Source organism: Dasypus novemcinctus, chromosome 11, assembly GCF_030445035.2.
Source record: "Dasypus novemcinctus isolate mDasNov1 chromosome 11, mDasNov1.1.hap2, whole genome shotgun sequence".
In the NCBI taxonomy this organism is placed as follows: domain Eukaryota; kingdom Metazoa; phylum Chordata; class Mammalia; order Cingulata; family Dasypodidae; genus Dasypus; species Dasypus novemcinctus.
In genome coordinates, this window is record NC_080683.1 from 19,993,904 (window position 1) to 20,065,992 (window position 72,089).

At 38.9% G+C, this 72,089-nt stretch overlaps 1 protein-coding gene across 1 annotated transcript; it reads left to right on the top strand.

Moving 5' to 3' along the window:
• The first annotated feature begins 10,663 nt into the window (after window positions 1–10,663).
• LOC101446461 (adhesion G protein-coupled receptor F4) lies at window positions 10,664–33,235 on the top strand. The gene is made up of 9 exons (XM_004452793.4): window positions 10,664–10,750; window positions 11,581–11,635; window positions 13,434–13,585; window positions 21,078–21,329; window positions 22,144–23,523; window positions 26,056–26,097; window positions 26,522–26,581; window positions 29,559–29,615; window positions 32,590–33,235. Exons 1-8 carry the CDS (start codon window positions 10,664–10,666, stop codon window positions 29,604–29,606), a joined length of 2,076 nt encoding a protein of 691 aa, XP_004452850.2. The 3' UTR covers window positions 29,607–29,615; window positions 32,590–33,235.
• The last annotated feature ends 38,854 nt before the right edge of the window (window positions 33,236–72,089 follow it).

Here is a 72,089-nt window from a genome sequence, read left to right on the forward strand (position 1 = left end):
GCCAATATTATACCCTTTGAAGGCCTATATTTCTTACACTGTGAGAATAAATGTGGAAGCTCATAAGGTGCTATTTTCCTTGTACCCAGTATTTTTTCATTCCCATGGGTTTTCTTTATGGAGCAGTTGCCAGCTCTTTCAATTTATTTAAAGTCATATAAGGATCAATACAGTTGGTTAGATGTCTGGATGCCTTTCCTCTCTGAATTGTGTGGTTCCTGAGGCTTAACAGAATTTAAATCCAGACTCCAATGCTCAGAAAAGATACTGAGCTACAAAGAGATTGGCTGGAAGCAATCTAAAGTAGCCCAGGATGAGACGTTTCTGATTCTAGTAGATCTTTTTTACTTTCTTTCCTCCAAGGCTCTTTGTGAAACTCCTCATCCATGGCAAGGGAGAACGGTAAGAATGACTAAATAGATTCCAGTGTTGAGGCCAATAAATACTGGGTCTTAAGACATATGAACAACTCGTTAGCCCCTTGACTTTATAATCATGGTTCTAATTACATAGTGCAGTAAATGGGTAGATGGGGTATGTGGTCATGAAATAGGCTGAGGGAAACAGAAACCCACAGACACAGACACAACGTACGTTTCCCAGTCTAGGTTTCTCAACCTCCGGTTTACCTTTCTAGTCACTCCCAGCAGACAGTGGGATTGGCCAAGGAGGATGAGAATAGGCCTTCTCTCTCACCTTGGTGGTGCAGTTCAAAGCAGGAAGAACAACTTGCAGAAAGTGTCCACGTGGTTTACAAATACGCCCAGTTCAGCTCACGGTGAGGTGTTTTGCCTGAAGAGATTGTACCTTTTGATACATTTCTTCCTGACTGACTGAAGTTACACTTTCCAGGCTGTTCTTGTTTTGTTTTCTTTGGGAGTCCCTATGCAAGCCCTAGCTCAGCGCGTTCAGGCAGGTAGGGAATACCTCAGTTTGTCTGAGTCATCTCCGACAACTTCATTTACTACCTCTCAGAATGAAACTCCAGGACCCAAGAAGTCTGTCATTTTGAAGTCCAACTCATTCAGAAACTCAGCTCTAGGTGCAAGGAAGATGGGGCAAACAGAGGAGGAGTCCAGAAAGCAGTTGGGGTCTTATGGATCTGTTCAGGGAAATAGCATTTTTTAAGTCCTGACTTTGAAGAGACAGCAGGGAAAGAGACCCTTGTACTGCCATGCCACCCGCTCATGCCCATGGCACTCATTGCTAATCCAGTGTGGCATTATTTGTTGAACCTAGATGGAGCCTCACAATCTTTTCCACATTAGGCAGCACAACAAAGAGGAGGTCTACAATAGGTCTAGCTAGCATTAGGGTACATTTCTGCTAGTTCAGTCTCCAGGCTCCAAAATTATCTAGAGTTGCAAATATGTTCATCTGACCCTATAAGGTCAAAAGTTGCCTTGTAATTTTTTTTTAAAGATTTATTTATTTCTCACCTCCACCCCCCACACTACTTGTTGTCTGCTCTTTGTGTCCATTTGCCAAGCATTCTTCTGTGTCTCCTTGTCTTTTCTTTAGGTGGCACCAGGAACTGATCCTGGGACCTTTTGGAGTTGGAGAAAAGTACTCAGTCTCTTGCACCACCTCAGCTCCCTGATCTGTCATATCTCTTATTGTCTCTCCTCTGTGTCTCTTCTTGTTGCATCATCTTGCTGTGCCAGCTCTCCTCTTGGACCAGCTTGCCACATGGACCAGTGCTTCTGTGTGGGACAGCACTATGCTCAGGCCAGCTCACCTTCACCAGGAGGCCCTGAGAACTGAACCCAGGCCCTCCTATATGGTAGATGGGAGCCCAAACACTTAAGCCACATCTGCTTCCCTTTTGTGATCTTTTTAAAAGCAAAATCTGTAGGACCTGGCATCATTTGTCCTAAGGGATCATTCATTCATTCACTCATTCATTCATTCATTCATTTATTTATCCAACAAATGTTTACTGCCTGTCTGTTACGCATCTTATGCTCTGCTGGGTGCTGAGAATAGAGAAATATCCATGTTTACCTCCTAAGTAATGACAACCTGATATTTTTGTCTATGCCATTAAGTATGGTCTAATTTCTCTCAGGCTAAGAGATAAAAGCACTAATCCTTGTGCTCTGTTGATATCTTCTGATTAGGGTGTGTCACCAGAGGCAGTGGGGAGAGAGATGCCTATTGCTGTGAATTCACTGAGGGAGCTAGATCCTTACACACATTCCCTCTGAGACTCCTATGTCTAGCTGCATTTTCCTTTAAGCCTCTGAGGCCAGCAAATGCCATTTTCTCTTTCTTTGAAGTAATTGCTGCATTAGAATAAAAAACCTGATTTGCATCCAGCAGTCTACAGTTGTTCTTTATTATTGAGTGAAAAACGAAGGTGAATGGAAATAAGTAATTCACCTTTTTATTATGATACTCAGAGAGAGGCAGAGGTCTGGAAACAGGAAGTAGGATTTAGGGACATGTTCTGATTATTTTTATAGGTCCTGAGAAGCTGCTATTCCCAATGGCTTGTTGCTTTTATCTCTGAAATAAGTCATCTTGCAGACACATTTGGAATGAGATGTGGAGGTATCCTTATTGGGTGGCTGGTATAGAAACTAAAAGAACTTTGTAAACTAATAGGTATTTATTTACCTCATTACCAGAGGCAGTAATTTTTGAGTCCATCTTCCCCTTCTTGTGTTTATCCCAAACACAGGCAATTTGTGCAAACACAAAAATACCTGTGTTTGGGAAAAGCAGGTATATTGCCAGGTATTTTGCCGTCTTGTCTGGGTCTGCCTTTCCCTCGTGTGTCCAACTAGGTCACCGATTTCTAGATAATTCTGAGATGTCTCTTGGATTAAAGTTTACCAGTCCACAGCCTCCTTCTTTCAGGATTTGTTTGGATGACCTATTAGTCTCTGATCAACTACTTTGGGGCCATGGTGTGAGTGACTTAGGAGTGCTCAAAGAAGCTATTAGCACAGGAACTGGCATGTGGTAGGAGCTCAACTAATGGAAGTTGAGCCCAAGTCTGAATAGATTAATGAGCTCCTCTCCAAGATAACATATTTTCAGGGAACAGACGTCTAAAATTCCCCAAAGCCTTTCTGGTGATTTGGTAAAGCCTGGGTGTAACCAGTCATTTTGCTACTAGAACTCTCAGAACGTTGTATATGCATATGTGTGTATGGTGGGGAGTGATATGGTACACTTTGTTTTTCAAAGCGATTTGACCTTTATCTTATTTAAGACCCGTGTTCCACAGAAATCCACCTTAGGACACAATGCCTTGGCCAAATACAGTAGACATCAAACTCTGCGTTGTTCTTTTACTAAGGGTAGAATAGGTAGATTTCTTGAATTCATAGAAATTTTAAGTCAATGTATGCAAATGTTCACAATGCTAGATTTTCCTTCTTTTATTGATTTACTTTTAGTTTTTTGATGCCTGCTACAATCTATTGGCAAACAAGTGGTTGACAATATGCATTAATCTCAGGATTATGGCTTACTTGTTCTTATTTCTTCCCACTAAGTACTAGGATCTTGTTTTAAATAGCCAAGGACAGTTCTTCAAACAAGGTCTTTTTCTGACACCAGATCAAGAGGTTTATTTAACTAGGGACTTCATGAGGCCACATTTTGTTGAGAATTACTGAAGTCAATGTAGAACCTGAAGTCAGTCAACAGTATACAGCTAATTTAAGCATAAAGTACATGGAAAAACTCTGGATTCTTTGTGTAGAATAGGATCTGGCACTAGGTGCTTTAACTTTTCATGAGGAACTAATAAATTCTTCAGCCAGGTGAGTAGGCTGAGGTTAGGGTTACATCTGAAAGCTTCATCTTCCCTTACTGCCCATGTTTTGCAGATATTGTTCTGGACAATCCACACTTCTTGTCACATTTAATTTAATGTTCAGATTTTGCATTCTCATTTTTTTTCTTTTCCTTATTCTTTCATGAGATAATTATTGAGTACCTACTATGTAGAAACCTTAGGCTAGGTATTATGGAGGTACTTTATTAATATTTGCAGAAAATTTTCTGTTTGAAATTTTGAGAAGTCAAAGTTCACTTTAATGATTAAGTATTTTTTTAAAAGATTTATTTTATTTATTTCTTCCTGCCCCCATTCCCCCCCATTGTCTGCTCTCTGTGTCTATTCACCGTGTGTTCTTCTGTGTCTGCTTGTATTCTCGTTAGGCAGCTCTGGGAACCGATCCTGGGACCTTCTGGAGTGGGAGAGAGGCAATTACTCTCTTGTGCCACCTCAACTCCCTGTTCTGCTATATCTTCTCATTTTCTCTCCTCTTATTTTCTCTCTTTTGTGTCATCTTGCTGCGCCAGCTTTCTGCATCAGCCAGCACTCCTGCGTGGGGTGGCTTTCCTGTCCTGGGCAGCATTCCCACACAAAGTGGCACTGTAGTGCGGGGTGACATTCCTGCGCGGGGCAACATTCCTGCATGAGCTGACACTCTGCGTGGTCCAGCTTGCTGCATGGGCCAGCTTGCCCTCACCAGGATGCCCTGGGCATTGAACCCTGGACCTCTTATTTGGTAAATGGGAACCCCATTGGTTGAGCCACATTTGTTTCCCTGATTAAGTCTTTATCAGTAGTAAAGTATGTTTCCTCCATTCTGTGCTATAAAATATCAACCACAAATTATAAATTATGCTGATATTGCTTTTAATTTTTTCCCCTCCATTCCCAGCGCCCCGAAACCCTGCCCTTTCTCTGCTCTGCAGAGCCCTCCACCTTCTGGCCTCAACCACATCTGAGTTCTGATGGGAGGATCCCATTCAACTCTTTCTGGTGAGGAGAGAAACAGTACATTTGGGGCCAACCTAAAATCATCTATCAACCTAAAAACATCTTCCCTGCCAAACAAGTTGGGGAAAAATAAAAATGCTATGACTCTTCTTGGGTAACATCATTAAACATTCTCTCCTCCCCACACTTAACACCAAATATTATGTGGGTTTTATACACCAGCCTGTAATAATATGAATGAACAAGTAGCAAATGAATTAGCCAAAACTTTCTAAATGGCTAATTGTGCTTAGTTCAAAGTTTATTTTTCTTATGATCACACTTAAGATTTCAAATTGCATATATATTTTCTGCTAGTAAAAATTTTCCCAGGATATATAAATACATGAAATATATTATTATTTTATAATGTCCCATAAAAGAGCATAATGATCTACAGAAAATGCCGTTAATCTTGCTGACTTGGAGGCCATGGCACTGGTAGGAGAGACTTCTGGATACCTCAAATCATATCACGTTATGTCACATCACAACATATCATATCACATCATATCACATCACTATGTCATACTTTGTCTGTCTTCCAGTCAAGTCAGCCCTAAGAAAAGTTCTTACATTGAAAATTCTACAATAAAATGGCCCTTTCCCTAGAGCTTTAGAGAGCAAATCCTATTATTTCTAAATGCCCTCCTTTGTCTCCTTTACTCCCATTTGAATGCACATTTCAAACCATGTTACTAGGGGGAGAATTGGATTTATCTTCAACATCAGTCCTATTTTTTTGTTCTTCAATTTAGGTATCTTTTCTCCATGCTCCATGTACCTTGGGAGGGAAATTTCAGTAGAGTCTTCAAGAATAGCAGAGAAAGGATAGATGTGACCACATTATGGGAGAAGTGAACAATTTTTAAAATGATAATGAAAACGAATCTTATACTCTGTCTTTCAGATGTGGATTGCAATCAATACTTGGGAGAATATCAAATAGAATAGAGTGGAATATAAGATAAAAATATTGCAAATGTCAGTGTCATGCTTTTAGGTAGGAAGGATAAGTATTGTTAAATAATTTTTAAATATAAAAATACTTATTTTTATATGTAGTTATCTATATAATACATGAGTCACCAGGAAAATTTTGTTTCTTATTGGGTCGTGGTAAAATTTTTTGAAATCTAGGTGTATATGTAAAACAGATGACTACTTTTGAGACAATGTATACTTTTTTCCTAGTATTTCCTTTCATGATCAGTTAATAAATTTATCCTAAGTAATATTAATATTGCAAATTGTTTACTGTACCCATATACTAATCTGCTGCATACTTAAGAAATTTCCTTTTTTCTACTCACACTGTAAGATCATACAATTATGTACATACAGTGCCAACACATGTGCAACTCCATTACCACTCTTTGCCTGTTGTTCTATCATGTTTGCTTTCCCTTGCTCAGACTTTCTCTACAATATGATGGTTGAAATAAAAATATGTTTCCCCTCTTCATTGGTTAGGAAATTTAAACTCAAGGACAATTTGAAAGCCTTCCTGTAAGTGCCTGTGGCTCAATGTCTTAGCTGAATGCTCACTGGACTAATGAAAGTGATACAACCTCTTTTAGTTTGCTAGGCTGCCAAAAGCAGATACCATAAAATGAGTTAGCTTTTAACAGTGTGAATTTATTAGCTTACAAGCTTAAAGTTTCGAGGCTGAGACAAATGCCCAAATCGAGATATCATCAGGCTATGCTTTTTTCCTGAAGACCAACTGCAGGTGATCCTGGACTTCTCTGCCACATGGCAAGGCACATGGTGGCATCTGCTGGTCTCCCCCTTCTCTTCTGGGATTCATTGTTTTCAGCTTCTTGATTTGATGCTTTCTCTTTTTGTTTGAATTTCATTCTCTCATAAGGACTTCAGTAAGAGGATTAAGATCCACCCTGGGTCATGCCTTAACTGAAGTAACTTATTCAAAGGTCCTACTTAAAATACTTTTATACGCACAGGAATGGATTAGCTTCAAGAACATGATTTTCTGGGGTACATTCAGTTTCAAATTGCCACATTCCACCCTCTGGACTCCTGAAATACATGTTCTTTCAAAATGCAAAATATATTCATTCCATCACAACATTCCACAAACCTTAAATCATTTCAATTACAATATTAAGTACAAAGTCTCATCAACATCAGTTACACATGTCATCTATCCTGGGGCACAATTCTCCTCTGCTGTGGACATGTGAAACCTAGAAAACAAATTATCTGCTTCATATATATAAAGGAAGAATAGTCATGGAATAAGCATTCTTATTCTCGTAGGGAGAAATTGGAAAGAAAACAGGGGTTACAGATCTCAAACAATTCCAAAATTCTGCCAGGCATGCTCTATTAGGTTTCAAAGTCTGACAGTCATATGGAACTATGGTTTCTTTTTTCTGGCTTGATGGTGTGGCAGTCCCTTCCTTTGCAAGTGCTTGCACAATGGCCATAGTCTCCCCAAACACTGTGATGAAGGCTCCATCTTTAAGTGCTGGAGTGATGGCAAGACTCTCAGCTCCACCCTCATCAAGCATTTGGGTGGTGGCTAGATTTCAGGCTCCAACTTCATCAAACATTGGGGTGGTGGTCAAGCTTTCCACAATCCCTCAGTCACCTGAGATAACTGGGATGGTAACATTCTTCCTGAACAATGGGATGGAAGTCCTGCCCTCTTCAAGTGCCAGGGGATACTCACACTTATCACACACATGGGTGGGCTTGCTATCTTGGTCTTTGGTCTAGATATCAGCTTCCATGGTTCTTCTTTTGAAGTCAGGTTTCCTTCAGTCTGTTCCTTTTCTGTCTCTTTTAGTCCAGACTGGCAGTGGTTTCATTCATACTGCTCTTGCAAAAAACTTGTCAATTCCACATGTAGTATACTAGGGTCCAAACCATCAAGCAGTAGGACTTTCCACAAACCTTTTCGGGAAAACTACATTTCCAATCCTGACTTGCACTGAAATGACTGACTGGTTCCATGTTCAGTTAAATCCTCACAATGAGTGTAATTCTCTGGGGACTCATATTCCAGAAGCTCAGAATTTTTTAAACCAGCAATTTCTGGTTTCTTTGTGCCCAGGAGTTCAGTTCTCAACTTATCCCCTTCCTTTCACATTTTACTATAAGCTGCAGTGAGAAACCAGGCAGCATTTTTCACATTTAGTTTGGAAATCCTCAGCTAAATATCCAAGCTTGTCACTTTCAAATTCTGCCTATCATCTGACATAAATTTTGCCAAGTTCTCTGTCATTTTAAAATAAGTTTGCCTTTCTTCCAGTTTGCAATTCATTATTTCTAAGTCCTCATCAAAAGTACCTTTAGCATCCATATTTCTACCAACAGTCTCTTCAAAGCAGTCTAGGTCTTTTGTATCAAGCACCTCACAATTCTTTCTGCCTCTGCTCATCACCCAATAACAAAGCCTTTTTAATATTTTTGGTATTTGCTATAGCAGCTCCTTATTCTACTGGTACCAAAATCTGTTTTAGTTTGCTAGGCTGCTGAAAGCAGATACCATAAAATGGGTTGACTTTTAATCATGGGAATTTAATAGCTTACAATCTTACAGTTTAGAGGCTGAGAAAAATGTCCAGGAAAGCATTATCAGGAGATGCTTTCTTCCTGAAGACTGGCTGCTGGCGATCCTGGATTACTCTACCACATGACAAAAAATATGGTGGCATCTGCTGGTTCCTCCCTTCTCTTCCAGGTTTCATTGCTTCCAGCTTCTTGCATACCTGGCTTTCTTTCTCTTTGTATTGTGGCTTTCTCTCTCTCTCTTTGTATTAACCCCATTTATGAAGGATTCCAATAAGTAGATTAAGGGACACCCTGGGCTATGCCTTAATTGAAATAACCTATTCAAATGGATTACACCACAGGAAGAGATTAGCTTTAAGAACATGATTTTCTGGGTGTACATAGAGGTTTAAGCCACTACACCACCCAAAGAGGGTTTGATCCCTGATTGGGCGTTTTGTTCTCCATTCTGGCCACAAAACGCCTTGTGCTTGGATGAATCAGAGTTAGTTCATCTCCAATAGAGCAGAAGGAAACTTATGTTTGCTGATGGTTTCGTTTCAGCCTGGCCTTGTTTACTAGGTAAAATACATAAATGATCTCTCTTCTCACTGTTGGTTTTACCAGTCTATGTTTACCTCTGGATGTCCTTTATGGAAAGGACAGTATCTTTTATTTCTGTATCTCCAGCAGCTGGTACAGTTCCTGGCAAATAGGAGGCACTGATAAAAGTTGGTTGGTAGGATGAATGATGATCTGTGTTTTATGAAATGTATGAGAAAATAGGCTCAGTAAGGGTCAAATAGTTTGCCAACAGCAGGAATAAGCTTACAACCTGTCTCTTTTTTATTCTAAAGTTCATAATATTAAAATTTTACTGCATCTGAACTTCTAAGAAATTAACGCAAATTAACAAAAAGGGCTTGTCCTACCAATAAGGTATCTGAATCACCACAATCCTGTGTGAGAAATGATGATGAGAATGCTGGTGAATCTCAACTGTTGTAAAGATACTTTCTTAGAGATTTGGCTTTGAAAGGTGGAACTATCAAGAAAACGGCAAGAAATAGAGTTATGGCAAAAGAACAGAGAATTATGTTCCAGTGTCTCTGGTTTCTCTGTCCAGTGGTTTATCCATCTATAAGAGGGTTATCTTAGTGCCAGCTCCAGTAGCTGGCAATAATCTATATTCATTTCTCTTAAGTTATTTGACTCCAAATGCCTAGAGAGACAGTACATGGCAGGGCAACGGCACTCAGCTGGGGGCTGTTTTGCCCCCAAGGGACATTTAGAAATTTTTTTTTTTATTCCCACTCCCCTTGTGTTTTTTTGCTTGCTGTCTGCTCTTTGTATCCATTTGCTGTGCGTTCTTCTGTGTGTCTGTTTTTTTATTTATTCCCCCCCTTGCGGTTTGCTTGTTGTGTGCTCTCTATGTCCATTCGCTGCATGCTCTTCTGTGTTTTCACTTGTCTCTCTTTTTGTTGCATCACCTTGCTGAGTTGGCTCTTCATGGTGCTTGCAGGTTGGCAGCTCTCCGCAGCGTGCAGGCAAGCCTGCCTTCACAAGGAGGTCCTGGGATGCAAACCCAGGGTCTCCCACATGGTAGACGGGAGCCCAACTGATTGAGCCACAGCCACTTCTCTGGAAATGTTTTTTGGTTGTCAAAATTGTATGTGGGGAGTACTACTGGCATCTAGTGGATAGAGGCCAGTTTTACAGCTAAACATCCTAAAATTCACAGGACAGCCTCCCACAATAAGGAATTACCCTGTTACTATTGCCATTACTAAGAGACGCTGCTATGTAGATTAAGAACAGCTCTCCAGCTGGAATGTGTAAGTTGCACTATTGGTTCCCTTATTTCTAAGTGAGTCACATGGACTCATGGTGCCTCTTTGTGCCTTACTTTCTTCCTTGATAAAATGAAGATAATAATATCTTACATCATAGGATTGAATGAGTTAATGCAGGGAGAGTGCTTAGAACAGTGACTGACAAATAGAAGTCCTCGATAAGTGTTACTTATTATTATTGAAACTTGTGTATCAAACAAAAAGAAATAATGCTGGCAAATTTACATCTTTCCCAGTGCTTCCATCATTCCTGACTTCTGTTTGTAGAAAGATTAAGAGTTGTAAGAAAGTCTTTCATATTTTACATTTCAGTTGGCTTGGAAATAGACATTTAGTGTGCTTTTCTGGGGAAAATTGTTTTAGTGTTAAAATCCAAAGTCCCAGCAGATTCACTTAATGATTGGTTAGTCTGCCAAATGTGTTATATTTTGTTAGTTGTGTGGAGTTATTGCCTTCAGCTGGATCTACCATTTCTCTGTATTGCAGGTGAAGATCCTAATGTGTGAAAATGAAGTCCCAGGCAACCATGGTATGCTGTTTAGCATTATTTCTGGCCATGGAATGTTCCTACTATAAGTCCAAGATCAATTTGACAGTAAGTTTAATTCATTCCTATGAGAAATCCCACATCTCTCCTAGATGGCTAGATTTCTAATAAATAACGTGCCATTTTAAGCAAAATTTCAAATGATTAAAAAATTTTACTATTACTGCTAGTAGCTTTCTAAGGAAGGGAACAAAGAAAGGTGAGTGGTGGCAGGAACTTGCCCAAGGTATAACAGTACAGTAGAACAATCACTTTGTGAACCATCAAGAATGTAGACAAGTAGGTGGTAAAAGGAGATACTAGCTAGGGAGTCCAGCAAGTTAGGTTCAAACTGAATTTTGCTTCTCCCTGGTTGCACAAGTTGCTACATTTCTCTTTAATTTCTTTCTAACATGAAGGGGTTTCCTTAGATAATCTTTAAATTCCTTTCTAATTCCATTTTTCCAACCTAATGATTATTCCTAGTATCTGCTCAATTTTTCTTCTTTAAAGATATACAGTATCTGGTGGACCATATTGGCACTACTTCATTGTAATATTAATACAGGCAGAGTACAGTTTAGTGACATAATTGTCATTTCTGTGTTCTCCAAAGGTACTTAAATTTTCCCAAAGATGTACCCATCCATTTCACTAACCTGACAAACAGTGTCCAAATGACAGCAATTATAGTTCTAGCCTTCCTGGGGGCAGTTTATTCCCCATCTGGCTCACACCCATGTTTTCTTCAGCAAGTTCACTTCAGCACACAGATCTGCTGCAGTTTACGTCCTAGTCCTGAACACATTTTCTCTTCATAGCTACATGGGACCTTTCAACTGAGATGAGAGAGGAGAGTTCTGCAATAAAGAGGACCTTTGGGAATTTATGTTTTTCAGGATGGAGATAAACTTAGAAGCTCTGAAGAGAAACCCAAGTCTAGAAGGATACAAGGTATGTGGCTATGGAACCATTTTCATTGTTTTGGAAACTGGGCAGGCTAATAGAAGGGTGATGATTTTGTAAGCATGTTTCAAAGATGTGGACCAGGGTTTTAAACAGAATAACAATCTCTAATAAGTTCTCCATGTTTACTAGAATCGATAGATTTTCTTATATTGCTACCATCATCCATTGAGCAGTGAAATGAATTAACAAATATTCACCTGTGCTCTAGAATAGTAGACAAGTGTCCATTTTCAGTCCTAAGTGGGATATCTGTTTGTACTGATGAGCTAATAGGAGGCAGAAGAGGGAAGAGGACAGGACTTCTTCATTCCTTTATTCAAAGATATTTTGGGGGTGTCTACATGTATGAAACAGACTAGTGCAAAGTGGTCTATGGAAATGATGTAAGATGGATGTCATGGTGGGCAGTCATGAGACTAGTCACTCTTGAGAAGTGAGAGGTAACCTATGGAGATAATCCTTAGTAGTGAAATAGTGAAATCATGTGGTTCTCACCTAATAGCAGGGGCAACTGGATTCTGTACAGTCATGCCATGTGTATTTTTAGCAGCAAATACATCTCTATGTAGATGTAGAATTGAGACAGGAAAGAGCAGAGACAGGTAACTGACATTTATTAAGCATTTATGACAACACTGATCTAAGTATTATGTAGATGCTGTTTAATTTAATATTCATTATGACACTTTGGCATTATCTCCAAATTATATGGACGAAGACATTGATAACCACTCAGGTTAAATTTTTTGAAAATATTGATAAACTTGGTAGAAGTCAAAGGAAGATGTAAAGCCAGTTGTTTCCTTTCTCAGTGAAGTCCAAGCCAGAAATATGGATGCCTCTTTGACTCCCAGTGAGCTGGTCACCTCCTCTTATTGATTTTAACTTTATTAGCTCCCAACATCATCTACTCCTTTGCATTCCACTGCCACTATCCTAAGGCAATTATTCCTGGGAACACTTCAAGAACCTCATTCTTGGATTCCCTGCCTATAAATCTACTTATTATGGGCCATGGGCTAAATCAACCAGTAAAGTTTTTATAAGAACATGGTCATGCTCATTAGTTGACATATTGTCTTTGGCTATTTTTAGCCAAAATCTGCTACAATGGCAGATTTGGGTAATTGCAACTGTATGGCTTAGAAAGCTGAAAATATTTCTTCCCTGGAGGTTGTTGTGAGATTTAGTAAATAAAAATTTGGGCATCCAGATAAATTTTAATTTCAGGTAAGCAACAAATAGTATTGTATAAGCCATATTTATATTTAAAAATGATTACTTTTTCTCTGAACATTTATCTGAAATTATTAAATAAAACTAAAATTTAACTGGGCTTCCAAATTTTACCTGGAAGCCCTGTTTATCTGGTCCTTTTACAGAAAAGTTTACCAATTCTTGCTCTACGTTATAGTCAACTATCTTTCAAAAACATCAACCTAATCATGTTTTCTGGTGGCTCCCATTTTGCAAAGCATTCAAGACCCTTTGTGACTTGATCTTACTTTCCTCCACACCCTCATCTCTTGCCATTCTCTGCCTTATGTGTTCTGAACTAGCCTTTCTGAATGGCTTGCAATTTTCCTTTCCATGTGCTGTTCACTCTGCATGATCACCAGCATCTCCATCTGTACGGTAGGTCTTACTTGTTGCTGAGGATCGCATTCAGTGTCACCTCATCTTCAGGAAGCATTCTAAGAACCGCCAGAATGAATTAGATGCCTCTATCAGAGTACGGGAAGACTAACTAAGCATCTTCCTTCACTCTCTTTTTTCTTTCCAGAGAAATGCCAAGGACCTTGCACCAATTCTTCTAACTGCAGCCAGCCCTGTGCTAAGCACTTTAGTGGAGAAATAGGATATACATGTAATAAAAAACAGTGGCAAAAATCAACTGAAACATGCACAAGCCTTTCTGTGGAAACACTCTTTAAGGTGATGTATTTGCGTATTATTGGCTATAGAAGCCAATATGTTGGGGGGGATAGTGGAAGTCTTTTTAATGTGCACTGTTGAGTATGATACTTAGTCTCAGGCCTGGACATAGGAAAATCTAGAGTGAGTTAAATTTGTCTCTTGTCCTACACTCTTAACCCAAAACCTCAGCTACTTTCCCCTCTCTTTACTCTTTTCATCCTTCATTAGTCAGCCAATTCTTGCTATTTCTCTCTCAGAATCTTTTTTCGAAGAATGATCCAATCATGCATTTATACTATGGTGTAAATGGCTAAAGGAGGTTAATGGTTTAACTTTAAAGATGGGTTTGCATGCCTCTTGTCCTGATGAATTAATCAAATAACTGTATCTAAAATAAAATTTATTTTGATATATTTTTAAATACTTTCAATCACTTGAGCAAAGGAAAGTAGATATCAATAACTCAGAGGAAATGGAAATACAATGACACAGAACTCATTAAAAATAAAATCTATGTCTACTTAGCAACCATTTCTGTCAACTCCCTCTTCCAATTCCAGTTCTACTTTTCTTCCAATCCTGTTGGAACACATGGATCTCTGCATTTCCTAAGATTTTAAGAGTGATTTTATAAAGGGTTTGGTGATGGAGTCTCTCACTTAGCAGAGGTAATCACAAAGAAGTCCTTGCAACTATAATAGCATTCAAAAATGAATTGAAGTGATGTCATCAACATGATGATGTAAAACATCCCCTGCAAAAGTCTCCCCTCAGCAGCAACCAATAAAAGGATAAATCCCAATTACTTGGAACTCAGGAGGATAATAGAGACTGGAGAAGGTCTCCATAAATTCTGAATTGAAGAAAAAGAAAAGAAACACCAAAAAAGGGTAGGAGGTTTATGACCTGGACCTACCAGTCTAGGCCCCTCCCCATACTTAGTCCCACACAGTTTAAGAGTCACAGAGACACAGCATGGCCTGAGGGCCTCCTGCTGTGGATTCAGACTATAGAGCCACTCACTGCAGGGAGAACTCCACACATATCCAGGCAGGATGGGTCCCAGTACTGAAAATTATAATTAAAGTCTGCACAAAAACAAATAACAGATCAGGATTCTTGGAGGAGGAACAGAGGAAAGGAAGCACTCTCCTGGAAGTGAAGCAATAATATGTAAAAGGGCAATTTTGAAAGTTCTAGGCAATGTCCAGGGAAAGAATCAGGTGCAGAAAACCTGAGAAAATTCAAACAGGTAAACATGGGCTACTCTAAATGTCCAGTATAAGGTGGACCAAGCATCAAAGAAGAACCTGAACACTTAGCCAAACTACAATAAAACCCTAGGCAAGAAGTAGAAACTGATCTTCAGAGTTAGCACATCAAAATAATCAGATACCCAGACATCAGCAAAAAATTATAGAAATAATAAAATTATAGAAACAGAAAGATATGGTTAAGTCAAGGGAACAAACTAAAACTCCAGAGGAGGCACAGACTTTGAAACAACTAATCAGAGATGTCCAAACAAATCTCCTAAATCTATTTAAGGTAATGAAGGAAAATATGGTTACAAATAAACTAGTGGATATAGAGCTGAAGGATATGAATAAGACAATGTGTAAAGAAGAATAAGAAGTTTAAAAAGAAACAGAAATTGTGGGGATAAAGGCATAATAATTATGGAGATTAAACTGTTCTTAAGTCATACAATAGCAGTTTTTGAACAGGCAGAAGAAAGAATCAGTGAACTAAAATCAGGACAGTAGAAATCACACAGTCAGAAGAAAAAAATAAAAGAATAGAAAAAATTGAGCAGCGTCTCAAGAATTTGAGTGACAACATGAAGCATACCAATATATGCATTATGGGAGTCTCAGAGAAGAGAAGGGAAAAGGGGCAAAAATACTGTTTGAGGAAAAAATGGCCTAAATTTTCCCAACTCTCATGAAAGATATAAATATACATGTCCAAGAAGAGCAATGTACTCCAAACACAAGAAAGCCCAATAGACCTAGTCTGAGATACATACTGTCTGAATTTCAAATGTCAAGTATAAAGGGCAATTCAAAAAGAAGCAAGAGTAAAGCAATTCTCCACCTACAAGGGGTCCTTTATAAGACTAAGTGCCAATTTTCTCATCAGAAAACATGGAGGAGAGAAGGTGATTGTATGAAATATTTAAAGTACTGAAAGAGAAAAGCTGCCAGCTCCAAATTCTTTATCCAGCAAAACAGTTCTTCAAAAATGAGGGAGACTTTAAAAAATTCACAGGTTAACAGAAACTGAGAGAATTTGTCATCAAGAGACCTGCTCTACAATAATTGCTAAAGGAAGTTCCTCAGGTTGAAAGGAAAAGACAGAAGAGAGTGGCTTGGAGCAGTGTGAAGAACTGAAGATCTTTAGTAAAGGTAATTAAATGGGTAAATGCAAAACCCAATAGTACTATATCCTCAATACATAACTCTCCTTTTTAATTCTTATAAGGGACAGAATGCATTCGAACTGGAAAAAGCCACATGTCCTCATAATGGACAAAGTATAAAGAGATAATGTGGGACAAAGACAACATAAAGAGGGGGAAATGGAGGGATATAGGAGGAGAGAACATGCATGCTATTGAAGTTAAGTTATGTTATGTTTTAGTTAGCTAAAGGATGTGAAGGCAAGATACCAGGTATGGGTTGAAAAAAAATGTCCAAATCAAGGCATCAGGTGAACCTCTTTCCCTGAAGACATGGTGCTGGTGATCCTGGACTCGTGGCCCATGACAGGACACAATGGTGGTGTCTGCTGTCTCCTTTTACCTCTGGGTCTTGTTGTTTTCAGCTTCTGGCTTCCAAGAATTTCTCTCTCAGCTTCTGGGAGTCTCTCTGTCTCTCTGTCTTTGTCTCTCTCTCTCTCTCTCTACACACACACACACACACACACACACACACACACACACATCTCTGTCTCTGTCTCTCCCTCCCTTCATCCTGTCTATAGAGGACTCCAGTAAGAGGATTAAAACCCACCCTGGGCTACAACATGCTGAAGTAATCTAATCAAATGAACCTTAACTAAATCTAATCAAAAGGTCCCAACTATCATAGGTTCACATCCACAGGAATGGGTTTATTTAAGAACATTTATTGCATTCTAAGAAAGCCTCAAACTACCACAGTATCTTTTCAAATTAGTAGGTTATACAAATACCAAGGTAACCATGAGGAAAGTATTTTTAAAATATACAGAAATGTCAATGAGATATGGATCAATCTGATACATTATGAAAGAACAACTATACAGAAAAGGAGGATGCATTAAAGGAAAAGAGAGACAAAAAAGATATAAGGCATATAAAAACTGAAAGACAAAATGGCTGAAGCAAGTACTGCCTTTTCAATAATAACACTGAATAGTAACGTATTAAACTTACCAATCAAAACACAAAGAATGGGTGAAAAAGCATGATACAATTATGTGTTGTTTACAAGAGACCTTCCTTAGGCCAAAGACACAAATAGGTTGAAAGTAGGATAGAATGAAGATAATCCACGCAAACAGTAACCAAAAGAGAGGTGGGGTAAATATTTTAATATTGGACAAAATAACAAGTCAAAAACTATTGAGAGATAAGGAGAACACGATATATTAATAAAAGGGTAAATTCACCAGGAAGAGATAACAATCTTAACTATTTGTGTACATAACTACAATACCCCAAAATACATGAGGCAAACACTGGTCAATCTGAAAGGAGAAATGAACACTTCTACAATAATAGTTGGAGACTTCAGTACACCACTTTCATCAATAGATAGAACATCTAGAGAGAAGATCAACAAGGAAACATAGTACTTAAATAATATGTTAAATCAACTAGCCGTAACAGACTGTACAGAACATTGCATTCAAAATAGCAAGGCTATACATTCTTCTCAAGTGCACATGGATTCTTCTCCAAGATAGACTACATATATGTTGGGTCAAAAACCAAGTCTCAATAAATTTAAAAGATTGAAATTATACAACGCATCTTCCTTGACCGCAGTGGAATGAAGCTAAATATCAATACCAGACAGAAAACTGGAAAATCCACAAATATATAGAGGTTAAATAACACATTCTTAAACAATCAGTGGGTCAAAGAAGAAATCACAAGGGAAATGAGATAATACTTTGAGACAAATGAAAATGAGAGCACACATATCAAAACTTATCAGATGCTGTGAAGACAGTACTGAGAGGGAAATTTTTAGCCCTAAATGCTTACATTAGCAAAGAAAGAGCTAAAGTCAAAGACCTAACTACACACCTAGAAGAATTAGAAAAGAACAGCAAAGTAAACCCAAAGCAAGCAGAAGGAAAGAAATAACAAATATTAGAGCAGAAATAAATGAAATAGGGAATTTAAAAAAATAGAGAACTTTAACAAAACCAAAAGTTGGGTCTTTGAAAAGATCAATAAAATTGACAAACCTTTAGCTAGACTGACAAAGAAGAATAGAGAGAGTACTCAAATAAGTAAAATCAGAAATAAGGGGGGGCATTACTATTGACCCCAGAAAAATAAAAAGAGGATACTATGAATAATTGAAAGTGAACAAATTAGATAAATTAGATGAAATGGACAAATTCCTAGAAACACACAAACAACCTCTTCTATACTGATTCTAGAAGAAATAGAATATCTCAGCAAAAACAGTTGTAAGTAAAGAGATTGAATCAGAAATCAAAAACCTGTCAAAAAAGAGAAGCCCAAGACCAGATGACTTTGTAGGTGATTTCTCTCAAATATTCCAAGAATGTTTAATGCCATGATTAATAATAATACTGCTCAAATTCTTACAAAATATTGAAGAAGAGGGAACACACCCTAAATCTTTCAATGAAGTCAGGATCACTCTAATGCCAAAGCCAGATAAAGATACTACAAGAAAAGAAAATTACAGTACAATTTTTCTTATGACTACAGATGCAGCATAAGAAAATTAATTAATGTAATATGTTATATTAGCAGAACAATGGATGAAAACCACAGGATTGTCTCAATTGACACAAAAAAGTCATTTGACAAAATCCAGTATTCTTTCTTGTTAAAAACACTTAGGAAAATAGGAATAGAAGGAAACTTCCTCACCATGATAAAAAACATATATGAAAAAATCCACTGCTAAGAGCATACACAGTGGTAAAAGACTGAAAGCCATACCTCTAAAATCTGGAATAAGACATGGATGCCCACTGTCATGACTGCTATTCAACATTGTAGTGGAAGTTTTAGCCAGAGCAATTAGTCCAGAGAAAGAAATAAAAGGCATTCAAATTGAAAAGGAAGAAGTAAAACTTTCACTCTTTACAGACAACAAAATCCTGTACATAGGAAATCTTGAAATAGCTAAAACTAAACTACTAGAGCTAATAAACAAATTCAGCAAAGTGGCAGGGTTCAAATCAACATGCAAAAACCAGCAGTGTTTCTCTGCACTAGTAATGAGTAATCTGAGGAGGAAATTAAGGAAAAAATTCCATTTACAATATCAAGGAAAAGAGTCAAATATCTAGGAAAATATTTAACAAAGGATATAAAGGACTTATACATGGAAGAACATAAAGCTTTGCTGAGAGAAGTTAAAAAAAGAGATCTAAAGAAATGGAAGGAGATTCTATCTCATAGGTTTATAGACTAAATATTGTTAAGCTGTCAGTTCTATGGAAAACAATTTACAGATTCAAAGCAATCTGAATAAAAATTCCAACAGCTTTCTTTGCTGAAATGAAAAAGCCAATATCAAATTTATTTGGAATGAAAAAGGGTTCTGAATAGCCAAAACTATCTTGAAAAAGAACAAATTTGGAGAAATCACACTTTTTGACTTTAAAATGAATAACAAAGCTGCAGAGTTCAAAACAGCATGGTACTGGCACAAGGATAGATACATAGAACAATAGATTCAAATGGAGTGTTCAGGAGTAGACTCACTTCTATGACACTGATATTTGACAAGGCTGCCAACTCCATTCAATTCAGAAAGAATAGTCTCTTCAAAAATGGTGCTTGGAGAACTGGATATCCACATGCAAAGGAAAGAAGGCAGACCTATATCTCATATTATATACAAAAATTAACTCAAAATGAATAAGACCTAAATATAAAACCAGGACTATGAAACTCCTAGAAGAAAACAGCGAAATGTCTTCAGGATCTTGAGTTAGACTTTACACACAAAGCACAAGCAATTAAAAAAAAAAAAAGGATCCTCATCAAAATTAAAAACTTTCACGCCTCAAAGGACTTTAACATGAAAATGAATAGATGACCTACTCAATAGAAGACAATATTTGGAAGCTGCATATCTGATATTCACAGCAGCATTATTCACAACTGCCAAAAGATGGAAGCAACCCAAGTGTTCATCAACCGATGAACGGATAAATAAAATATACATTCAACAACATGGATGAACCTTGAAGACATCCTGTTGAATGAAATAAGGCAGACACAAAATGACAAGTATTGTGTGATCTCAATGACAGGAAATAACTAGAGTAAACAAACTAATTGAGTCAGAATCCAGAAGTAGGTTGGCAAGGGCCGGGTAGCAGTAGGGAATGGGAAGTTAATGCTTAAATTGTATAGAGTTCCTAATTGGAGTTGATTGTAAAGTTTTGGTGACAGATGGTGGTTAGCACAACATTGTGAATGCAATCAACGGCACTGAATTATATAGGTGAATGTGGTTAAAAGGGGAAATTTCAGGTTGTATATATTTTACTAGAATAAAAATTTTAAAAGAGCAACAACATAGGTCTGTACAACACAAGGAGTGAACCCTATTGTAAACAATGGACTATAATTAATAGTATGATTATAAAAATGTTCTTTCATGAATTGTAAAAATGAACAACACTAGTGCAAGGTGTTAATAATAGGATGGTGTATGGGAATTCTGTATTTCATGCATGAGTTTCCTGTAAAACCACAACCACTCTAAAAAAATGAATTGAAGGAATTAGTGTGGCTTTGCATTCTGGATGAATCTAGGTAAAAGTACCAGGAGTGAGCAAATAACCTCTTTTAACTAGTGAACTTTAAATTTCTTAAAGTTGCAATTCCTTAGCATTCTGTGTTTGATCTGCCAAAGCTGCAAAAACCACTCCCTTTAAAATTCCATGTGACTCCTCTTTACAAAATCTTGCAGATAATTGGACAATGTTAATACTAGAATTTCTCCACTTTTCTGGAAAAAATTGTTTTGTATAAAAATCACTGTCCAGAAGTCAAATTCTTGTAGGAAATGTCACTGTCCAGATTTCTGTGGGAATTTTGGTAGAAGCCCTTCCTGTTTGCGTCCCCACCTTACTGTCTGCATATTTCTCTCAGCATCTAGGCCACCTTTTAGGGCTACTTGCCTTTGGGTCTCTCTTTCCCATGTGGATTGCTTGTACCTCTTGCTCCTTTAATCTGACATGCATTAATCAGTAATGACATACTTAATCATTACTGAATGAAACTTTTTTTTAACAGGACTCAAGTGGGGCATCTCGCCTTTCCATAGCAGCAGCATCTTTCCCTCTGCACATCCCGGACTTCCGAGCTCCAAAGCCCATCAATAGCGTAACTCAAGGAATCCGCAAGAACTGCCCTCTTGATTATGCTTGCATAATTGAGGCCGTGAAATCAGCGGAAGCCACATCTGGAAATATTGCATTTATAGCGGAGTTATTAAAAAACATTTCTGCCGAATTGTCTGATAATGTTACTCAAGAGAAAATGAAGGTATTCTTTGTTAATTTCATTAAAAACTGACAATCTTTTTTTGAAATATTGCATTTTAGTAGTTCTGAATGTAGTTTTCAGGGTTCCAGGTAAAGCTACAACAGCCATAACAACAATAGCAGCTGACATGTCACTTGAATTTTGCGTATAGATTCATTCTAGTTTCAAGGTCAGAACATTTTTATACGTCATTTTGGGACACTTAATATTTTCCAGAAAATGCCATATACTGGCCACGAGAAAGACTGAGTCTGGGCTAGTGTTTCCAAAATTGTTCTGTAGAATACATTTATTCTGAGAATGTTAATGGAGTTTCCATTTTTAAGGGGTGTGATCCGTAGCACAGCAGAAGTTGAAAATTCTGCATTAGAGTTGAGCAGGCTTCCTTATAGCAGGACTTTTAAAAACCTTTAAAATGTTAATGAACTTTGGGACTCTTTATAAAAGGGAGATATAGGGATATGATATGCAATATTTCCCAAACCTAGTTTATCATAAAACAGAACTCCACTCCTCTCCATTCAACATCCATTAACATCCATAGGAGATTCAGTTTCTACAGACTATGGTTTGGAAATGCTGCCCTGGGTGCAATTGTAAAGCAGGAAAAGTTTATCTGTGATAATTCCTTTTTAGCATTCTATTACTTTCCTTCCTTTTGTGTAGGCTTACTCATGGAATACTAATACGTAGGGAATTTGGTTGAACATATGTTAAGTAAGATCAGATCATTTGCTCTTTAAAAAATTTCAGAACTAACTCTGTAAAATATGTGTAAATCTTTAGTATAATGCCCACTTTTTTTCTGTTGCAGAGCTATAGTGAAGTGGCTAGTCATATCCTTAACACAGCAGCCATTTCAAATTGGGCTTTCATTCCCAATAAGAATGCCAGTTCGGATTTGTTGCAGTCAGTGAATTTCTTTGCTGGGAAACTCCACATCCACAACGAATCTGAAAACATTGTGGACGAATTCTTCATTCAGACAAAAGGCTTTCACATCAACCACAATACCTCAGACAAACGTTTCAATTTCTCCATGAGTATGAACAATTCAATGGAAGGCATCTTAGGGATGATAGAAATTCCCAGGCAAGAGCTGCAGAAGCTGCCACCAAATGCATCTCGAGCCGTTAGCATAGCTTTTCCAACTTTGGGGGCCATTCTGAAAGAAGCCCACTTGCAAAATGTGAGTTTTCCCAGGCCTGTAAATGGTCTAGTTCTTTCGGTGGTTTTACCAGAAACGTTGACGCAAATCCTACTCACCTTTGAGAAAATCAATAAGTCCCGGAATGCTAGGGCTCAGTGTGTTGGTTGGCACTCCAGGAAAAGGAGGTGGGATGAGAAAGCATGTGAAACGACGTTGGATATCACCAATAAAGTGAAGTGCCGCTGTAATTATACCCATGCGGTGATGTCTTTTTCCATTCTGATGTCACCCAAGTCTGTATTCAACAACGTCCTGGACTATATCACCTGCATTGGCCTCAGCATCTCCATCCTTAGCCTGATTCTTTTTCTGCTCATTGAAGCCACGGTGTGGTCCCAGGTAGTTGTGACAGAGATATCATACTTGCACCACGTGTGCATTGTGAACATAGCTGTGTCGCTCCTGATCGCTAATGTGTGGTTCATTGTAGCCTCTAACTTTAACGGAAAGGCCCAAGACTACAACTGGTGTGTTGCAGTGACATTTTTTAACCACTTTTTCTACCTCTCTCTGTTTTTCTGGATGCTCTTCAAAGCTCTGCTTATTATCTATGGAATACTGGCTGTCTTCAGTAGGATGATGAAATCCCGCATGATGGCCATTGGCTTTGCCATTGGTTACGGGTGCCCCCTGATCATCGCTGCAACCACAGTTGCTGTGACAGAGCCGGGGAAAGGTTATGTGAGACCTGAGGCCTGTTGGCTCAACTGGAACAATACCAAAGCCCTTTTAGCATTTGCTGTCCCAGCCTTGGTCATTGTGGCCGTGAATCTCATTGCGGTTTTCGTTGTTGCTGTCAACACTCAGAGGCCCTCTATTGGCAGTTCTAAGTCTCAGGATGTGGCCATAATTATGAGGATCAGCAAAAATGTTTCCATTCTCACGCCACTGTTGGGACTGACATGGGGTTTTGGAATAGCCACTCTCGTCGAAGGCACTTCGTTGATGTTCCATATAATTTTTGCCTTTCTCAATGCTTTCCAGGTAAGCTGCAAAAGGGAGATTTCCTGTGTTATTCCGTTTGTACAACAAAAATGGCTATGATTTAAAGTTAGAGATTCATAAAATGTTCCTTTTATTTCCTTCCATGTCTTAGAGGTTTTTAGCTGTGGCATCTCTCAGCCTATTGATTGTCAAGTTGGATTTAGCTGATCTGACTGGTTGGGCAGTAATCTTCCTTCTCTCTGGTTCTTTTGTCTGCCTCCTAAAGCTTCAGCATCAGAAGATGACCTTCATTTTAGAGGACTATTTTTTGATAAGGAACGTGTGAGGCTACACTCAAGATGATGTGAAACAAGCTCAACTTTTTAACTTTCTTAACTAATTTTGGAATTCAGTGATGTAACAGTCATTTTCCAGAGTGTAAAGAAACAGCCTTTGTCATTCACTTTGGATGTTAATCAGCAAGGAGTCCTCTTGCCTCTTGCTTGCTCTTGCCTGTGAAAGAAAGTTGTTCAAAGACATGGATCTTGCCATATGTTGCATAATCCTGGGAACTTTGCTTTTCTTTGGACCTCAGTCTTCTAATATGTAAGACAAAGATATGGATCTAGAAAGATCTCTATGGTCTTTTCTCATTTGAATATTCTTGGTTGGACAAGATTATCCCACTTAAAAGTTGTTTGATCTCCTCTTGGTCACTAAGCTTGCACTTTGGGGAAGCTGTCATTAGCCAGATTACTTTCTATACCTATGAGTAATAGAAAGTTTAGCAGGGAAGGGGACTTGGCCCAATGGATAGGGCGTCCGCCTACCACATGGGAGGTCTGCAGTTCAAACCCTGGGCCTCCTTGACCCGTGTGGAGCTGGCCCATGCACAGTGCCGATGTGTGCAAGGAGTGCCCTGCCACACAGGGGTGTCCCCTACGTAGGGGGACATGTACAAGGAGTGTGCCCTGTAAGGAGAGCTGCCCAGCATGAAAGAAGGTGCAGCCTGCCCAAGAATGGCACCGCACACATGGAGAGCTGATGCAACAAAAAGAAACACAGATTCCTAGTGCCACTGATAAGGATAGAGGCGGTCACAGAAGAACATACAGCAAATGGACACAGAGAGCAGACAACTTGGGGTGGGGAGGGAGGGGCGAGAAATAAAAAATTAATTAAATATTTAACAAAAAAAAAGAAAGAAAGAAAGTTTAGCAAGTCCACATTCCTAATACTGATTTTAATTAAGGGTGGGCAAACTATAGCCTGCTGCCTATTTTTTATTTAGAGTTTTTTGAACCACAGCCATACATGTTCATTTATGTTTTGCTTAAGGCTGTTTTTGAGCTATGGTGGCAGAATTGAGTAGTTGCAAAAGAGATGGTATTATCTGCAAAACCTAAAATCTTTACTATCTGGTTCTTCATAGGAAAAATTGTTCTGACTTCTGCTTTAATTAATGTAAATACAACTATTTCATAAAGCAGAAAAGTATCCCTATTAACATGTTACTATTATACAATTTAAAAGCATGATACAAAATATGAAAGAGAAATTAAAGAAATACCAACTCAGTTCAATGTTATATCTTAGTCAAAATTATTTAACAACTTCAGATCACATTTATTTTACTCTCTCCATTGCATTACTTTAAAGAGAAACCTTTGACTTAAGCTTTTTTTTTTCAATTAAAAGAATTTGGCTTTGCATAAATCTCCCCAACTCTTGAATTTGCTCTATTAAGACGACTCTTTTGACTTTGCAACTTAAGTAAAAACCCAGAAAGTTATTACTGTTTTTTTCCCCTTTGTTTTAGATAATTTCTTTTTCTCTTTTCTTTGTAGAAAAAAAAACTACTCAAGCATTTTTAGTTATATACACTCTACTTTTATCAGCAAACTTTCCCAGTTTGACTCACTTTTTCTTCACTGTAAAAAGTATCCTTAGAAACCTAGGCTTCTCTTGACTTTTATTGCAGGATCCCGATATTTCTTGGACCTCTGTTCCCACCATTTAAAAAAATTGACCATCATTTATTGTGACGTTATGGGAACCAAGTAATTTAACCTGGAACAGAACCTGACCTCACAGATCTCTGTAGTCTTCTGTCTCTCTTATGCTGAAAATTCTTCCACCAGTTTGGGGGTCCTGGCTATTTCTTGACATTTAATTCCAGTTCAAAGTAAAATAGAATACAAGTTTCATTTTCTCAAGATGTCATCCATGAATGCATTTCAAATCACAATAGTCCCTATTACATGCCTCTGTCATGAGTTAGCACAGCCACATCAATATTTGGGAAGAAAGTAAAAAATATTTTGTATGGTCAAAAATTCTTTTCTGTATTTGTCACCATTCAATAACTATTGGTAAGCTTCATGTATAATGTCATGGGGTGATCCTCTTCCAAGGGTGGAGGTAGACTGGAAAAAAATAGCCATCAATATGTTTTTATCTGAGTCAGTGCAAACTGCAGTGTCTAATGCCTGATAACAGTCCTAGACAATATCTAGAAGAGCAGTATTGAAATAACAGCCAGGGCATTGTTTGCAGTGCTGCCTCTCATCCTTCTTTTGAATTTTGCAACAGGGATTCTTCATCTTGCTGTTTGGAACCATTATGGATCCCAAGGTAATTTGAACTTGTTTCACTCATTGGAAATGACTTCCTTGTGGCCAAGGGAGGCGGGAAAATGAGGCAGCTGCTTTACCCAGAGAAAAAAGTTCAGGGGAGGTTGTGGGCTTGGTTTAGGGTGGCAGCTACGAGGAGGAAAGGAGAGAACTATACTCTTGTGTCTTGCTCTTTATCAAGTCAATAGGCTGTGTGTGTGTAGCTGGTGAAAAGAATAGAGACCACAGCTACAATCTTACTCTTCCTCCTAAATCTAGTTTACCTGAGTCTTATTTTATGCCAGGCACTGTGCTAAGTGCTTTACTAGCCATTTGATGCTGCTTCAGCCAGGGCTACTGCTCTCAATGTTACAGGGCACAGGTCTGGGCCTCAGGAATTTGTTGCCTCCCCTGACATCCGTCTCTCACTATCATTGCTTCTTTAGATAAGAGCTGCTTTGAGAATGAGGATGACTTTGCTGAAGGGGAAATCAAGGGCAGCAGAGGTAAGCCCCCCACACCACACCCACCCCTTTTCATTGTAACACTGACAATCAACGTCCTCAGCAGTTATGCAGACATAATGCTCGAGGTTGGTGCTCAGGATTTGTCAGCAAAGAGAATCATTCTGGCATTCATCCTTTCATCCATTTTTTTCATTTAACAAATTTTGGTGTCCTAGTAAAGCTGAAGGTAAGCCGAATATGCCATTCAAGATAATGTTCACTACTAGGTTTATTTCAGCCTGGCATCTGGAGAATTGAAATGTGACAACATGGATTTGGGATTGTAGATTCATAAAATGTGAGAGCTGGTAAATGAGAGATAAGCAGGAAGTGAATTTCTGGTCTAAACCACTCATTTTACAGGTAAGGAAACCAAGGCCCAGAGTATTTACAGGATTTCTCCAAGGTCATTGAGCTAATCAGGAGCAGAACCACAATTAGGACAAATTGTCATCAAAATCTCCCTCTAGGCTCTTGTTTAGGACTCTTCTGCAAACCATACTTCTTTGGATTGAATTATCTATGTGCTTATAGATCTTATTCAAGCTCTTTTTTTTTTTTAAGATAAATAGATCACACAAAACATTACATTAAAAAACATGTACCCCACTCCCCACCTCCCACCCATGCTCCTTCCACATCAACATCCCCTTTCATCAGTAAGGCACGTTCATTGCATTTGGTGAATATACCCTGGAGCCCTGCCACACCGCATGGACCATAGTTTACATTGTAGTTTACACTCTCCCCCAGGCCATTCAGTGGGTTATGGCAGGATATACAATGTCCTGCATCTGTCCCTGCAATATCATTCAGGACAATTCCCAGTCCTGAAAATGCCCCATAATGCACCTCTTTCTCCCTCTCCCTGCCCTCAGCAACTCCTGTGGCCACCATCTCCACATCAATGATACAGTTTCTTCCATTGCTATAGTCACAACAGTTCTATAGTAGAATACCAGCAAGTCCACTCCAATTCATATTATATTCCTCCATCCTGTGGACCCTGGGATGACAATGTCCAGTCTGCCTATAAATCGAGAGGGGGCTTAGATCCCACATGGCTGATGGATTCAATTCTCCTGTTTGCAGTTGTAGACACTCTCGGTTCCCTGGTGTGATGGTTGGCCATTCTCACCTCCTGTCAGCTGACCTGGATAAGTCCAGCGAACTGGAGAATAGGTGCTGAAATTCTGCTGATGCTCAGGGCCCAGCTGGCACATGGACAGTCCAGAGATTCAAGTCTCCTGAGCATAACAAACTCCAGTGCCAATCACAGGTTCAGTAATAGTGACAGAAGAGGCATGTGTAGAGAGGTCAAATCTGAGTCCAACTCCATCACAATCAGGAGCACAGATTCCAAAGTAGGACCCACTGACAAGGCACTGGCTCCAGAGCAATCTGTCATGACTGTAGAACCTGTGTGTCTCTGTAGCCCTCAGGAGCACCAGTATCTGGGGTTGTATCTACTTTGGCTGTCTCTGGGATTCTACTGAGACTTGTGTAAGCGTGACCCCTCTGATGACCTCCTGACACATTTTGAAGTCTCTTAGCCATATAAACTCATTTGTCTTTATCATGCCCCCCCCCCTTTTTAAAAGATTTATTTTATTTCTCTCCCCTTGCCCCTTTCCCCCCTTCCTCGCCGCCCCCCCCCCCCCCCACTTTGTCTGCTCTCTTGTGATCATTCACTGTGTGTTCTTCTATGTCCACTTGCATTCTTGGCAGCTCTGGGAATCTGTGTCTCTTTTTTTTGTTGCGTCATCTTGCTGTGTCAACTCTCTGTGTGTGCGGCGTCACTCCTGGGCAGGCTGTGCTTTTCACGTGGGGCAGCTCTCCTTGAAGGGCACACTCCTTGTGCGTGGGCCTCCTCTACATGGGTGATATCCCTGCATGGCATGGAACTCCTTGTGTGCTGTAGCACTGCACATGGGCCAGCTCACCACACAGGACAGGCAGCCCTGGGTTTGAACCCTGGACCTCCTATATGGTAGGTGGACACTCAGTTGAGCCACATTCACTTCCCCCATGTCCCCCTTTTATTCAAGGTTTTTTCCTAGTTGTATCACCAGCTGGTAATGGTAGTAATCCTTCAGTGCCAGGAGGGTTCATCCCCAGGAGTCATGTCCACACTGAGGGGAAGGTAATGCATCAACATGCTGAGTTTGGCTTAGAGAGTGGCCACATTTGAGCAACATGGAGGCTCTCAGGAGATAACTCTTAGGCACCCTGCAGTTCTAGGCCTAGTTAAAATTTCAAGCACACAGACTCATAAGCATAATCCTCAGTATCAAGGACCCATCACTGAACCATCCTTCTTCACTGGTCTTTGTCTTTGCGCTTGGCGGATTGTTGCTGTTCCATTGCAGAATGCAACAAAGTTCCCCAGCATGGGAACTCAGCAGTCCCTCAATTGTCATGTGTAACTCTATCCATTATGACAATATCCAACAAATGTCCAGCTATCTGTCTTTTAAAGCATCAGTTAAAAAAGCCAAAATGGCTATATTAATTAGAAAGAAGTCACTTGCTCAGTCAACAGATTCTCAATAATAGCTACTTCTTTAAAAACAAACAAAGTCTTCTGAACAGACAGGCTGAGAACTAGTGTTCATGGTGAGCCAGTAGTGGGTGTGAATTTTCATGTTACAGTTCATTAATTCTGATAGAAATTTTCTTCTCCTTTTAACATTTCTAAAATTAGAATGTACCTTGCCATCAGTAGTATATCCTCGTTTAATTGACAACATCTTTACCTTTTATTTCTAACTGGAATATAAAAGTAATGGTGTAACTTACAATGTTATAGTCAATGAAATACATATTTTTCTGTAATTGTGTCAATTTTGATATTTATCCTTATGTCTTCATTTTCACCTGTTTATCTCTGGTCAAGCATGTAAGTAATATCGATATATAAGCATTTTATCAATGCACTATTCATTGATACCACTTTCTTTTTTTTTTAACCATTTAGAATACATCGTTAAGCCCAACTAATGGATCTAAATTGATGAATCGTTGAGGATGAGAAGTGAGTATTAAAAAATTAAGGAGAAACTTCACTTGCAAGCTGTCACAAGCTACTCAATGCCCCTTATGAGCAAACTATTGTCCGCTATGTGATGCTAGAGTAAGGTGGGAGAGGGACAGGTAGATGTATTCTTCAGAGGATGGAAACTTCTTCCTTGCTTAGCACATAAATGAAAATATATGTATCTTCCTTAAAATCTATGTCGCTCAGTTTACATGACCAAATATTAAGTATGATTTCATTTTCTGCCCCCTGGGGAAGAATGCTGTCATCATACCAGCACTGAAACAGGATACCCCTTGCTGTCCACAGTGCTCTCACACCTTAATTCCATCTGCCAGTGAGTGGTGATACTTTATAATAGCTCCATTGTTGAGAAGGAAAATTTAATTGATTGAAATCACTTAACAGGAACAGATCTGTTTCTCCTTAATTAAGTGGGACCCACAATCATTCCTAAGGGGCTATGGATGAAGTTGTGGCAAATTAGCTGTCTACTCTCAGCCAATTCCTGAGACACATTTCCAAACCAGTGAAATCACAGGACACAAATATTAGGCAGCCATAAAGGGGAGGATAAGCCACAAGATGGCAGCCAGCTGTCTGAAGTAATGAGGGGAATGTGGGCAGGAATGATCAGCCTTGACAATGGTTTTGTCCTGGAGAAGTTTCACGGCCTTTCTACATGGATATAGATGAGTCTCAGATCTCCATTTTTAATACCACCTGGCAGCATCCTCTTCTTCTTTTACATTCCTCTCCTTTTGGCCCATAAATTGGACAATGGGGCAAAGGAAGGGGTTGAAACAATCTCATAGAATTATAAGCACCTTGCTTTTAAAGAATTTTCAAGAGATCTCTCATGTAACAGACCCAAAAGATTTGAGTTTGTGCTGTTACAAGACATTGGTTCATGATCCCAGGAAGAGGAAGGTCGGAGTCATTGGGTACCGCCTGCCTTGAAGGCAGGAAGGAGCAGTGTGGGATGCTAGAAAAACAAAGACAGGAAAATGCTGGCATATTATTCTTAATTAGTCATCCTCACACATGGATTTTTTAAATTAGAATTTAAAAAGAGGGAGATGTGATAGAACTTTAAAAAGATTGACTCTCCTAACCTCTGCCCATTTCGAAATTTGTGGGGTTCCTCCATGGTAGAATGCCACTGTAACATTTATTTATTAATATTAGTCATAATTGAGAGTGAGTTCAGATGATCTATTAAAAAACACAGATGACCTTTCCATTATGGTCTTAATTTGAAAACAATCTGTTCTATGAGATTTATCAGACTATCTCAGGAAGAGAAAGCCCTGCCTCCTGGGGATGCTGTACCCAGCAATTTTAGAGAAATGAATAATGGTTGAGACCTTATCTCTAGGTAGTTGAACATAGCTGGGTTGGCTATAGTAAAAATTGGAGAAAACTAGCAGAAGTTAAGGATTACTTACCAGAATTGAGGAAGTACATAAAGGTTTAGCCCCAGTATTGGAAGGGAATCTGAGAAGGTGGTGTGTGTGCACTAACAACTCTTCCCAAAGAAATCCTCACCACGAAATTCTTAAACCTTTAATGTCTATGTGTGAACCTATGATGTGGGTGATGAGCTGAAGTTTGCATTTTTTTCAGCATATCTTCCACAGTGGCCTTATGTCCATTGCATTTTCTCAGCAACTGGGGGCTGTGCCTTTTAACATCTGGACATACATGGGATCAGCAGGGTGCCATGATAGCAGATAACATCATGGCAGACCATATTGGGACCCAAAAAACTTTAGGGTTCAGGGTAAGGAAATTATCAGTGATCCTTCAAAGTCTAGAATGGTGGGCAGACAACATCAGGGCCATCTCTCAGCCAAGAGAAGGGTTACAACCATGGGATTTAGGGCAACTTCACAGCGTAGGGATACAGGGTGTCTGGTAAGAACAAGGCAGTGACTCAGTTTAAGGCAGGTCTGAACCACAAAGGGAAAGGCAGTAGTTCAGACATTAAACCAGAAGATAAAAATCAAAGACTGACAAGCTCTAATTAGGCAGGCAGAATTCCAGTGGCAAGAAGGGGGGTAGGTGGTCAGAACTGGACTTGCAATGAAAGTTGAGGCCTGAATGTGGGTGAATGCTCCTTGTATCACAATTACCTCAGGTCAGAATTTTTCTTAGAAACAAGGTTGAGCGAGGTCTGTAGGTTAGAGTAAATGGTCACGGAGTCAGGGAAGGAGGACTGCAGGTGTGTGAGAAATGGGCAGTTTGCTTTAGGAATAGATTCTGATTGGGAGAGCCCATCCAGGAGGCAGAGTAGGAAAGGTAATATTATTTTTCTTGTGAGACCACAGCAGCACAGTGTCTTCTGCTTTTCCCATGGAAGGCTAGCCTTTAGTATGACCCAGAGAATGTTCTACGCTGTGTCCTTTCAGGACCACAAGGAAGGCTCTTTGCTCCTCCAAAATCTCTCTCAAGTACTTGTGTATGCCTGACAGTCACTTAACTGTGGAGCTCTTCATTCCACAGTGAGAAATTAGACTGATTAAGCAAATACCACCTAGAGAAGCAAAAGTTTCAAATGTAAAGTCATAAATTAAGATTGGCAGAGTCATTCCAGATAACAGGTGTTGAGAGAAAGAGAGAGAGAGATGAAACTGATCACTGAATTTAGGGTCAAGGCAGCAGCATGCAGAAGGAAAAAAGCACAGAAAAATAACATTGGGCAAATACCCTGCCTACTGCATGACCTTGAGGAATTTACTCCCTGCCTCAATGCCTTTATCTTCTCATCTGCAAAACGTGGCTGCTAATTGTAATACTAACCTCACAAGGTTAGAGGATTTAAAAATCCTTAGAATATTGTGTAGCCCAAATTAAGTTCTTAATAAATGCCAGGTATTATTATTATTATTATTATTAACCAGTGTTTCAACTTCTAAAAAATTTTCTTAATTTTTAAAATTATTTTTTATTTCTTCAACCATTTTTTTAGGCTGCCCTGTTCCACACCGCCACCCTGCGTCTTGTGACTGAGAGGTTTGCCCCAGGAAAAGGAGAATATTGGAATGCAGAGAGAGAGCCACGCCCACTTGGAATCTTGTTCTTGCTAGGAGCGACACCTGAGCTCTCATTGTGAAAATATTTGCTGAGGAAAAAATTGAGGATAACATTTGGTGAATCAGCTTTAAGGAAGGTGATCTACTGTCCTTTTGACCTACTGTGACCTTCAAGAATTCTAGCTTCTTGGTCAACTTTTGGCAAGATTAAGAACAGACCTGTGGACCATTATGGCCTCCTACACAAGCCTGGGGCTGTTGGAACCCAGACTTGGTCTGGTTTCACACCTGAGACCTACTCTGTGGCAACATGGACTCAGTCGTTGGTCACTCTGTGCAGATCCTGGGATCCTGGGGGGAGAAAGGCAAGATTGGCTTTAGGGATTGGGGAAGCGGTAGGAGTGGGAAGGTGGGGTGGCAGGAGAAACACTGGATCTTTATTTGGAGACAGTTGTCACAGTAGTTTTCCTAAAGACAGGGAAGAGAAGAAAAGTAACAGAATTTTTTTTTTATGTTTTCTATTTTACTTTAAATCTTGAATAAAATAATTTAGCTCCCATTACCTTAATTTCAAATGAAAAATATTCTTGTAGATATTATTATTTTTGTGTGTATGTGCACATGCGTGTGTATGTGCATGTGTGTATGTGTGCACGTGTGTTTAAACCACTACATATGAAGATTTTGGTTGTTATTTTAGAAATAAAAATGGATATACTTACCTTTTACAATTTGCCCACCTGTGAGTTCACTCCAGATGGATTTCTCCCCTGGAACCACAAATTCTTGGGTATTAACCCTACATCAATCCACCTCAACTCATTGACCAGAACCACAAGTAGTTGAGGGAACAAGTCCTACCACATGCCCCTAAGTGGGGAACCTGCGAATATTTGATAGGTAGCACTATTGTCAGAGATTCTTAGTCAAATTTCTTTCACCAATTTGATACATACTAAGGCAGTGTGTAGGGCTGAAGATGGCCACTTGGGTGGGGATAGAGCCATTTGTTCGAAGCAGGAGTAATAGCCATTTGGTCATACCCCTGGAGCTTCTTCAAAAACATATCCAAAGATACCATTTACGAATAGGCTCACACCCACAGAAGCAGGCTTTATGAGCTGAACACGTCTGCTTGAGGGACATAATTCAATATAACACATACATTAATAAGAAAGATAGAAACCCAACAAAAAGAGTAGAAATTTAACTCATGCTAAATAGTCATGACATACCATAGAAATACTATAATAAATACGGTACTTTAAAAAGTTTGCTTTTGTAATCCTGAACATGTCTGCATGGGGGACATGACTCAATATAACCCATACATTAATAAAAAAGATAAGAGCCTAATAAAAACAGTAGAAGTTTAACTCATTAAATGGTCATGAAACATAAATATTACAATAAATATGGTACTTTGAAAAAGTTTGCTTTTGGATCAGGGTATCAAAAAAAGTGTAGCTTGTGAATCATCGTGAAGTTTGGAAGGAAGGTTATCTGAAATCAGCAGAAAATTGTAACATCAGATGTGGATGGGTGTGACATAACACATGCGATGGACCTAAGTAGCTGATAGATGTTTGGACTGAGGTAGCTGGTAGATGTTTGAAGTGTGTGTGTGTGTGAGTGCCTGTGCACACACTCATTTTTAAAAATTTCTACATTGCTTGGCTCATGTGGGTGCAGTTTTTTCATTCACCTAGTGTTTCTCATAGATGATATCATCCATAAAATTTGTGTTATATTCAAATTGTTCCCTAATATATCAATCTGGTTAGAACAAATTCTTGTTTTCGAAACAAGCATTATAGTGATACTGACTGCATATCATGCTGAGCACCATATAGAACAAGTTCTATCATTGTAGGCACATTGAAATCACTGAAGAAACTTTAAAAACTAGGGGAACCTGAGCCTTCCCTCCAGAGATTCTGATTTCATTAGTCTGGTACAGAAATCAACATGGGAACTTTTTACAAAGCTGCCTAGGTGATAGAACAATAACAAAAAAAAATTTATTCAAAAGTTTCATTCAAATAAATACTTACTGATTTCTTACTAAATACCCTTACATTGAGGTATGCAAGTAGAGATCTGATCATAGATCTTGTTAGTCTTTTGCTGATGACCAAGGTCCATTCATGAAAAAATGATGTGACATAAAACAATGTCATCCAACCTTGAATTGTTATAACAAGGACTTGATGCAATGAATGTTTCAAAGGGCTGAGACATCCGTGGGGCCAGTAGTGCTTAGGGATGATGGTTTCAGAGAGGTGGGACCTGGGCTTGATGGCTGGAAATGATTTGGATAGATATGGGTACGTGCTCATCTTTGGCAGGGTGGAGAGCATGAACACTTTAGGAAAGGAAGTAAAAATAAAGAAGGTATTTGAGGGAGGCCATGAGGAGAACCACTAACCTGAACAGAGCCATGTTGGTCATGGAATATGCCAGATGACAACAAGGGTGTTTGGACTCGATCTGATAGATCATCTTGATTGGTAATAAATAGTACTGCACGGTACTCTGCTTTGGAGAAAAGTGGTTGGCCACATAAAGAAGAGCATGAGGTCAGAGAAGTATGAAGGGGGAAAACAGAGTGGGGTATAGGGGGCTTTGTGAGGACAGTACCACATGGGTCCTTGGATCACTCTCTTACTCTGATTACTCTCTTACTCTGGACCTTAGGCAGAAACATCTTACCTATGAGCAAATCATCTTGGAGATGCACTTTTACCTACTAGGAATTTCCCCTTCCTGGTCTTTGTCATCTTTGGGCACAACTCAGTGGTTGTATTACCATTGTATAATAGCTTTTCAGAAAGAAGGGCATTTTTCACTTTATATGGTGGCCAGATGATATTTTATCATCTCCTCCCACCCGCTTTCTCCCTCCCCCTCATTCATTTCATTCCATTAAGGGGTGTGGTTGAAAATTTGTGTTACACATAGAAGGAGTGGCACTTGGTTTCTAAAGAGCTACAGGACTTTTGGAAAAATGGTCAATGAGTGACCCCCATAAAAGAGATAACTAGGGAATAGAATTCACATCCTGCTCTTTTCCCACAACTTCCTCTGGGAAGGCTCCTGACAAGTTTCAAAAGCCCCTAGTGGAGGATAATATGATGAGTCAGTAAAGGAAAGATTTTTTTTTACCTGATAAAACAGTGATGAATATTGACTCTCATTTAATATACATTGAAACAGGAAAAGACCAAAGAAAACTACCATCCATTCCAAGGATCAGAAGGCATTTTAAAATAGTGGATAGGACTGCCCCTCCGATGTAAAAATGGGCTGTGAAAGTCAGGGAGTAAAGACTGAGAATCTAAGCCTTTGGGCCTGGACTTTTTTGATAGGGTAGGTTTGGCTCAGTGGTGCTCTTTGTACATAAGCAGTCTGGTTTTGTACAGAAGACAGGTTTTGGAAATGGACAGGGCTGCATTTGAATTCTGTCCTTTCCACATTCTAATAGGTGACTTGGACAAATTGCTTAGTCTCTTGGAGTCTCCCACTTTGCTCATTCATAAATTGGTAATACAAAACACCTTTGAAGGTATTGTGGGGAGTAAGGAAGATGATGTCTGTGAAGGAACCAGCTCCTGCATCAAACACACTGTAGATAATTGAGAAATGCTCATTCTCCTTCCTCATCCCTCTGCTTGGCTGAGGATGGGGAGCTTGAGTACAGTGATACATCTTTGGAGGTAATTTTGCTCTGTATAGCATGTAGGGTGTTGGTGGGAGCTAGTGAAGAGAAGTTGAGGACTTAGGCTCAAGGGCAAAAGGTAGTGGAGGAATTTAGGTGTCCTTCAGGGTGGTCTGGTCTGTTCACAGGATAGGAAAGGGAACAGGGTTTCAGTGCAAGATGTAAAAATTAAAACTGGGTCTGGAACATGGTTCAAGAGAGCAAAAAATGTGTAAGAAAACTATTGGTATTCTTCAGAGAAACTGGATTGTTGAGCAGATAAATTCCATTCTTGAGTTACTGTAGTCATTTAATACCACTATCCAAAGCAAACTCTATGGAAGATTAGTGATAAGGGCCCTCTGTATGCTAAAATTAACATGGGTGTACAAGGGATTCTATGAGGAGAGATGGCTCTACACTCACCTTAGAGTTAAGAAGAAAAACCATTGGAATAAGTAATGAAAGCTCTGCATCAAGCCATTCAACACTCCTGTTTCAAGTTCTCTATAAAATGGAAGTAAAAGCACATGCCCTTCCTACATGCCCAGAGATGTTTTAAGATGAATGTAATGATTCAAGAGAAACCACCTTGATTTCTTAGAGCAAAAGGGATTTTCTGGATACAATATATTAATATCATCACAATCCTGTTTAGGCCTGCACAAACAGGCTTTCTGTTCTCAGCTTCACAGTAAAACCTTTGTATCTCTATTATTTTCTTTTAAATATACAATAGTAGGACACATTTTATTTAAGACAATTCCAATCCAAACATTTATTGAAGCTTGCTATAGGTAAAGCATCGTAACAACTATCACAGTAGATTTCAAGACAAAAAAGATGTCATGTCATACTGTTAAGAGTTTGCCATGAAAATGGGCCACATGTGTATTCTGAACACAACTATCATGAAGGAGCCATGTGTAATGGATGTTGTGATGTCCTGCTGAATCCTTCCTTTCTGGCAGTGGAGCTACCTGCCCCAGTCGTCAGGAGTGTTGCTAGCTGATGGCTCTCAGTTGAGTTCCTCCTAAGATTTGCCCTCTAGGCTAAAAGAGGTTACCCATCCCCAGATCATGTCAATCCCTAACATCAGCTCATATCCAATGACTGAATGGTGCTGAGTACAAACCCCTAGCTGGAGTCAATCTGGAACATTTTTGAAGGGCTGCCTCAGCTCCAGAAGCTGTTTAGGGAATCAGCTGAGCCTTCTCTTGTGTCTGCATCACAGTTTGACCTCTTCCTGTGATCTACCCTGCTTCTCTCAGCCCTTGACAGATGGTGTTCTCAAGAATACTCCCCAATAAACTTCATGCACGCAAACTTCCATTGCAGTCTGTTTTCTAGGGGACGTAACCTATGATCCATTCATAGAATTCTATTTTTATTGGACACTAATGATATCCTTTGCTCAGAGTAAGTTGAAATAGTTGACAGTCTGAATGTTCTGCATGGTAGCCTGGGGGAATGTAGGTGAATGTTTTCTAATGTTTGTGGACACGGCAGCTCTATGGAAGTAGGTCACTTTTTTTTTTTTTTTGGTCACATGGTAGAAAAAGGACTATGAAATACACATATTTACAATTAGCCATTATTAGGCACCTGCCAATCAATGACTTTAAAGGCTGTAGTACTGTGGAAGTGAAAATCACAGCCCCTGACCATGAGCCCTGCTGCCAAAGATGATTACACTTTGAGATGTCATTGTTCACCCAGAAAGTGCACAACCAGTTTCTGAAAGAGCACTGAGACCGGTGTGAAAATAGTCCAGGATCCAGTGCTCTTCGTGATTTTCAGAGGAATTATTTGGTGAAGGAAAAAATGGAAAAAATCGGTCTAAAAACTGAATATGAACTCTGAGAGCACCTCAGTGCTGCGAGTCATGTCTTCACTCTTCGGTCCATCTGTTTCCTTAACTGTCACTGTGTGTGAAGAGGAAAGAAGTTTTGCTGCAACCTTGAATCTTCAATTCATTGATCTACTATTGTCCCAAGTTTGACAAGGAAGATCAGTAGAGGGGATTCTTCAAGCCAATAGACACCATTTCTCCTTCTCACATGTGCTCCTATATGGAATAATGCTCCTCTGGAGAAGGAAGTCTTGTTGAGTGGGGCTGGATGAGGTACCTAGGAGTCACATGGACACCTTGTGTCCTTCTGGCCTAGTACTGCATGGTCTCCTTGCTTTCTTCTTTAATCTTGGCTTACAATGTCTAAAATGAACTCCAAGAACAGTCCTTAAAATATAAGCATATATTTCTCTTTAGACTCTGAATCAGTTTCCTAGGCTGCATGTTTCCCATTTGATCTAGCATTGCAGTCCATTGCCATCTGCTACTGCAATTTTAAGCTACTATTGCAGTATGGTTGACCCACCTCTGAATCATGATCTCTGCAGGTGCACATCAGCCCTTGCTTCCTAGCCTCTGTCTCTGTTATTCCTGAAGCCTTTTACTTATCAGTTAAAGCTCTGCCCACTTCTGAGCTAATTCCAGTCACTTTAGAGAGCATGTTCAGAGCTTCGTACACACCAGTGGTTAGGGTCTGGCATTTGCTGCCTTCATCCTGGTGTTGGTGGCCAAAGATGAGCCCTGAGTCCAGAGTGTCACGCTGTGATGACTGCCTTGTTCTGAACTCTGCCTGACTGGACGAGAGCCCAGACTTCCCCTTCAGAACTGATTCTTCCTGGGAGCCTGCCCCATGCCTGGCTAGAGCCCTGCTCCATAGGTCAGCACCCTGGGATTATACTGTCACTACCTATGTTTCGGCTGCTGCAACCTGTGCAGCATCCTAGACCCTTTAGAGAGTGCTCCTGGCCCAAGTCCAGCTCCAGTTACCCAGCCCCTCTGGGCTCTGGGTGTTGGTAACCCTGTGGGACTAGTTCCTTAGGCAAGTAGGCTGGCCTAGCTTTAGATTCTTCTCCTCCCCATTAGGCTGTTGTACTGAGGTCCCAAAATACTTCAAGGCAGAGCTTCTTCCTTGCAATTCCTATCATTATCATCCCACACCCTACTTTTGTGATCCAGCCCTGTCATCAAAAGGAGCTAAGCAGATAAGGCCTTCAGAAACAAGTTTCCCCTATTGTGTGTTTTTTTTTTTTAACAGTTATTTTATGTTTTAATCAGCATATATAGCAAGGGTCTTTAATAATAGGTTTACTTGTACTTCAGTCCATGAAGAAAGTTTTTTCTCCAGACAAGGATTGCTTCATCTTAAACTTCAGGATTAGCCCTGCCTGAGACTTCCAGACTTATTTTGACCTTGATCAGAAGGAACTATAAGGAGCCCTTGTTTTGGGTGAGCTGATTTAATATCTCATTAAACTCATTGCTCTGTTTGATCTGCCCATGTGCCCCAATTGTAGTAACTGGTCTTTCATTTTTTTCTTGGAACTAACTTTCCATGTTACCAGTCCTGTTAACAAGCATGTGCCCTATATTGATATGCCTCTCCTTGATTTTATGCCCATGTCCGCTAGGGTCACCACCTTTCTCTAGTCCTTCCTTTTCCTCTGGGACAGATTCCCAGGTCCCTCCTCCACCTTAGCCAGTATCTGCTCCTGGATGCCCATTACCCTGGACTGCCCACTGGCTAGGAATCCTGTTGTTGCCCAATACTTGCTTGAACTACCATCTACTTCCTATTACAATGTTTCCAAATACATTTCTCAATTTAAGATTTATTAATCATCTCCACTAGGCTTTTAATTGTGAACAAAAGCCAGTCTTTGTCTTCAAGAAGCTTAAAGTCTACTGCAAGAGAGAGACAATTAAAAAGGAAATTCTAGTAGCAGCTAACAGTGCAAAACATATTTGAATTGGTCCACTTTATCTACATAGGAACCCTATGAGAGAGATGTTATCTCCATTTTGTAGATGCAGAAAGTGAGTCTCAGGTTAAGTATCTGGCCAGAATTACTCAGACAGGATGGGGCAGAGTTAGATTTAGAACTCAGGTCTCTGAATGTTACTATACTATTAATCCTTTGATGGGTCTAAGTACATCTTGTCAACTTACACAAAAACAACATGCTGAATTTGTATTTTAATTGTACTGAATTTATAGACCAATATGGGGAGAATAAATATCTTTATGATATTGAGTATTCTAATCCATTACTGTGGTATATCCTTTCATGTTAGTCTTTTGAGTCTATGGGTCTCATTTAGTTTCTCTGCATAATGTTTTATAGTTTCCTGTGTAGGCATCTTGCACCATTTTCATTAGATTTGTTCTTAGACATTTGGTGCTTTTGGATTTTATTATTTTACAACTTTTGCTCAGGAGACCTGTGGCGGATGGCCACTCCCAGCTCCACTCTGCTGGGCACAAGACAAAGGTTGCCAGGGCACATGTCACTGGCCTTGACAATATATCTTGCTCCCGATTTTCTGCAGAGTGAGGCCTTGTAAATCTGGGACAATGTCCTGCCCTGGTCACTGTGAGGACTCCGTGTTTTATTTGTTAGGTGGACTCTACTGGAGTGATGTAGGAGGTGAATGTGGGCTCAGGAACCAGAACTCCCTGGCGCCATGCCCACTGACCTCAAGGCACTTGACCTTTCTAAGTCTATTTCCTCTTCTATAAAAAGGTAGGTAGTCATAATAGTATGTACCTGCTGCGGTTATTGTTGTGTTTATGTAAAATAAAGATGCTTAGCATGCTGCCCAGAAAGAAAAAGAAATACAGAAACAGAATGTTAATCCCTAATTGTTCATTGCTATTATATGGAAATACATCGATATTTTCATATTTCACTTACATCCAACAGCATAGCTATACATATATATATTCTAATAACTTATCTGTAGATTTTTTTCCTATGTATACAACCTCTTTTCTAATTAATCATTTATTTCTTTTCCTTGCCATACTGTTTGAACTTCATTTAATTATCTGAATAAAGGCTGGATTAATTAGGGTGCCTTATGATATACTTTCCTCTGGCTGATTTCACAAGTTTAAAAAAAAATTTTACTACATTAAAATTGAGCCTTGTTCAGCAGTGGCACTTTCTAGTCAACACTCTGTTGTCAGCCAGAATTAGAAAGGGTAGCACCCAGATTGCTAAAAGTTGGATCTGTGTAGCTTCTCTCTTTGAGTCATTTATTAGTAAGAGTTTAAAAAAATATATATATATATATTTATTTTAAAAGGATACAGAGATTACAGAAAATGTTGCATTAAAAAAATATAGAGATTCCCAAATGCCCCACTCCCCACACCTCCCACTTTTCCCACGTTAACAACTTCTTTCATTAGTGTGGTACATTAATTGCAATTGAAGAACACATTATGGAGCATTGCCACACAGCATGGATTATAGTTTACATTGCAGTTTACACTCTCTCCCACTCCATTTGGTAGTTTACAGCAGGATATATAATGTCTCTGCAATGTCACTCAGGCCAATTCCAAGTCCCAAAAATTTCCCCAGATTGCATCTCTTTGTCTCTCTCCCTGCCTTCAGCAACAACCATGGCCACTGTCTCCACATCCATTATATAATTTCTTCCATCGCTAGAATCACATTAAGTCTATAGTAGAATACCAGTAAGTCCACTCTAGTCAGTAATTTATTCCCCAATCCTGAGAACTCTGGGATAGTGATGCCCACTCCATCTCTAATTGAGAGGGGCCTTATATCCTACGTGGCTGATGGATGGGACTCTCTTGCTTGCAGTTGTAGACTCTCTCAGTTCCTTGGTGTGGTGGTTGTCCAACCTCAACTCCTTGTTGTCTGTCCAATTTGTAAGAGTTTTGTTCTATTCACCGTAGCTCGTAGATGCCTTGTTAGTACTGCCTTGTCATTATTTTTTTAAAAAATTTTATGGGTAGATAGCATCTCAGAAGTTGTGTGTGTGTTTGTGAGAAAGAGAAAGAGAGGAACACATACAGAGAGAGAGAGAGAGATCCTGCATTTTTTAAAAAGCTTTTCCACAGGTTCAGTGAAAGTGACAGAAGAAGCATGCATAGAGAGGTCACATCTAAGTCCAACTACATCATACTCAGGAGCACAAATTCCAAAGTAGTTGGCGCTGGGGTTGGTGTATGCTTAGGAGACTTGAATCTCTGGACTGTCCATGTGCCAGCTGGGCACTGAGCCTTAGCAGAGTTGCAGCAACTACTCTCCAGTTCATTGGACTTGCCCAGGTCAGGTAACAGGGAGGTGAGGATGGTCAACCACCACACCAGGGAACCAAGGGAGTCACAGGTGCAAGCAGGAGAATTCCATCCATCCATCAGCTATGTGGGATCTAAGTCCCCTCTTGATTTAGAGGTGGAGTGGACATCGCCATCCCAGGGTCCTCAGGATGGAGGAAGAAAATATGGATTAGAGTAGACTTACTGGTATTCTACTATAGAATTATTGTGACTCTAGCAATGGAAGAAATTATATCATTGATATGGAGACAGTGGCCCGGTAGTTGCTGAAGGCAGGGAGAGGGAAAAAGAAGTGTGATATTGGGGTATTTGGGGCACTTGAAGTTGTCCTCAGTGATATTGCAGGGACAGATGTAGGACATTATATATCCTGCCATAACCCACTGAATGGAGTGGGTGAGAGTGTAAACTACAATGCAAACTATAATCCATGCTGTGTAGCAATGCTCCAAAATATCCTCATCAAATGCAATGAATGTACCACACTAATGAAAGAAGTTGTTGATGTGGGAGGAGTGGGGGGTGTGGGGAGTGGGGTATATGGGAACCTCTTATATTTTTGTAATGTAACGTTCTATGTGATTTATGTATCTTTTTTTAAAAAAAGATAGTGGAAAAAATGAAGGGAAAAAAAAAATGTTTTCCCAAGCCAGGCTTCCTAATTGACAGGCAACATTGCCAGGCCTTGCTGACCTCTGTTCTTCAGTGCCCTCCTTACCCTGCTGTGAGGCCAATGAAGTCCCAGGAGAGCCTGGAGGCTGTATGCGTATGCTTAAGATTTTAAGCTTTATGGGCATTGCACATGTACACTCCAAAGTAATTTCTTGATTTCATGGTTGAGGATATTTCTTGCCTAGTAGAAATATAGAAAAAAAATGTACATGGTCATCAATACTTCAGAGGTTGAAGACATCAACCCAAACAGAGGGTAAAGTCTATAGAAAGAAAATTGGAACTACTCAGTGAGTGAAACAGGATAAAAATTCAGGTTTTTTAATAGTAAGAAGCTTTTCCATTATATTATTTTTCACCTAGTATGCCAATGTGCTCTATGCATAGTTTTGAACAATTAATTGAGGTATGTAACTTGATAGCTCTACCTATTTATCTGTCTATTGCTATAGTTTCAGTTTATATAACAAGAAATAGGTAAGAAACTGTTTTTTAAAAATATTAACTTAATTTGCATTTTGAGCCTTGCTCCACCACCACCACCACCACCACCATCATCATCATCAGTCCATCCTAGGTAAATTTATTCTCTATTAGTTCAGGATTCATCCTGCTTACACCATCGCCACTCCCTCCTGGGTTTGCATTTATGTTCTTGGGGCACCCATTCATGTCAGATATTAGTGGGGAGGAGACCTCAAATCTTTGCATATTCTCTACCACATATTGGCATCTGCTTTGGTTCCCTCAATGCTGGCACCTACTGTGATGTCTGTGAAGATATCTGATCCCTGGCCCTTCACCCTTTCTCTTTTTATCTTTCTCCTAATTTCACTGCTCTTTTCTCAGGAGTGTAACAAGGCTCTAGCTGTTACCCCACACCCCTCTGAGATCATGGGAAATGCATTGAGGCTGCTGTCGTCACTCTCTATGCCTGACATCTGATACAGCCGTTCCCACTCTCTACTGCCTGCCACGACAGTGTGGAGGATGTAGGCGAGTCTGCCACCTTCCAGCAATTTCTCTTGTCTTGGATCCCCCCAGACGTATCACCTGCTTTCTCCCTACACTGCCTGCTAATGTGGGATTCACCTCAGGGTGTAGGACTTGTGTCAGAAACCCTCATCAGTAGAAAGTGACCTTCCTGTTTCTCCATCTCTTTTTTCTCCCAAAGCCAGGGGAATCCTAATCTATTCTGTGGTTAGAAAATCCCATTCTGCAATATTTTAAAAATATTTCTCTCTTGCTTTTCAAGAAAAGCTTTTCAAAACTAAAAGGCAGGAATTTGATATTTAGTTCTATGGTAATAATTCCAGCTCAAACTGATGTCTACTTTATGTCTATACGCCTAAATGGGGCAGAGAAGGTCTTGAGATAAAAAAAGAGTATATGTATAAAATATATTGATTAATATCACACTTTACTCTGAATATCCATTTATCTGCTCATCCATCCTTCCTTTGAATACTGGAGAAAAATTTTTCAGGAGGCTGTTTGATCTGGGCATGGCAGGGGAAATATTAAAAACCTGGACATGTTAGAAATGCCAGAACATAAGGTAGCTGTGGCAGGCAGAATAACAGCTCCCAATGACTAGGTCTTAATCCCCCACACCTGTGACTATGTTGGTTTACATGACAAGGGGCAGTTAAGGTGCGAGCAGAACAAGGTTCTTAAGCAGCTCGCCTTGAGATGGGGCGAGTGTACTACATTATCCAGGCAGACCCAGTATAATCACAAGGGTCCTCACAAAGAAGCGGAGGAGGGAAGTCAGAACCAAAGATTGAAGAAGCCTCTAGAAGCTGTGAAAGACGAGGAAATGAATTCTCCCCTCGAGCCTGCAGAAGGAATGCAGCCCTGCTGACTTGACACCATGATTTTAACCAACTGAGATTGCTTTTGGACTTCTGACCTGGAAAACTGTAAGATAATATATTTGTGTTGTTTTAAACCCATAAGTTTCTGACAATTTCAGAAGTAACAGGAAAGTATTACAGCAGCTTTAACCTTGTGGTCATAATAATTCATCAGCAAAGTAATCTAAACCTTAGCAAGCAAACAATGCAGAGACAATTGACTTAAATAAGCGAGTTAGGTGGCACCAGGTAGTTGAAATCTTTTAGTGATGTCTTGGAATGACAAAGAGTTTTAATCCCCAAAAAGATCTAAATAAATATTATGCTCCAAGGGTGCCACTAAGCTTATAGTTTTGTGGTTAAATGATTAAAAAGGTTGAAATGATTCATTTGGATACCAAATAATGGTGTGAAGAAAGAAGCTCAACTTATAAACATTCAAGAATACAGCATTTTATTACAAGGACATCTGACAGAAAATAGGCAGCAAATGAGACCTGCCTAGGAATTATTATTAACCAGTGATGGTGCCACGGGTTGGAGCTCTAGCCCCACCTAAACCTTACGCCCTAAAGTCTATCAAATCTCCTGATATTAGTTATGGAAATTGACATTTTCTTAACCCCATATAAAGTAGGATACAAGCATAGCATTGGTTCAGCCAGAAAGCTACCTCTAAGCCTCTCCAATACAGAGACTTGAACCCATCTATTCATATATAGCCCAGTCAAAAATTGCAGAGTAGTGAAGCATCCACAGGACAGAGTAAAGGATGGTGAATTCATGCCTCCACAGGGCATATACATCTCTGGTTGGAGCTGGAGAAGGTCTCTGTATCCTGGAGAAATGGGTTTGGGGCTGTAGCATTTGAAAACAGCCTACATCTCAGATAATAGCCTTCTTCAGATAGTCTTAAAAGCTGCCTCCCTTTGCCATTTTTACATGATACAACAAAAGAAGCACAGCTTTTCTCTATCCCATCCTCTAACCTGATTTACTGCAAATCACTGAAAAAGCCCACTTCACCCATCAGTGGCATCCACTTTGTTCTGGTATGAAGATGTGGTCACATGATGTCCGGCTCTTTCCCTCACAAGTTTTCCTACTATTTATCACTTCATATAGCTTTGAATCTAACGTCAGAGCTTAATCATATAAACTATTTTTAAGAGAACTGATAATATTTGTGCTAACGATTCTTTAGGACATTTCCAAGCCTCAGACAGTCCATTGGTTAACCCTTTAGAAACACCAAACAGAGGTAAAGAACGTGAGCCTGGAGTAAGACAACACAGATTTGAATCCTGGCTCCACCACTTACCTGCTAAATGGTTTTAGACAAATGAAATTGTTCAACACTCTCCTAACTGGTCCCTCTGATTCAGATGTTGTGCCCTATGATCTAATTGTCAACAAGGTAGTCTGAGTGATATCATGAAATTGATCAGTTTTGCCTCATGTTTGCATTTTTGAAAGCTTGTTGAAATAAATTCCTTTGTACCCCTAGATCGCAAAGATGTTCCCCAACATTCAGATATTTAATTCATCAATAGCAATGATTCTCACCTGGGGGTGATTTTGACACTCAGGGCACATTTGGAAATATCTGGAGACAATTTTGATAATTATGACTGGAGGTGGGTGCGGCTGATCTAGTGGGTAGAGGCCAGGATGCTGTCAGTGTCCTACAGTGCTCAGGATGCTCAGGATAGCTTCCACGACAAGGACGTATCCAGCACCGGATGTCAGCGGTGCTGAGGCTGAGAAACTCTTAACTACAGTGCACTCTTGGGCACTGTGACATTAGGTAGGAATCCAATTTTATTTATTTATTTTCACACATACTGGGCCAATTTTCCCAATAGCTATTCTTCAGGTTTCCATCTAATCTCAATTTTAGTGAAAATTATAATAACCACTAACATTTATTTAGAGTGTTTAATACATGCCAGGGTCTTATAAGAGCTGGTGTTACTATGACTCTTTCATACTTCCTCCCCTAAATCATGCAGATCAATAAGGAAAGCAAATAAAACCATAGACCACATCTATAACATAAACAGAGACAGAAAGTACTGAACTTCAGTTTACATATCAGTAGGGAAATATTCACCCAAGGATAGCAAAGCTGCTGCCAGAGCCCACATTGGAGTCAGGAGGGATTTGCATGGAAGAGAGGAGAGGGCAGTAGGGCCTGAGGAGTAGAGATAAAGTCAGCTAGGATTTAACCCCAAAAGGAGAGAGATACAGCCTGAGTGGGGAAGCGCTGAGAACAGGTCTAATGCCTGGAGCAAGCAGGTAACTGGTTACTAGGGAGTTGGTCAAGAAGGAGGGCAGGGAAGGTGAGCAGGACCAGAGGCAGCAGTCTTGGGGAGGCCCTGGATCTACGGCAGACAGAGGAACCGTGGAAGAAAGAAGAGGCCTTTGGAGGCCTACAAGTGAAGGGAAAAAAGGGAACAAAAGTCTCTACTGAAACAATATGAAATCCAAGAATCAGAATAGAATAAAGAAGGGTATAACTGATTAAAGAAATGGCACTTCATGGAAGCAATCAAAAAAGGCCCTGTTGGGGGGTAAGCCCTCATATGTAAAGAATTCTTAAAAATTGAAGAAAAACAGATAGATGGGAATGGGAAAAAGACACAAAAAGAAAATTCACAGATAGAGCCCAAAAGTCCTTAATATGAAAAATATGTATACTTTTATTCCAAATGAGAGTAATGAAAACTATACAAAATATACTGTTTCCCAACTGTCAGATTGGAAAAAACCACAGAAACTTGACAGTCCATTCTTTTGATAAGACTGTGAAGAAATCGGCACTCTCATATATTACTGGTGGGAGTAAAAATTGATATGACTCCTGTAGGAGGGAATTTGGCAATATCTAACAAAATACGCATGCCTTCACTATTTTCCCAAGTGGTATCAATACTAGGAATCTAGAATGATAAACCACATTCCAAATATTAAATGGATATCCAAAAAGTTATTTATTGAAACTCTATTTGTATTAGCTAAAGATGGGAATCAATGAAGGACTAGTAAGTGAGCTTCTGTGCTTCCTCACCATGGCCTATTATGCAAGATGTAAAAGGAAAATGGACAATATTGTGTATTATTACAAAAAAAAAATCCATGGGAACTGCACAACACAAACAATTGAACCCTAAATTAAACCCAGATTATGTAGTTAATAGCACCATTATAAAAATGTGCTTCCATCAGTTGTAACAAATGTACCACAGCAATGCAAATTGATAGGGTGAGATAGAGGAATCCTGTATTTTGTTCATAAATGTTCTATAAACCCGTAACTTTTCTAATAAATGAATGGACCCTTCCCCCCAAAAAGCAAGGGGGCAGTATTATATAGATATAGTATAGTACCTTGTATGTGAGAAAGATAGAAAAGTTAGAGAAACATACTTATATATTTGTTTAAAAATTTTTTTAATTTTTAAAGAAGTTTTAGATTATGTAAATGTTACACCAAAAATATAGGAGGATTCCCATGTCCACTCCTCCCTCTTCCCACACTTTCCTACATTAACACCACCTTTCATTAGTGTAGTACATTTTTTACAACTGATGAACATATATTGAAGCATTGCTACTAACCATGGACTATAGTTTACATTATAGTTTACACTTTGCCCCACATAATTTTATAGGCTTTGAGAAAATGTATAATGGCCTGTATCTGTCATTGCAATGTCATGCAGAACAATTCCAATGTCCCAAAATGTCCCCATGTTACACAGATTTTTCCCTCTCCCTCCCCTCAGAGCCTCTCATGACCACTGCTTTTATATCAATGATATAAGTTCTTCCATTGCTAGAATAATAGTAAGTCTATAATAGAATAATAATATCTACTCCAGTCTGTTGTTCATTCCCCAATCTTCAGCATTGCGGGATGGTGATGCCCACTCTGTTTCTAATTGAGAGGGGACTTAGATCCCATGGGGCAGATGGATAGGACAGTTTTGCTTGCAGTTGCAGGCACTCTCTGCTCCTTGTCATGGGCATTGTCCATCATCCTCCCCTTGGGGTTGGGTTGGACTATCCATTGAGCTGGGGAGAGGGTTGGAGGAAGGAGTAGGTGAACTCTGGGATTTGCCGGTTTGTGGTTAAAACTACAATGGTGGTTCTTCTGGCAAATGTGTATTTGATAAAATATTTCCATCCACAGGAATGATAAACAGAAACTAGTGAATTTGTTCACTGGTTACTGTAGGAGGCAGCATGGGGTTGAGGGGTGAGGACTGGGTAGGCATGTGTAGTTTCCTATTGCTCTTGGAACCAATTGCCACAGACCTAGGGACTTAACAGAAATTTATGATCTTATAGTCCTTGAGTAAATGATATATGCCAGGCTACATTATTTTCTGGAGGTTCCATGGGAGAATGCACTTCCTTGTCTTTTTCAGCTTTTAGAGGCTGCTCATATTATTGGCTTGTGGCCCCCTTCTCCATCATCAAAGCCAGCAAGGGCAGGTTGAAATTGTCTTACATCAGATTACTCTGGCCTCTTCTTCCGTAGTCAGATCTCTCTCTGCCTCCATTTTCTGTCTCCCTCGTCCACTTTTAAGGCCCTTTGGAATTACATTGGGCTCACCAGACAATCCAGAATTATCTCCCCATCTTAAGATCCTTAACTTAATCACATCTGCAAAGTCCCTTTCTCCGTGTCAGGTAACAGGCATATTTTGGGTACTAAGACATGGACATATTTGTGTGTGAGTGATGGGGGACACATTTTTTCAACCTACCACAGTATAGAAATGAGATTATAGTATTTTTATTGTAAGTCACATAAATGTCTTACATATTTAAAAAATTAGCAAATCAAAAGGAAAAAGAAAACAAATGAGAAGAATGCATGGTAGGCACAATTTACATGACTCTACACATTTAATCCTCAATAAATCATATGAGGTAGTACTATCATGTGTAGGAAACTGAAGGCCTTTGCTATTTAATAATTTGCTCAAATCATATAGCCAGTTGGTTGTAGAATCTTTATTCAAACTCAGGTTATTATGACTCTGGAATTTTTCTCAAGGTCACTTTAGCACTAGCTGTTAAAGGATACCCAAACAGGTCTGTTTAAGTAATTACCCAAGTCTTTCCTTTGTTATGATCTATTGTCTATATTCAGAACAGTAAAATTTTCTCTACCATCAAGTAGTTGTAAAATGTCCTTTTCAAATTCTTTTAGAAGCTCCTTGAAATTGGGAAATATTAACATAAGTTGTGATGTTTAGGTATCTCATAGCTATGATGTAGTGCCCAGGAGGAGGTTCTGGCTTTAGATGATAACAGCTCTGGTCACAGGTAGGAAGGCAGAAAAATTGAATATAGGTACAGGTGGGTGACAGCAGTGATGGTGGGCATCTGTAGAAGACCTCTTTGGATTGTTTCTATTTTCTCAGAGAAATAGGAAGAAAAATCATTGGTTAAGGATGGGGGAGTTAGAGCGGGAAGTTTGGGAGAAGAAGAGAATATTTGAAATGGTCATTTTGGAGAGTTTAGATCTTATGATCGCTAGGATGCACTAAGGGGCCACATGATTTTGTGATCATAAATTTAAAGAAGTTGTAGGCAGAAAAGGCAGAGAGTTTGATTTAACCAAGTTTGTTGGTTGCCGAGCAAGCGAGTGAGAGATCAAGAAGTAGAGAACGACAATGTGATAGCCAGGTCCTGAGCCTCAACAGACTCCAGCACCTACACTCTGATTTATTGGACTCACCACACTCAGCTAAGATAGAGTTGAAGAAGGGCAACCACCACACCATGGAGCCTAGAATGATTACAACTGAAAGTGGGAGGATTGCATCCAGCATCCATGTGGAATCTGAGCCTCCTCTTGACATAGAGGTGCAATGGACACAACCAATCCAATGTCCACATAGAAAAGGTGGCATTGGATTGGGAAAAGTGGACATGGTGGCTGATGGGTATGGGGAAAGGCAGGAAGAGATGAGAGGTGGAGGCGTCTTTGGGACATGGAGCTGCCCTGGATGGTGCTCCAGGGGCAATCACCGGACATTGTAAATCTTCACAGGGCCCACTGGATGGAATGGGGGAGAGTATGGGCCATGATCTGGACCATTGACCATGAGGTGCAGAGGTACCCAAAGATGTACTTACCAAATGCAATGGATGTGTCATGATGATGGGAATGAGTGTTGCTGGGGGGGGGGGGGGGAGAGGTGGGGTGGGGGTGGTGGGGTTGAATGGGACCTCATATATATATATTTTTAATGTAATATTATTACAAAGTCAATAAAAAAATTCAAAAAAAAAAGTAGAGAACGTAAGCAGGAGGGTGATTATAATGACTATGGAATTTTAGCTGGGTAAGAAGGGGAGTGGAATCACCATCAAGAAGGTGAGGAACAGTCAAGAGATTTAAGAAAAAATGACTTAAAGGTATCAGTGGGGTGGAAGGATTGTTGGCTTAAGGCATTAGAGGGAGTGAGGGGAATGGCAGTGGTCGGCAGAGAGTGGCATGCACATGATGTTATGGAGACTTCACAGCTCTGTCAATGATGATAAGTAACGATGAGGTTTAGGTTGTGACCATGGGAGTGAGTGTGGGAGGCAGGCTGGAGGACAAGGAGTTCAGGATCCTGAGGGGCCTGCTTGTTGGAAGTCTCAGTTATCCGCATATTGAAATTCCTAAGGATTTGAACCAAACCAGTATTGGAGTGAGTGACAGTGAACCAAGATCTCCCATGGAAAATGAGGGGGAATGCCTTGGGGTAGTAAATGGCAGTTGCAGTGAGATTTAGAACTGAAGAAAAGAGAAAGACCTGAAAACAGCAAGAGAATGTTATCTACCTCCAGGCCCAGGAAGAAACAGCCATTATTGGAGCTGGCTGTAGGGAATGCAGCATCCTCACAGAGGACCAGCCTTCTGCTCAAACAAGAGGGTAAAGGGAATATTCAGAGAAGTCGACGATTGGAATTGTTTACCAATAATAGACTGTGAATCCAGAGAGCACAGAGGAAAGATGCCAGAATCTGAAGAAAGGTGGAAGAGATCGACAAAAGCGAGGGTGTGTGGAGGCTTATGGAACTACAATGTATGAGATGGGGGGACCTTGGAGCTTGGGGTTTTTGAGATAACTCTTATAAACAAGAGTAAAGTGAATAACATGCTTCCAAGGGAGAAAGCAGGGTAGGGAGTACTGGGGGCTTTGCTGGGAAATGAAGAAGAAGATTTCTGGAATCTCCTCTTCACTCCTGATGATGAGGGTGGATGAGAAGAAGGTCAGGATGAGGTGTGATTTTCACCAAGTAGGTACATTCCCCCTTACCCAGTGTGTGTGTGCACGTGCGCACATGTGTGCATGTGTTGGACATTAATCCAAGGGTGTCTGCTTGGTCTGGATCTCTTGCTGATGTCCTGGAAGATTTCTGGAGAAGCCATGATGATGACAATTGAAGGCATCATCTTATTTCCAAACGTTTAAGTGTGAAGTTCAAACAGCAACAGGCCAGGAAATAGTAATAGAGCTATGCTCCCTTAAAAGTAGGGCAAACATAACTGATGGCAAAAGAGAAAAGGACTAAAGTTCACATTGATGCCATAGGAAGCATTCAGAAACACAGAGCAATAGAAGCCCGAGTTCTTTTTCATCGCTTGATATTCACTGAGTATCCACTATGTACCTATGTATCCAGTTCAGGATACTGCAGGACATACAACAAAGGAGTAAACCACAGTCTGTGCCCTTGAAGCAGACTCGATTGGGAAAACAATAGAAAGTATTGTATAAATAAAAGGCAGTACCATCCTGACTTATACAGGCCTTGATGGTGGTAATTGAAATTTATTTTCTTATATTATTTATCTAGAATTTTATTTTCACAAGTATTAACCCAAACAGCAACAACAAGAAACAATTAAAAATACAGACTGATTTTTGTTTCATTTTATTGTCTCCCTGGAGTCATTGTGGGGTTTTAAAAATTATTATTTTTTATGCAGGTTGCCTAAAACCTGCAGTCAGAAATGTCAATGTCCCAGAAGTTTCAGACATTTTTTCTGCGTTCTTAAGAGGAATATGCTGAGAACTTATTATCTGTTTTATATTTCTACTTTTATAGATAATTATAAATAGCTAAGAAGTGATAGGTCAAGGATTTAAAGTTATTGATTCCAAAGCCCATGTAGCTTATTTTGTCCCTTCTGTGTTCCATTTTCTTTTCCATCCAGTTCTTGCCTTGCCTCATCATTCCTCATGATACCAATTATAATGCTGAATCACTGTCAAAGATAGGGACTCATATGAATAGATCATATGGAAACGTTTGTCCTATTTTAGAAACAAAATAAAAGTTGGCTCAGTCGGTGGCATCTAGCTCTTCAACTCAGAAAAGAGAAAATATTAACAGGTCAAGTTGGTCCCTGGTGTCCACGGGGACACTTGAGGAGAAGCCGATTAACATTGAGACGTGTGGAAACAGGATCGATAATTTTCAGTAACTGATGAGGTTTACCAGAAGTCAAGAAAGTCTTTAACAGGAGGCTGTGCAGCTCTGAGCCCAGGACTGTCAAGCACTTGGCAGGTGATTGAGAAAGTCTAATTGCTGATGATGAGTTATTTTACACTATTGTCACACCTCCTTTTGCCATTTTCCATTTTAGGAACAGTATAACCTGCCCAGGCAGAAATTACCTAATTTAAACACTCTTACCTGTATGAATCAAAATGACTCAGAAAGTGCAAATAAAATAACCCCAAGGAGTCAGTGGCAGTTTCATTTTTCCCAGTTTTTCTTCTCAGAATTAAGTCCTTCATCGTCCCTGTATAAAAGAAACATAAGCACTACAGAATTGAATTTATGTGACAAGGGGACAAGAAAAGTCTTATGGACAATAAATTGGACCCTGCATTTTCTCTGAAATGAGGATACAGAGTAGACTATATGAGATTTATGATCCAAGTTTTAATTATACAAAAAGTAAGGTGCTGACTCTTTGAAAAGAGATAGGATTCTTTAAGTAAAAATATAGGGCATATATAAAATATATGTATAAAATAGAGGATGTATAGTTGTATGTATATATTCATATGTAGGTGTTCTCACTATAAAATATGTGTATTTAAGTCCTCTTTGTTCAACTCCTATCCCCTGCCCATCCCTCATCCTCTGGCCTTGAACCACTTTCCAGTGTTCAGTGGCTTTAATAATTCTTGATGAAATGAGTAAGATCAATTTTTTTTCCTGCTCTTTTGGAATAACCACAACTTAGACTCTAAAAAAAAAGACTTATGAACTCACAAAAGCATGAGATACTGGCCCATGAAGTGAGAAACAATTTGCACCAAGTAATTAGACAATTTGTGGGGCATTATTTATTCTGGGATCCGACATGTATTGGTGCTTACAATGATAGCCCCTGATTACCTAGAATGTCATAGCTTATGTTTCTTATTTTTGCACAGCACTTTTCAATGTTGAAGATGTTTTAATATATATTATTTCAGTTGACCCTCACAAGGACCTTGTGTGGTAGCCAGAGTAGGAATCTTTTTTATTTTTATTTTTTTGTCTTTATTTTTTTAATGTTACATCAAAAAAATATGAGGTCCCCATATATGCCCCATCCCTCATCCCACAGAGTAGGAATCTTTATTTCCAGTTTATTGGTAAAGAATCAGAAATACAGAAGGCTCAAGTGATAGGCCCAGTATTATAGGAGCCTACAAATCACATGTGATCCAAAAGATGGGAAGAAATATATAATACATGATCCAAAAATTTCTACCATAGAAGTATTAAGAGTTTTGAAATTGTAAAGATGTAAAGGGAATAGCTTGATTATTAAAAAAGTTAAATATGTGAAACATAATTTTACTGACTAATTATTACTACATTTTCAAAATATGTTGAAGTTCCTAAGCATGCAGTTGTTTTTCATTGATTCTTGTTAGATTTGCTGTTTCCTCTTGCATGTTGGGACCCTTATCTCTATCTTGAATAGTTGTGCCCTGGGTTACCAACATACTATAAGATTTTGTTTTGTTTACTGATTTCAAAAGTGGTACATGCTCACTGCTCATTACAGAAAATCTAACAGGCAAAGACAGATATTGAAAAAATAAAAATTACTCATCTAGAGGAAAACCACTTCTTAAATTTTATTACACTTCCTTAGTTGTTTTTTTCTATCAAGATAATTTTTAAAAATGTAACAGGATTACTGTATATACAAATGTGTGCATTGTTATTTTACTTTATATTCCATAAATATTTTCCTGTCATTAACATTTCTTTGAATATATTTTGAATTGCAGAATAATGTCTTATACACAATTTATGTGCTGTCTAATTTATGTAGCCATACTCCTATCCTTGGTCACTTAGGATATTTCCAATTTCTTGTTTCTATAAATAGTACCAGGATGAGCATTGTTTAAACTCCTGATTATTTCTTTGGGATAGAGTCCTAAAAATGGTATGACTGGGTCAGAGGATGTGAACATTTTCAATCTATTGATATATATTACCAATTGCTTTCCAAAGAACTTATCACCAGCTGCATAGAATGTAGCATCATCTAATGTGGACATCTTTGAGTGGAAATAGTGTTCAAACCTGGATTAGCTTTCTATTGCCACTCTAACAAATTAAGTAGTAGTTTAAACCAACACAAAGATTTAATTTTATAGTCCTAGGGTCCAGAAGCCCTAAAATTGAGGTGTTGTTAAGGTTGTATTTCTTCTGGAGGCACTACAGGAGAAATGTTTTTACTTTCCAGCATCTGAAGGCCACCTGCATTCCTTGGTTAGTTGTTCCTTCCTTCATCTTCAAAGCCAGCGGTATAGCATCTTCAAATCTCTTTCTCTCTGACTTCTGCTTCCATCAGCCCATCTCCTTTGTCTATTGTCCACCTGCCTCCCACTTATAAGAATCTTTGTCATTACATTGGACTCATGTGGATTATCTCCCTAACTCAACATCATTAATTTGAAGACATCTGCAAAGTCCCCTTTGCCATAAAAGTTAACATTACACTCGCAGATTCAGGGGATCAGGACAGAGGCATCTTTGGGGGGCCATTACAAAGTCTGTCACAAAAGGTAAAACATAATTTGATTTTCTCTTCTAAGGTACAGTTTTCCAGAACTGCTAACGAGTGTACTGTTCACTGTGTTCTGCCATCTCAGAGGTTTTCATGGAAACTTTTGTCTGGTTGTAGGAAGAAAGCATAAAGGAATTTATTAATTGAGGAAACTGAAGCTTAGTGAGGTCATGAAACTTCCCCAAAGTCAAATGGCTGGAGGTGGAAGGTCTGTCTGACTTCTAAGTTCCTTTCCTTTTGTTGTTAATTTGTTTTTGGTTATATCTTTTATTAAAAACTATTTCCATACCTGCAAGGCATAGCGAGTTTCTGGCTTTTAAAAACTTACTTATTCTACAATATTGTACCTGGGCTAGAAGTAGCTTGTGGTCATGTCAGCAATAAGGGTACCGTACAGAAACAATGATGGGAGTGTGAGCTATCAGTGTACCATTGATAGCTGCCAGACTAAAAAATATTTTGGCCCATTTGTTTTTATTAATCATATAGCTTTCAAGATTTATATATACTTAAACTTCTAGAAGAAATATTAGCTAGAGAAAGGCACATTTTGTGGGCTTCATATGTCAGAAACAACAGAGTGCTTTATAAATAGTTTTTGTGGCATTAGCTACCTCTGAGAAAATGTAGGTTCATGTAAGTATGCAAACTATGGAACATACTTTTAGAAAATTTCACAAAGGTCTGTGTAAAATGCAGTGTACCCTTTCATAAGGATAGCCAACCCACTTCCATTCACTCGTACTAAAGATGAAAATGAATAGCTGGCTTTGACTTTCATAAGTATGCTTCTTTGCTCTGCCTGGAGGTACTGAGAGAAGACTACAAAGGCTTTGTCTGTGGAATAGATAGTTAATAGTGGAACTGGGGACATGCCACTACCAGGAGAGAGATGCATAATTTTCCCTTCAGATCTTTCTCTCATGCCATTAAGCACTGATAATGCCATTTTACAAATAGGAGCATCGTTATTATTTTTCACTTTTCTAATGGTATTTTACAAGTCAGGAGTATAAAGGTATTCATGATAACTGCATGATATTCCACATTGCATTGCATACTGGAACACTGATTTCCAGTAATTATGGTTGTTTTTTTTTCTTTTTAAAGATTTATTTATTTTATTTATTTCTCTCCCCTTCCCCCCCCCACCCTAGTTGTCTATTCTCTGTACCTATTTGCTGCGTCTTCTTTGTTGTCAGCGGCACGGGAATCTGTGTTTCTTTTTGTTGTGTCATCTTGTTGTGTCAGCTCTCCGTGTGTGTGGCGCCATTCCTGGGCAGGCTGCACTTTCTTTAGTGCTGAGTGGCTCTTCTACGGGGCGCACTCCTTGCATGTGGGGCTCCCCTACGCCGGGACACCCCTGCATGGCTCGGTCCTTGCGCGCATCAGCACTGCAGGGGGGCCAGCTCCACACGGGTCAAGGAGGCCCGGGGTTTGAACCGCGGACCTCCCATGTCGTAGACAGACGCCCTAACCACTGGGCCAAGTCCGCTTCCCCAGTAATTATGATTTGATTTAAATTCAACTGCAATGATCCTTGCTTCTAACTTGATTTTTCCCCCATCATATTTCAATTGGAATCTGGTTCAGTTTCTCCTGTGATATGCTGATAAGGATGCCTTCATTCCATGCTCTACTAGCCCTCTGTATATGATTTATCATTCCATGATTCCTACGATGACAGCCTATTCCCTGAGCTCTGACATGACCTCAACTCCTTATATAACCCCCAGATCCTAAGAGCAGAGAAGAGCGAATAAGAATTGCACAGGGTCAGAAGCTGCCATGCTTGTGCCCTCCCAGTACAGGAAGCCAATGGCCAAGTCAGGCCTGGCTTTCAACTAGATTTCATACCTTTATGAATAAAAGACAATGGATGAATGAAAACAGGAGGAATTATCAGCCATGATAATGAGGATTACAACATTCTTTAACTTGTAATAAAGTCAGACTTTGCACATGAAGACTTAAGCTATGGCAGTGACCTGGTAGGAGAAAAGGACATAAATTGTCAGTGAGAAAAAGTGCTAACGGCATGTAGTACAGAATCTTGATGGAAAAAGTTGGCAAATTTAATATTTATTTAATCAGTTTTTCATTATTTCTTTACTAATGAGTGTGCTATTCCACAAAGGATTTAAGGTAGCTTAAAGAAAGAAGACAATAACATAGAAATTATTAAAAATAAATTCAGCAAAAATATTGATAAAATAGGAAGACAAGATAGAGGGAAATTTAGAAAACAGGGCAATCAGTGTTCTCCACCATACTGAAGTTATGGAAAACAAAACCACTTCGGAGAGAAGAAAAATGTTCCCTGGTTCTTGCTACAAAGACTTCCAATGTGTTTCATTGGAAGCTGGTTATTTGGGCAAGAGTTTACTGGTAATTCACTTTACCCTTCCTAGCAAGCCAGTTTAGTCTTTTCCCTATAAATAAATATAGCTTTCCGACTTTTTTATTATTCTTTTTACTTATCATATTGAATTTTCTGATTACTGCAAGTGATATTTATTTTTAGCATCCAATTAAAAGTTTAGGCTACTAGGGACTTTGTAGAGCACAGTTCTTCTAAATCAGCCAACTGCTGGACGACATTCACACATTTTTAGTCTTGCCAGACAAGTACTGAACGTACAAATATAATGGAAAGTCTCAGTTTCTATAATGGCTTGTTTCCGATCCTATTTCTGCATGTATTGAACCTAAGTGAACCTGAATGGTTCAGTTCTGTTTTTTTTAAAAAAGTAGCTTCTATTTTCAATAATACTAATAAAACACCCTTTCAACTTTTCCCAATTGGCCCAGAAATTAAAGAAAATATATTTATGAATTATAATTTACTTTGTTAATGGATTTCTTACAAAGCAAATCCCTCTATTATATTCCAGTGCTAAAAGTTTTATTGTGGGTAAACATGGAATGATAATTTCAGAGGTCCCACCATCGTGAATTAGAAATTAAGTTGAACCTTAAAGAAATCAAATTGAAAAGTTCAAATTATAGTGCTACTCATGATGCTGTTGAGTCTTTCATTTTTTGTTGTTGTTACTCAGGAATTCTATTAGAGTGAAAACTCATTTATCCCAGCCAATAAAAATGTAAGTTTAAATATAGACTAACACTTTTACTCAAAATAGAATTTAAAATATCCTTTAAGGTCATTTTGCATAATATTTATTTAAAAATATACAAGGCTTACACATTTGTAGATCTAAGTATATAATTTTGAATTCTATGTTTTTATGAATTATTTAAATTTCTCCCAAGTAGCTTTGACTTCTTTTAACTTTCCATTTTTATGATTGTATATTATATAACCAGCTGGCGTGTAATTATTTGCTTATTAGATTGGCATTAAGCATGTTTATTGCTTCTGTTTTTTTTTCACTGTTATAAAAGTATAGTAAATATCCTCATGAGCTTTAGAACACACTTTGGGTAATTTCAGTCCTTTGAAAATTATGGTCAATTTTTATAAATATTCTACATGCACGTGAAAAAAAAGTGGGTTCTGTAGTTGTTGAGTGCAGTGTTCTATATTTGTCAATAAGGTCAAGTTGATCATTTTTGCTGTTCAAATCTTCCATATGAGCACTGTCTAATAGAAATATAATGCAATCCATATATATAATTCTTGTTTTAAATTTTCTATTAGCTAAATTAAAAACTAAAAGAAACTCCTGAAATGAATTTAATAATATATTTTCTTTAATCTATTTATCCAAATGATCATTTCAACATGTATAATAAAAATTATTAATGGTTTAGTTCATATTGAGCCTTCAATATCTGATGTGTATTTTACATTCAGATGATAAATTTTTAATCTGTATTTAAATTTCATAAAATTTACTATTGAAAAAGTAGACACACATATCCAAGTTGTTCCAACCATATTTAAGTTTTTAACTACTGACTTAAGTACCCTAAATTCATTTTACTTTAATATTTACATCCATATTGACAAAAATGATGTATCTATTTTAGAACTGGCCTGACTTTGAAACAAAAGCATATCATTTTCAAGTTAAGTAAATTTACTAATTCTTGCACCAACTCAGTATTAACATAGATTTTAAATAAGTATTTGCAAAATGTGAAAATGGAAAAGCAACTCCAGGGAAGTGGATGTGGCTCAAGCAATTGGGCTCCCCTCTACCATATAGGAGGTCCAGGGCTTGACACCGAGGGCCTCCTGGTGAAGGTGAGCTGGCCCTCACGGAGTGCTGCCTACGCAGAGTGCTTCACTGTGCAGGAGTGCTGCCCTGTGCAGGATGATGCAACAAAAAGAGGCACAGAGGAGAGACAGTAGAGATGCAGTACAGCAGGGAGCTGAGGTGGTGTAAGAGAATGATCGCCTCTCTCCCACTCCGGAAGGTCCCAGGATCCATTCCGAGAGCTGCCCAATGAGAATACAAGCAGACACAGGAGAACACACAGTGAATGGACACAGAGAGCAGAGAATGGAGGGAGGAGAGAGAAATAAATAAATCAATCTTTAAAAAAAAAGAAAAGCAACTCTAAATGTATCAATGAACCATTATTCAAATGTATCTTGTAGTGTTTGCAGTCAATTTATATGATTATCAATTAAAATGAAAATCATCTGAATGTTAATTCACATTAGAAAATATGTAAGTATTATTATTATTGATTTGTATTATGGAAAGATTTAATGCTAACCTAAACTCTCATACCAGATTAGCTAGGATACAATAAGTGTTTTCTTTTCTTAGAGCTTCAAAATTTTCTCTCATATGCAGTGTAAGTTGGTGAGAAAATAAAAATGAAACTGCCATTTTTTTGTCTTTGATTATTGAATATTTGGCAAACATTCCTTTTCTTCCAAGAAACTATTGAATTAGAGTTAATGATATAATGAATTTTTGTGAAATTCTTTCACAACTCAACCAATGAACATAGGCAAAGAACACAAGATAAATTCTTTGCTATTTTTTAATAGTTCCATAAATTGGTGATGATTCATAGCATTTTACACCTATCTACTGAATTATTTTAACAACTTTAAGTTTGACACTTTTCATAGTGATTGCTTCAGAATGGGTACAAATATTTCAATGTGTATCACACAGTAAAATAAAGTAATGAGGGAAATATGAGTTTCTTGTTTTAAAATTCTAGGAAATTCAGATTTTTGACCTGCTATAACTGGAGCATCTTCCTTTGTAATAGAAACTGTTGTTTATATCTAGCTGAAATTCTTTGACAGATGTGAAAGACTTAAGGAAGTCTCTACCACAAGTTCAAATATAAATGCACAATAAATATTTAGACTGTGAATTGAGAACATCTCTTTGTAAGTTTATAAGCCCTTTGAGACTAAACGTACCCAAAGTATTAACTGGACAGAGTCTCTTATATTGTACAACTCATCTAAAGCTAAAGAAAAGTGCTTTCGATTTTAAACAAATTCAATTTATCTTTCACATTTTTAGGAGGGTCTTATATTTTGTAGGCAATGGTTTGGTGACTTACATAAAGATAATGTCCTTTTTGTAAAATATCTTTCTCAGACTTTTCTCATAATATTCTAACAAAATTTCCAAATCTGAAACAATGTATTATTTTATCTTTCTATCTAAAACTGTTTAGACGCCAAGCTGTTTCAGAACTGGCCAAAGATACAAGCTTGCATCCTGTTGAAAACTGTTTAAAAATTTTTATTGGACATTCAATTCTGATTTCAGGTGACTAATTTGCCAAACTGTTTGATGGCTGAGAATAAACCTCCTATCAAATTCAGTATGTGTTTGCTAAATATGTCTCTTAATATTCCCCACTGTAGCTTAAATTTCTTTTCAATGCAACAAACGGATTTTTTGCCTTGTTCTTCAGGAGAAAGCTACAATTTCTATTCATGGTGAAATTTATAACATCCTTTCTACTAGGCTCTGTTTTTCTTTAGTATATCAGAGTATTGGTTTCTGCATTTCCACTCAATTCTGTCTCAGTAGACGTCTTCATTTTAAATTAAAACCTTGTCTTTACTTATTTTTAAACTAGAAAAGTAATTTAAATTCATTATAGTTAAAATATTTCAATTAACTATGATATACCTAGTTATAACTTTAATTCTTGTTGTCTACAAAAAATAATCAAATAATCACATTACAATGTTACATTGGTATATAGGAAAAAAATCATTCAAACTTAATCTGTTGACAACTGGATGGTATCTTTATGCATAAAAAATAGAATCAACTCAAGCACTTGACACATGCACTACAGTACAGTAACAATGCCATGTGCAATGCAGCAGTTAAAATGAAATATAGCCTACCAAAAATATAAAACTGAGTTTAAGAGCAAAATATTTTACAGTGCTTCAATTTTAAAATTAAATTTAAATTTATAAAAATTATATATAAAATTAAAAAATTTAATTCTTCAGATGCACTAGACAAATTTCAAGTGCTTAATAGCCACATGTGTCTAGTGACTACCACATTTGAAATGTAGTTACATATTCTTATTTATTTACTTTATCTCTTCATCCTTTGATACAACAAGGTATTTAAAAATTTCCCACTATAATTATGAACTGCCTATTTCTACTTTTCATTCTGTCAGCTCTCATCATGGCCTATTTCAAGCTTCCAATCTGATATTATTCACTCCAGAATTCTGGAAATTTTAACAATTAGCTCCTATGAACTACTGTAAGCCTACTTTAGCACTCCAAAAATTGTATATCTTTTTTTTTTTGGAGGTACTGGGCTCGAGATTAAACCAGGAACCTCATAAGTGGGAAGCCAGCACCCACCCACTATGCCACATCAGCTTCCCTGAGTTGGTTCTTTCATTTGTTCGTTGTTTGTTGTTTTTGCTTTTAGGAGGCACTGGGAACCAAACCCAGGATCTCCCTTGTGGGAAGCAGGCACTCAGCTGCTTGCCCTACATCCACTCCTAAAAATGCATTTTTTTTTTTTTGGTAGGTCCTGGGCTGGAGATTGAACCCAGGACATTGTATATGGGAAGCCAGTGCTCAAGCCCTGAGCTACACTGGCTATCCTGTATCTTTTTTTAAAATTTAATTTAAATTTAAATTTAAATTTTTAAAAATTTTTATTCACCCCCACAGATGGCTCCCTTGTCTGTCTGCTCATCATCCTCAGGAGGCACTGGGAACTGAACCAGGACCTCCTATGTGGGAAGTAGGTGCTCAATTATTTGAGCCACATCTGCTCCCTACTCATTTGATTTTGTTTGATATCTGCTCTATGTCTCTGGTCTTCTTTTTTTTTTTTTTTTGCTTGATGTCTGCTCATTGTTTGTTTGTCTTCTTTAGGAGATACCAAGAACTGAACCTGGAACCTCCAATGTGGGAGGTGGGTGCTCAACAGCTAGAGTCACATTCACTCCCCCTGTATATCTTTTTATACCAACTTGTATGTAATATTATATTTAAGGGGACTCTCTTGTAAGGAGCATGAAGCTTTTTTCCTGGTCTTAAAATGTTTGTCTTTAATTAGAGTATTTAGACCTTTTGTACTTAATGTCATTATTAATATATTTGGATTTAAATCTATTATCTCACTGTTTGTTTTATATCTGACTCACCTATATTATGTTTCTTTTCCTCTCACCTCTTGCCATTTAAAAATTAACCAAATAATTTTTTAAACAAACCAGTTTTATTACTGCGTATTAATAAAACATAAATCCATCCAAAGTATCCAACAATGGTATTTGGTATAATCACATAGTTGTGCATGCATCACTTCAGTCATTTTTAGAGCATTTTCATTATTCCAATAATAATAATAATAATAAACAAAACCAGGCAAACAACAACAAAAATACTCATCTCTCAATCTATGCTTCTCTGCTGTACACAGCTGCTATTTTGTTTCCAACTTTTTAGTTAATTTCTCTTTATAATTTGTAAAAACAAATATATATGTGATATTACCCATATTCATATTTCACATGAAGTTTCACTATGTTATATAGTTCCATGTTACATTTTTAACTTCTCTTCTAATAACATACATGACCTTAGACTTTCCCTTTTAACCACTGTTGTACCCATATGATAACTGCTAGTTATAAACACTACGCTGTGCTTTCACCATTTCCATTCATTTTCAGAGATTTACAAACAACATTTTTACCAATTCTGCACAGATTAACCCTCAGTTTTCCATTCTTTACCCTCATTCTATTTTCTGATGAACCATATTCTAGTTATTAACTACATGAATTTACACAACATATTTAGTTCATAATAGCACAATCATACAGTATTTGTCCTTTTGTGTCTGGCTTGCTTCACTCCACATAATGTCCTCCAGGTTCTTTCATGTCATATGCTTCCTAAGTTCATTTCCTCTTACAGTTACATATTTTTCCATAATGTGTATACACCACAGTTTGTTTATATAAACAAACTGACATCTGGGTTGTGTCCATCTTCTGGCAATTGTGAGTGACACTGCTTTAAGTATCTGTGAGCAGATGTCTGTTCATGTCATTGCTCTCACTTTTTCTGGGTATACACCTAGTAGTGGTATTGCCAGGTCACATGGCAAATCTATATTCAACTTCCTTAGGAACTGCCAAACAGTACTCTCCAGTGGCTGTACCATTCTACATTCCCACCAACAGTGAGTAAATGTTCCTATCCCTACACATCCTATTCAACACTTGCAGTTTTCTGACTTTTTAATAGTGGCCATTCTAATAGGTGTGAAATGATATCTCATTGTAGTTTTGATCTGCATTTCTGTAAGTACTAGTGACGTTGAACATTTTTTCATGTGTTTTTCCACCATTTGCATTTCTTCTTTAGACAATTGTCTATCGAGTTTTTTGCCCATTTTTAATTGGGTGATTTGCCCTTTTATTGCTGAGATATAGCAGCAATATATCTTCATATATCATGGATATTAAATCCTTATTGAATATGTGATTTCCAAATATTTTTTCACATTAATATGGCTGTCTTTTCACCCTTTTAACAAAGTCCTTTGAGGAACAAAAGTGTTTAATTTTGAAGAGGTCCCATTTATCTATTTTTTTCTTTTGTTGCTCATGCTTTAGGTGTAAGGTTTAAGAAACTACTGCCTACTACAAGATCTTGAAGATGTTTTCCTACATTTTCTTCTAGCAGTTTAATGTTTGTTGGTTTTACATTTAGGCCCTTGATCCATTTTGAGTTAATTTTTGCATAAAGTTTGAAATAGGGGTCCTCTTTCTTTCTTTTGGATATAGATATCCAGTTCTCCCAGCACTGTTGTTGAATAGACTGTTCTGACCCAGCTGGGAGGGTTTGATAGCCTGGTCAAAAGGCACTTGACCATAGATGTGAGGGTCTATTTTTTAGTTCTCCATTTAGTTCCATTAGTAAATGTCTCAACCACTGTAGTTAAGTACTATGCTTTAAAGTCAGGAAGAAAGGGTCCTTCAACTTCATTCTTTTTAAAAACAGGTCCTTTATGCCCTTGGTAAAGTTTATTCCTCAATGTTTGATTGTTTTAGTCACTATTATAAATGGATTTTTTTTCTGATTTCTTCCACATATTCTCATCAGTAGTGTATAGACATTATTGATTTTGTGTATTAATCTTGTATCCTGACTCTTTGCTGAAGTTGTCTACTAGTTCTAGTAGCTTTGTTGTGGATTTTTGAGAATTTTCCAAATATAGGATCATAACTTCAGTGAATAGTGAAAGTTTTACTTCTTCCTTTACTATTTGGATGCATTTTATTTCTTTATGTGGTCTAACTGCTCTAGCTAGAACTTCTAGCACAATATTGAATAAAAGTGGTGTCAGTGGGCATCCTTGTCTCATTTCTGATCTCAGAGGAACAGCTTTCAGTCTTGTATCATTGAGTACAATGCTAGCTGTAGGTTTTTTTTTTTTAAGCAGTTATTTATTTTAAAAGAAGCTTCAGATTACATGTTACATAAAAAATATAGAGGATTCTCATAAGCTCCCCCTCCTCCCACATTTCCCCCTATTAACAACATTTTTTATTAATTTGGTACATTTGTTACAATTGATGAACATGTATTAAGCATTGTCTACAGTTTACAATATGGTTTACACTTTGCACAGCACAATTATATAGGTTTTGGCAAATGTATGACTTGTATCTGTCATTGCAATCATGCAGAACAATTCCAATGCCCCCAAAATGCCCCATGTTGCACCTATTCCTCCCTTTCCCTCCCTTCAGGAACTCTGGTGAGCACTGCCTTTATATCGATGTTCTTCCATTACTAGAATAATGTTTCTACTTTTGTCCATAGTTGCATTCCCCTATTTGTTCCTCCATCTTTAAGTTTTTGGGATGGTGATGTCCACTTTACTTCCAATTGAGAGGGGGCTTAGGTTCCATGGGGCAGACAGATGGAACTGTCTTGTTTGCAGTTGCAGATACTCTCTGTTTTTTGGGATGTGCATTGTCCATCAACATCATTTTGTTTGTTGTCCTGGGTGAGTCTGATGAACTAGAGAGTAGGTGTTGACTGCAGCTCTGCTGAGATTCAGGGCTCAACCAGCATATGGACAGCTGGAAGATTTAAGACTCTGGGACATATTTAATGGGAATAATGCTAAATAAAAGTTCAAATAAGTAAGGGAGAAGAGTCTAACTCTGATACATTGGGGAGATGGTTTCTAATATATTCCAAGGTAAGGCCCACTGATGGGGTGCCAACTTCCTGGGGTTGTCTGCCCTGCCTATTAGATTTGTCTATAGCCCTCAGGAGCCCCCTGCTGTGGGCAGTCAGTGAGATCCTCCTGAGACTTGCATAAGCGTAACCTCTGGAATAATCTCCTGACTCACTTTGAAATCTCTTATCCATAAAAACTCATTTGTGAATGTGCTTAACCCAGGTCTCCCTCCTCACCCTTATTCCAGGACATGTCCCACAAATACCCCGGGAGGACTGGCAAACCCCCATGCCATCCTGCCAGGGCTAAGCATTTCCTGGCAGATGGGAAACAGCAAACGAGGTGGCTAGGACCCACTTCAGCTTAGCCCCTTCAAGATGGTCTGTGGGTAACTTTCCCTCACCCAAGACCTGGAAATCAGGTTCTGATTAAAACCTGGCAGGAGAACAGGCCTCATTCTCAATTACAGCCATAATGGAAGGGACATCACTCTGTAGTTCTAATCACTCCCACAGCTGTTAAAATGAAAGGAATTGCTAGCTGGGTGCACTTATCCCGAGTGAAGCCAGCTGCCCAAGGAAATGCCAGTTTACTAAATCGCCTAATGGGACATACAAGTGCCAAGTCACTGGATGGCCTGAAATACCTCTCCAAGAGACAAAGTGAAGTAAAGTCAGCTGTTCCCTCTAACGCTATCCCAAACACCTGTTGCTAGGGGAAGGCAACTTAGGCACCCCTTAAGGAATCTTGTCTGTTTTCATTTCCTATAGTTTCTCCCTATACAATAACTAAAAGGGAAATGCATCTTCTCATCCCCATCTTAGCTGTCTTAAACATAACCACCACCATGGAAAACTGGGATAGGCAATTTTATACTAAACCCCATTATCTACTGTAATCTCCCTAGAGCTAACTAACAGCGTGGAAGAAACCAGCCGTGACTTAGAGGCTCTTAGACAGCAAATGGGCTTTCTTGTTGCTGTGATACTGCAAAATCACAGAGTCCTGAACACACTAACAGCAGCACAGGGGGGGATGTTCCTATCTCTCATGGAAAAATGCTGTTTCTATATAAATCGTTCTGGAATAGTCCTAGATAGAATTTGAAGTCTTCAGAATGAAGCGCACTAACTTCAGGGGGATGCAGCCCCTAAAAACACATTGCCTTTCTCATTCTTGTAGTCCAGTGTGTTGTGGCTGGTCTCTTTTTGGACCCACTTACCACCATCTTCTTTATCCTTTTAGTGGGGCCATATATCTTCAAAAATTCTAAGTTTAGGGAAGTGGGTTTGGCCTACCATATGGGAGGGTTCAAACCCATGGCCTCCTGACCCATGTGATGAGCTGGACCATGCACAGTGCTGATGCATGCAAAGAGTGCTGTGCCACGCAAGGGTGTCCCCTGCAGAGGACACTGCTCAAGGAGTGTACCCCATAAGGAGAGCCGCTCTGAGTGAAAAAAGTGCAGCCTACCCAGGAGTGGCACCGCATACACAGAGAGCTGATGCAGCAAGATGATGCAACAAAGAGACACAGATTCCCCACGTTGCTGACAAGAATACAAGCAGACACAGAAGAACACACAGTGAGTGGACACAGAGAGCAGACAACTTGGGCGGGGGGAAGGGGAGAGAAAAAAAATCCTAAGTTTATTTCTTCCAGAATCAAAGTCTTCCAAAACAAGATATTAGTCGTGCAGGGATTTCATCCAGTTCCAACCACAGTGTCAGACCCATCTTCCTTCAACCACAATAGAATAGCCAGAGAGGTTTACACCCTGTCAGGCAGGGACTACTGCCCTAGCCAGCAGGAAGTAACTACAGAAGAATGACCATTGCTCCTCAGCACCCCTTAAGAATAAGGGCATGGACTCTCTGAGGGAGGGAGTTGAGGCAGGTCAGTACAGGGAAACAGAGAAGATGAGCCACCACATGACTGACAGACCGCAAGGCCAGCAGACCGCATGGCCAGCAGGCAACATGGCTGCGAGACCTCGCTGGGACCTTGGGTGTAAACTTGAGGTCCCAGTTTCTCTTACTGGGACCTCCCCTTGGCCCCAGATATTCCAAACAGGCCTCGCCATTGGTCTCGCCATTGGTCTCACCATTGGGAAGTGGGGGGAATAGTTAACAATTTAAAAGGTAATGATGCACGGCAGAGCTCTCTCTCTGCCTAGAGGAGTCTGGACCAAATCTTGGTGTGTATTTCCATTTTTCTCTCCCATTTCTCAGCAAACTCTGTTCTCTCCCCCATTTCCCAAATAAATTCTTTCTACTGGCCTAATTATAAAACAGAACAAAACAACAACAACAACAACAACAAATTCATTTGTATTTAATATTTTCCCCTTTAGGTCTAGGTCTTTTTCCACATGCGTTGCTAGTTCATGCTTGGTATTAGTCCCTCAGCGCCTGGAAGTCTCATCCTGTGGAGTCAGGTCCCCTGCTGGGAGGAAGGTAGTGCATTTATATACTGAGTTTGGCTTAGAGAGAGGCCACATGTGAGCAACAAGGAGGCTTTCAGGAGATAATTCTCAGCCAATATATATCACTAGGCTAGGTTTCAATTGACAAGATCAAGGTTCATAAGCACAAGCATCAATATAAAAGGCCTGGCACATTGGTCCATCCTCCGTTGCTAGGCACTGCATATGTACTCTAGAGATTCTTGCCACTGTGTGAGAGAATGTAGCAGGACTCCGTAGGATGGGAATTCAATATGCCATTGGTTATTCTGTGGGTTTCCATGCACCAGGGCAACACCCCATGACCACATGAACACATTCATGTGCTATAAAGGTGTACTTCTCTTCATACATCTCCTCACACATCCCCCCACCACTAATACCCCACAGCAGTGATGCTCCCCTGCCACAGTTGCAACCTTTCTGCAGCCCCCAAGCCTCCCCCAAAACAAAGTCAACCAACAGAAATAATAAAAAAATTTAAAAATAAATGTTTTTTGTTTGTACTGTGTCTTTCATCACCATAAGATCTGTTTTCTTTTATGTATACTGACAATTTCTTCTGTATGTTCCCCCAGTGCCTTATTTTTTTTTTACTTTATTTCCCAAAAAGTTTCAGTTTTCAGAAAAGTCACATAGAAAATATAGTAATTCCCATATACTCCACTCCCTCCCCGCCTTACAACATCCCCTACCTATAACTTCCTACATTAGTGTGGTACATTTGTTACAATTGATAAACAAACATCAAAGCATTGTTACTAACCATGGCCAATGGTTTGCATTACCGTTGACATTTTGTAACATATGCTTTTATAGGTTCTTACAAAATGTATAATGGCCTGTATCCATCATTGCAAGATCACACAGAACGATTCCAATGCCCCCCAAATGCCCTCCCCCTCCCCCAGGAACCCATGGCAACCACTAAATTTCAATTTTTGAAGAATAAAATTCATAGTTACACAGATTAATATTGAGGGATTGATATACTGGTCTGTTTACTCTAGATATTTCCTTCTATTTGAGAATGTAGCAGGACTCCCTAGGAAGGGATTTTTCTTGTTTATTGTGTGGGTTTCCACTCACTTATTAACACCCTGTGCTAATATGAACACATTTATATTCCATAGGAGCATGCCCCAGGAGCACCCTTTCCCACATATCCCCTACCACCGATGCCCTACACCAGTGACCATTCCATGCCATATTTGCCCAAAGCAAAACAAAATCCAAAACATTCACACCATTGTAGTTTCAACCACAGACCTACAAATTCACAGATTTCACCTGTTCCTTCTTCCAGTCCTCCACTCAGTTCCATGGATAGTCCATCCCAACCCACCCACCCCTACTGCTCACCCTCACATTCCAGCACCATCAACCCCACTCACATCTCTGCACCATCACTCCCCTCCACTGCCAAACCACATCCTTCCACCTTATCATGGATTTTGCCCATATTGAGCATTAGCTCACCCCACTCTACACCCTTTCTGTTTCCTGATAACCTATCTGCCAGACTAGCTCTGTGAGTCTGCTCAGTAGGCTTGTCATATCGGTGAAGTCAAGCAATATTTGCCCTTTAGTGACTATCTTACTTCACTCAACAAAAAATCATGAAGATTCATTCATGTTGTTGCTTGTATCAATACTTCATTCCTTTTTATAGCTGAGTAATATTCCACTGTATGTATATACCACATTTTGCTTATCCATTCATCTGTTGATGGACACTTGGATTGCTTCTAACTTTTGGCAATAGTGAATAATGCCACTAGGTACATATGTCTGCTTGTGTCCCCGCTTTCAATTATTCTAGGTATATACCCAGAGTGGGATTGCTGGATCAATGGCAATTCTATAGTTAGATTCCTGAGGAACCACCAAGTCATCTTCCACAATGGCTGCACCATTCTACATTCCCATCAGCAGTGAATGAGGGTTCCCATTCCTCCACATCCTCTCCAACACTTGTAGATTTGTGTTTTTTTAATAGTCATCAGCATTTTACCATATTGAAAAAGCTTCCGTCTATTCCCATCTTTTGGAATGTTTTTATCAAGAAAGAATGCAGTATTTTGTCAAATGCCTTTTCTGAATCAATTGAAAGTATCATTTGATTTTTCTTCTTCAACTTATTAATGTGGTTTATTATACTAATTGATTTTCTTGTGTTGAACCACTCTTGCATACGTGGGATTAAATCTACTTGATTGTGGTGTATAATTCTTTTAATGTGCTTTTGGATTCTGTTTGCAAGTACTTTGCTGATGATTTTTGCATCTATATTCATTGTAATTTTATTTTTCATAGTATCTTTATCGGTTTTAGTATGAGGGTAATGTTGGCTTCATAGAATGAGTTTGGTAGCATTCTTTCTTATTCAGTTTTTTGGAAGAACTTGAGCAAGATTGGTATTAGGTCATCTTTGAATGATTGGTAGAATTCACCTGTGAAGTCATTTGGTCCAGGGCTTTTCATATATTTTTGAGATGTTTTTGAAGACTGTTTCATTCTTTTCATTTATGATTGGTTTGTTGAGGTCTTCTATTTCTTCTAGGGTCAGTGTAGCCGGTTTGTGTATTTCGAGGATTTTGTGCATCTTGTCTGCATTGCTTAGTTTTTTGGCATGTAGTTATTCATAATGTCCTCTTATGATCTCTCTTATTTCTTTGGGGTCTGTGGTAATGTCCCCTCTCTTATTTTTTATTTTATTAATTTGTGTCTGTTCTATTTTTTTCTTTATCAGTCTAGCTAAGGGTTTGTCCATTTTATTGATCTTCTCTAAAAACCAAATTTTGGTTTTGTTGATTCTATTGTAATT

What these genes read in the sequence shown, in the direction of transcription:
- LOC101446461 (XM_004452793.4), top strand. Translation starts at nt 10,664, where the DNA reads ATGAAGTCCCAGGCAACCATGGTATGCTGTTTAGCATTATTTCTGGCC. An exon ending in AGTCCAAGATCAATTTGACA is followed by an intron (nt 10,751 to 11,580) that starts GTAAGTTTAATT and finishes TATGTTTTTCAG; the next exon opens with GATGGAGATAAACTTAGAAG. An exon ending in TTACTCAAGAGAAAATGAAG is followed by an intron (nt 21,330 to 22,143) that starts GTATTCTTTGTT and finishes TTTCTGTTGCAG; the next exon opens with AGCTATAGTGAAGTGGCTAG.